Source organism: Oncorhynchus nerka, linkage group LG2, assembly GCF_034236695.1.
Source record: "Oncorhynchus nerka isolate Pitt River linkage group LG2, Oner_Uvic_2.0, whole genome shotgun sequence".
In the NCBI taxonomy this organism is placed as follows: Eukaryota; Metazoa; Chordata; class Actinopteri; order Salmoniformes; family Salmonidae; genus Oncorhynchus; species Oncorhynchus nerka.
The window spans coordinates 36120443-36181390 of record NC_088397.1 but is presented as its reverse complement, the minus strand read 5'-3'; the positions used below and the strand labels follow the sequence as shown (position 1 = coordinate 36181390).

General features: G+C 37.8%; 1 protein-coding gene across 1 annotated transcript; it reads left to right on the top strand.

Moving 5' to 3' along the window:
* The first annotated feature begins 2130 nt into the window (after nt 1–2130).
* Nucleotides 2131–54479, top strand: LOC135572418 (oocyte zinc finger protein XlCOF22-like). Its single transcript, XM_065020255.1, has 2 exons — nt 2131–3341; nt 52568–54479. Exons 1-2 carry the CDS (start codon nt 2966–2968, stop codon nt 53629–53631), a joined length of 1440 nt encoding a protein of 479 aa, XP_064876327.1. The 5' UTR covers nt 2131–2965; the 3' UTR covers nt 53632–54479.
* Nucleotides 54480–60948: the final 6469 nt, after the last annotated feature.

The window sequence follows — 60948 nt, the reverse complement described above, 5'->3', positions numbered from 1 at the left end:
CAAACAATGACGTTTCTCATTTCACGCTTTCAATTGTCTTCATGTGTACATAATTAATTTCAATACATATGAACCATATCGATTGCACAATTGGCCTATGAGGATCCGTAGGGCCGTGATCATTGACAATTCACATTACACAATATGTTTGAAGCGTGCGCAACAAGCCGCGCTCCGCGATAATAACTATAAACAATAACTGATGGCCCATCTCCGGATCGCAACAGATAGTTCAGATGAAAGGTAACATGAAACGTAACAGAGTCGGTGGACTTACGTGGATTCATGGACACACAGAACTTCTGGATCAGATGGAGTTAAGGAAGAGAAAGCAGCGAGATCAGGCGATGGCAATTTCCTCCTTTTATGGAGTTGAGATCTGTCGGACATTTCCACCTGACCTAATGAATTAAAGGATTATTCCACCAACTCCATGGGCCTTTTCTACAAATATTTTATATTCTCCAAGTTTATCATTTTAAAAGGCTAATTAATCATTAGAAAACCCTTTTGGAAGTATGTCAGCACAGCTGAAAACTGTTGTTCTGGTTAAAGAAGCAATAAAACGGGCCTTCTTTAGACTCAGCATTTGTGGGTTCGATTACAGGCTCAAAATGGCCAGAAACATAATAACTTTCTTCTGAAACTCGTCAGTCTCTTCTTGTTCTGAGAAATGAAGGCTATTCCATGCAAGAATTTGCCAAGAAACTGAAGATCTTGTACAACGCTGTGTACTACTCCCTTCACAGAACAGCACAAACTGGCGCTAACCAGAATAGAAGGAGGCCCCGGTGCACAACTGAGCAAGAGGACAAGTACATTAGTGTCTAATTTGAGAAACAGATGCCTCACAAGGTTTCAACTGGCAGCTTTTTCAAATAGTACCTGCAAAACACCAGTCTCAATGTCAACAGTGAAGAGGCAACTCCAGGATGTTGGCCTTCTAGGCAGTTGCAAAGAAAAATCCATATCTAATACCGTTTTTAAAAAATGAAAAGATTAAGATGGGCAAAATTACACAGACATTGGGCAGAGGAAGATTGGAAAAAAAGTGTTATTGATAGACAAATCTAAGTTTGAGGTGTTCGGATCACAAACAAGAACATTCATGAGATGCAGAAAAAATTAAAAGATGCTGGAGGAGTGCTTGACGCCATCTGTCAAGCATGGTGGTTGTCAATGTGATGGTCTGGGGGTGCTTTGATGGTGGTAAAGTGGGTAAAAGGGATCTTGAAGAAGGAAGGCTATCACTCCATTTTGCAATGCCATGCCATACCCTGTAGACGGAGCTTAATTGTGCCCAATTTCCTCCTACAACAGGACAATGACCCCAAAGCACAGCTCCAAACTGTGCAATAACTATTTAGGGAAGAAGCAGTCAGCTGGTATTCTGTCAATAATGGAGTGGTCAGCACAGTCACTGGATCTTAACCCTATTGAGCTGTTGTGGGAGCAGCTTGACGGTATGACACTTAAGAAGTGCCAATCCAATTGGTTGGAGGTGCTTCAGGAAGCATGGGGTGAAATCTCTTCAGATTACCTCAACAAATTGACAACTAGAATGTTAAATGTCTGCAAGGCTGTAATTGCTGCAAATGGAGGATTCTTTGAAGAAAGCAAAGTTTGAAGGACACAATTATTATTCCAAATATAAATCATTATTTATAACCATGTCAAAGTCTTGACTATATTTCCTATTCATTATGCAACTAATTTCATGTATGTGTTCATGGGAAAAAAAGGACATTTCTAATTGAACCCAAACTTTTGAACGGTAATGTAGTTTCAACAGGTTTGAGCAACACAGAATTTAGAAGAGTCACATTATTATAGATGACGTCCCACACGCCCTCGAGCGTGCGCGGCGTAGCCTTTATGTTACACTGGCCATGTTCGAGAGCATTGAAATCCATGCTGAATTGTGAGTAAATGGTGACTGGCTGACTGATTTATAAATAATAATGAGTAGTTATTTATGATGTAAGGTGATTTGAAAATCCGTCATTTGCCAGTCGCCTGCAGTGTCGAACAAGCCCAATACCAAACAAATCAGGTTGTTGTTCGATGAAATGAAGCTTCAGACGTCATTGATGACGTGCTGTTGATAAAGTGATATCGGCACACTCTAGGGCGTGAATACTTCAAAGCACACTGCTTTGAAGTATACAGTTTAGCGATTTCGACGCAATGCCTCGTAGCTCCGGAATAAACATAACTTCCCTACCGAAAAGTTGACAAAACAAAAATGAGCAAGCAGGTATGATTTTCTCATTTGTTTTGAGCCCACGGCAAGAAGGCACCAGAGCCTACCATGCTAATGCGTTCCCACTAGATAACACAACCACACGGTACATGGAAAGCATGAGGTGTGGCTAACATTTGCAAGCTTGAGCTAGCTACGAAGCTAGCATACAAACTGTAGCACAGAGTACATCCTCCATATGGCATTGAGAAATAGTGCATTGTGGGAAGTTGAGAAGATATCTGGAAATAAGCGAATAAATATGTAATGACGCAAAAACATAACTGTAACCAGTAACCAGTTACTAATGCTTCAACCACACTGTTTTGTTACACTGGCGAGTAAAAACTAATGCTTTCTACACTTTAACCTGTTGTCTGAAGATAAAATGTACATTTTACTCAACTTCGTTACCCACTCCAGTCAGCAGATGGCGGTGTGGGAATTTAAGGTTATGCTGTTGGTGTGACGAATATTCTAGTGGACGGAACGCTTCTTTCAACAGCAGCAAAAGTTAGCCAGACACCTCTGTAGCTTGCTAGACTAAATAGCCGAACCAATAAAGCTCTTTAGACGCTTTCGTATATATTAACCACTATGTTCTAAACCCTCTTCTGTCGTCTAGTTAGTTATCCGATTTAATTTAATATTTACGGTGTTGTTATTAGTCAGCTAGCGGGCTGGTTAAGTTCGCATTAGCCTAGCTAGCTAACAATTCCGACCATGAGTTTACTAAGGTACTCTCCTAAGAAAGAAGAGGGGGTCTGCTGGACGGAGAAAGAGGGTCTGTGGCTGAACGTTGTCGTGAAAGAGGAGGAAGAGGATGTCAAAATACAAAAACAAGTAGAGAGTGAGGCTGTTACAGTGAAAGAAGAAGAGAAAGACGTTTCAGTGAAAGAAGAGGAAGACGCGTTCAGAGTGAAAGAGGAGGAAGATGTTACAGTAAAAGTAGAAGAGGATGAGGAAGATGCCGTTTTTGAAGTTAAAGAGGAGGAGGGGGAGATGACTGTCACATCGAGAAATGAGGAGGAAGAAGAGGAGGAAACTGGATATCTGGGCCATAAGATGGTTTTGAGAAACCGGGCCCTGATGAACACTAGTAAGTACTGGCACACATTTGTGCAGTAGTCTAGTTCCATGCTGTTACTATAGTCTAGTTCCATGCTGTTACTGTAGTCTAGTTCCATGCTGTTACTATAGTCTAGTTCCATGCTGTTACTATAGTCTAGTTCCATGCTGTTACTATAGTCTAGTTCCATGTTACTATAGTTACTATAGTCTTGTTCCATGTTACTATAGTTACTATTGTCTAGTTCCATGTTGTTACTATAGTCTAGTTCCATGCTGCTACTATAGTCTAGTTCCATGCAATTACGATAGTCTAGTTCCATGCAATTACTATAGTCTAGTTCCACGCTGTTACTATAGTCTAGTTCCACGCTGTTACTATAGTCTAGTGCCACACTGTTACTATAGTCTAGTTCCATGCTATTACTATAGTCTAGTTCCATGCTGTTACTATAGTCTAGTTCCATGTTGTTACTATAGTCTAGTTCCATGTTGTTACTATAGTGTAGTTCCATGTTGTTACTATAGTCTAGTTCCATGTTGTTACTATAGTCTAGTTCCATGGTGTTACTATAGTCTAGTTCCATGTTACTATAGTTACTATAGTCTAGTTCCACACTGTTACTATAGTCTAGTTCCACGCTGTTACTATATTCTAGTTCCACGCTGTTACTATATTCTAGTTCCATGCTGTTTCTGTAGTCTAGTTCCATGCTGTTTCTGTAGTCTAGTTCCATGCAATCACTATAGTCTAGTTCCGTGTTACTATAGTTACCATAGTCAAGTTCCATGTTGTTACTATAGTCTAGTTCCATGCTGTTACTATAGTCTAGTTCCATGTTGTTACTATAGTCTAGTTCCATGCTGCTACTATAGACTAGTTCCATGCTGTTACTATAGTTTAGTTCCATGTTGTTACTATAGTCTAGTTCCATGTTGTTACTATAGTCATGCTGTTACTATAGTCTAGTTCCACGCTGGTACTATAGTTACTGTAGTCTAGTTCCATGCTGTTACTATAGTCTAGCAATTACTATAGTCTAGTTCCATACTGTTACTATAGTCTAGTTCCTTGCAATTACTATAGTCTAGTTCCATACTGTTACTATAGTCTAGTTCCATGCTGTTACTATAGTCTAGCTCCATGCTGTTACTATAGTCTAGTTCCATGCTGTTACTATAGTCTAGTTCCACGCTGGTACTATAGTTACTGTAGTCTAGTTCCATGCTGTTACTATAGTCTAGTTCCATGCTGTTACTATAGTCTACAATTACTATAGTCTAGTTCCATCTGTTACTATAGTCTAGTTCCATGCTGTTACTATAGTCTAGTTCCATGCTGTTATTATAGTCTAGTTCCATGTTGTTACTATAGTTTAGTTCCATGTTGTTACTATAGTCTAGTACCATGCTGTTGCTATAGTCTAGTTCCATGCTGTTACTATAGTCTAGTTCCTTGCAGTTACTATAGTCTAGTTCCATACAGTTACTATAGTCTAGTTCCATGCTGTTACTAAAGTATAGTTCCACGCTGGTACTATAGTCTAGTTCCAAACTGTTACTATAGTCTAGTCCCAAGTTACTATAGTTACTGTAGTCTTGTTCCATGTTGTTACTCTTGTCTAGTTCCATGCTATTACTATAGTCTAGTTCCATGCTGTTACTAGTCTAGTCTAGTCCCATGTTACTATAGTTACTATAGTCTTGTTCCATGTTACTATAGTTACTATTGTCTAGTTCCATGTTGTTACTATAGTCTAGTTCCATACTGTTACTATAGTCTAGTTCCATGTTACTATAGTTACTATAGTCTAGTTCCATCCTGTTACTATAGTCTAGTTCCATGTTACTATAGTTACTATAGTCTAGTTCCATGTTATTACTATAGTCTAGTTCCATGTTGTTACTATAGTCTAGTTCCATGCTGTTACTATAGTCTAGTTCCATGCTGTTACTATAGTCTAGTTAGTTACTATAGTCTAGTTCCCTGTTATTATAGTCTAGTTCCATGTTGTTACTATAGTTTAGTTCCATATAGTCTAGTTCCTTGTAGTCAATTACTATAGTCTAGTTCCATCCTGTTACTATAGTCTAGTTCCATGCTGTTACTATAGTCTAGTTCCATGCTATAGTCTAGTTCCATGCTGTTACTATAGTCTAGTTCCTATAGTCTAGTTCCATGTTACTATAGTTACTATCGTCTTGTTCCATGTTTACTCTTAGTCTAGTTTGCTGTTACTATAGTCTAGTTCCTTGCAATTACTTAGTCTATAGTCTAGTTCCACTATAGTCTAGTTGTTACTATAGTCTAGCTCCATGCTGTTATTCTAGTTAGTCTAGTGCAATCACAGTCTAGTTCCGTGTTACTATAGTTACCATAGTCAAGTTCCATGTTGTTACTATAGTCTAGTTCCATGCTGTTACTATAGTCTAGTTCCATGTTGTTACTATAGTCTAGTTCCATGTTACTTTTGTCTAGTTCCATGTTGTTACTATAGTCTAGTTCCAGCTACTATAGACTAGTTCCATGCTGTTACTATAGTTTAGTTCCATGTTGTTACTATAGTCTAGTTCCTATAGTCATGCTGTTACTATAGTCTAGTTCCACGCTGGTACTATAGTTACTGTAGTCTAGTGCCATGCTGTCTTATAGTCTAGTTCCTTCAATTACAGTCTAGTTCCATACTGTTACTATAGTCTAGTTCCTTGCAATTACTATAGTCTAGTTCCATACTGTTACTATAGTCTAGTTCCATGCTGTTACTATAGTCTAGTTCCATGCTGTTACTATATGCTGTTACTATAGTCTAGTTCCACGCTGTTACTATAGTTACTGTAGTCTAGTTCCATGCTGTTACTATAGTCTAGTTCCATGCTGTTACTATAGTCTAGTTCCTTGCAATTACTATAGTTACTATAGTTCTAGTTCCATGCTGTTACTATAGTCTAGTTCCATGCTGTTACTATAGTCTAGTTCCTATAGTCTAGTACCATGCTGTTACTATAGTCTAGTTCCATGCTGTTACTATAGTCTAGTTCCATGCTGTTACTATAGTCTAGTTCCATGTAGTTATTATAGTCTAGTTCCATGCTGTTACTATAGTTCCATGTTGTTACTATAGTCTAGTTCCATGCTGTTACTATAGTCTAGTTCCATGTTACTAGTTACTGTAGTCTAGTTCCATGTTGTTACTATTGTCTAGTTCCAGCTTACTATAGTCTAGTTCCATACAGTTACTATAGTCTTGTTCCATGCTGTTACTATAGTCTAGTTCCATGTTGTTACTATAGCTGGTACTATAGTCTAGTTCCATACTGTTACTATAGTCTTGTCTATACTGTTACTATAGTCTAGTTCCATGCTGTTACTATAGTTGTTACTATAGTCTAGTTCCATGCTGTTACTATAGTCTAGTTCCACGCTGTACTATAGTTACTGTAGTCTAGTTCCATGTTACTATAGTCTAGTTCTGTTACTATAGTCTAGTTCCTATTAGTCTATAGTTCTGTTACTATAGTCTAGTTCCATGTTACTATAGTTACTATAGTCTAGTTCCATACTATAGTCTGTTACTATAGTCTAGTTCCATACTAGTTGTTACTATAGTCTAGTTCCATATGTTACTATAGTCTATGTTGTTACTATAGTCTAGTTCCATGTCTGTTACTATAGTCTAGTTCCATGCTGTTACTATAGTCTAGTTCCATGCTGTTACTATAGTCTAGTTCTGTTACTATAGTCTAGTTCCATGTTACTATTACTATAGTCTAGTTCCATGTTGTTACTATAGTCTAGTTCCATACTGTTACTATAGTCTAGTTCCCTATAGTTACTATAGTCTAGTTACTGTTACTATAGTCTAGTTCCATGTTACTATGTTACTATAGTCTAGTTCCATGTTATTTATAGTCTAGTTCCAGTTACTATAGTCTAGTTCCATGCTGTTACTGTTACTATAGTCTAGTTCCATGCTGTTACTATAGTCTAGTTACTGTTCCTGTTACTATAGTCTAGTTCCAACTGTTACTATAGTCTAGTTCCATGTTGTTACTATAGTTTAGTTCCATACTGTTACTATAGTCTAGTTCCACGCTGTTACTGTAGTCTAGTTCCATGTTGTTACTATAGTCTAGTTCATGTTACTATAGTTACTATAGTCTAGTTCCATCCTGTTACTATAGTCTAGTTCCATGCTGTTACTATAGTCTAGTTCCATGCTGTTACTTAAAGTATAGTTCCACGCTGTTACTATAGTCTACTTCCACGCTGTTACTGTAGTCTAGTTCCATGTTACTATAGTCTAGTTCCATGTTGTTACTATAGTCTAGTTCCATGTTACTATAGTTACTATCGTCTTGTTCCATGTTAATACTCTTGTCTAGTTCCATGCTGTTACTATAGTCTAGTTCCTTGCAATTACTATAGTCTAGTTCCATACTGTTACTATAGTCTAGTTCCACGCTGTTACTATAGTCTAGTTCCACGCTGTTACTATAGTCTAGCTCCATGCTGTTACTATATTCTAGTTCCATGCTGTTTCTGTAGTCTAGTTCCATGCAATCACTATAGTCTAGTTCCGTGTTACTATAGTTACCATAGTCAAGTTCCATGTTGTTACTATAGTCTAGTTCCATGCTGTTACTATAGTCTAGTTCCATGTTGTTACTATAGTCTAGTTCCATGTTACTATTGTCTAGTTCCATGTTGTTACTATAGTCTAGTTCCATGCTGCTACTATAGACTAGTTCCATGCTGTTACTATAGTTTAGTTCCATGTTGTTACTATAGTCTAGTTCCATGTTGTTACTATAGTCATGCTGTTACTATAGTCTAGTTCCACGCTGGTACTATAGTTACTGTAGTCTAGTTCCATGCTGTTACTATAGTCTAGTTCCTTGCAATTACTATAGTCTAGTTCCATACTGTTACTATAGTCTAGTTCCTTGCAATTACTATAGTCTAGTTCCATACTGTTACTATAGTCTAGTTCCATGCTGTTACTATAGTCTAGTTCCATGCTGTTACTATAGTCTAGTTCCATGCTGTTACTATAGTCTAGTTCCACGCTGGTACTATAGTTACTGTAGTCTAGTTCCATGCCTTTACTATAGTCTAGTTCCATGCTGTTACTATAGTCTAGTTCCTTGCAATTACTATAGTCTAGTTCCATACTGTTACTATAGTCTAGTTCCATGCTGTTACTATAGTCTAGTTCCATGCTGTTATTATAGTCTAGTTCCATGTTGTTACTATAGTTTAGTTCCATGTTGTTACTATAGTCTAGTACCATGCTGTTGCTATAGTCTAGTTCCATGCTGTTACTATAGTCTAGTTCCTTGCAGTTACTATAGTCTAGTTCCATGCTGTTACTAAAGTATAGTTGTTACTATAGTCTAGTTCCAAACTGTTACTATAGTTAGTCCCAAGTTACTATAGTTACTGTAGTTCCATGTTGTTACTCTTGTCTAGTTCCATGCTATTACTATAGTCTAGTTCCATGCTGTTACTATAGTCTATAGTTCTAGTCTTCCATGTTACTAGTTACTATAGTCTTGTTCCATGTTACTATAGTTACTATTGTCTAGTTCCATGTTGTTACTATAGTCTAGTTCCATACTGTTACTATAGTCTAGTTCCATGTTACTATAGTTACTATAGTCTAGTTCCATCCTGTTACTATAGTCTAGTTCCATGTTACTATAGTTACTATAGTCTAGTTCCATGTTATTACTATAGTCTAGTTCCATGTTGTTACTATAGTCTAGTTCCACTGTTACTATAGTCTAGTTCCATACTGTTACTATAGTCTAGTTCCATGCTGTTACTATAGTCTAGTTCCATGCTGTTACTATAGTCTAGTTCCATGCTGTTACTATAGTCTAGTTCCATGCTGTTATTATAGTCTAGTTCCATGTTGTTACTATAGTTTAGTTCCATACTGTTACTATAGTCTAGTTCCACGCTGTTACTATAGTCTAGTTCCATGCAATTACTATAGTCTAGTTCCACGCTGTTACTGTAGTCTAGTTCCATGTTGTTACTATAGTCTAGTTCATGTTACTATAGTTACTATAGTCTAGTTCCATCCTGTTACTATAGTCTAGTTCCATGCTGTTACTATAGTCTAGTTCCATGCTGTTACTATAGTCTAGTTCCAGTTGCTGTTACTATAGTCTAGTTCCTGTTACTGTAGTCTAGTTCCACGTTGTTAGTCTAGTTCCATGTTGTTACTATAGTCTAGTTCCATGTTACTATAGTTACTATAGTCTAGTTCCATGCTGTTACTATAGTCTAGTTCCTTGCAATTACTATAGTCTAGTTCCACTGTTACTATAGTCTAGTTCCATGCTGTTACTATAGTCTAGTTCCACGCTGTTACTATAGTCTAGTTCCATGCTGTTTCTGTAGTCTAGTTCCATGCAATACTATAGTCTAGTTCCATGTTACTATAGTTACTATAGTCAAGTTCCATGTTGTTACTATAGTCTAGTTCCATGCTGTTACTATAGTCTAGTTCCATGCTGTTACTATAGTCTAGTTCCATGTTGTTACTATAGTCTAGTTCCACGCTGTTACTATAGTTACTGTTATAGTCTAGTTCCATGTTACTATAGTTACATGTTGTTACTATAGTCTAGTTCCACGTCTGTTACTATAGTCTAGTTTGCTGTTACTATAGTCTAGTTCCTTGTTACTATATAGTTCTAGTTCCATGCTGTTACTATAGTCTAGTTAGTTACTAGTTCCATGCTGTTACTATATTCTAGTTAGTCTAGTTCCATGTTTGTTACTATAGTTCTCAAGTTCCATGTTGTTACTATAGTCTAGTTCCATGCTGTTACTATAGTCTAGTTCCATGTTGTTACTATAGTCTAGTTCCATGTTACTATTGTCTAGTTCCATGTTGTTACTATAGTCTAGTTCCATGCTGCTACTATAGACTAGTTCCATGCTGTTACTATAGTCTAGTTAGTTCCTATGTTGTTACTATAGTCTAGTTCCATGCTGTTACTATAGTCTAGTTCCATGCTGTTACTATAGTCTAGTTCCACTATAGTCTGTTCCATACTGTTACTATAGTCTAGTTCCATGCTGTTACTATAGTCTAGTTCCATGCTGTTACTATAGTCTAGTTCCATGCTGTTACTATAGTCTAGTTTACTATAGTTACTGTAGTCTAGTTCCATGCCTTTACTATAGTCTAGTTCCATGCTGTTACTATTCTAGTTCCTTGCAATTACTATAGTCTAGTTCCATACTGTTACTATAGTCTAGTTCCATGCTGTTACTATAGTCTAGTTCCATGCTGTTATTATAGTCTAGTTATGTTGTTACTAGTTAGTTCCATGTTGTTACTAGTCTAGTACCATGCTGTTGCTATAGTCTAGTTCCATGCTGTTACTATAGTCTAGTTCCTTGCAGTTACTTACTAGTTCCATACAGTTACTATAGTCTAGTTCCATGCTGTTACTAAAGTATAGTTGTTACTATAGTCTAGTTCCAAACTGTTACTATAGTCTAGTCCCAAGTTACTATAGTTACTGTAGTCTTGTTCCATGTTGTTACTCTTGTCTAGTTCCATGCTATTACTATAGTCTAGTTCCATGCTGTTACTATAGTCTAGTTCCAAACTGTTACTATAGTCTAGTCCCATGTTACTATAGTCACTATTGTCTAGTTCCATGTTGTTACTATAGTCTAGTTCCATACTGTTACTATAGTCTAGTTCCATGTTACTGTTACTATAGTCTAGTTCCATGTTACTGTTAGTTCCATGTTACTATAGTTACTATAGTCTAGTTCCATGTTATTACTATAGTCTAGTTCCATGTTGTTACTATAGTCTAGTTCCATGCTGTTACTATAGTCTAGTTCCATGCTGTTACTATAGTCTAGTTCCATGCTGTTACTATAGTCTAGTTCCAGTCTAGTTCCATGTTGTTACTATAGTTTAGTTCCATACTGTTACTAGTCTAGTTCCACACTGTTACTATAGTCTAGTTCCATGTCTGTTACTGTTATAGTCTAGTTCCATGCTGTTACTATAGTCTAGTTCCATGTTACTATAGTTACTATAGTCTAGTTCCATCCTGTTACTATAGTCTAGTTTGCTGTTACTATAGTCTAGTTCCATGCTGTTACTAAAGTATAGTTCCACGCTGTTACTATAGTCTACTTCCACTGTTACTGTAGTCTAGTTCCATGTTACTATAAGTTCCATGTTGTTACTATAGTCTAGTTCCATGTTAAGTTACTATCGTCTTGTTCCATGTTTACTGTCTAGTTCCATCTGTTGCTATAGTCTAGTTCCCTGTTACTATAGTCTAGTTACTGTTACTATAGTCTAGTTCCATGCTGTTACTATAGTCTAGTTCCATGCTGTTACTATAGTCTAGTTCCATGCTGTTACTATAGTCTAGTTCCAAACTGTTACTATAGTCTATCCAGTGGTACTATAGTTACTGTAGTCTAGTTCCATGCTGTTACTATAGTCTACATGCTGTTACTATAGTCTAGTTCCATGCTGTTACTATAGTCTAGTTCCATACTGTTACTATAGTCTAGTTCCATGCTGTTACTATAGTCTAGTTCCATACTGTTACTATAGTCTAGTTCCATGTTGTTACTATAGTTTAGTTCCATGTTGTTACTATAGTCTAGTACCATGCTGTTACTATAGTCTAGTTCCATGCAATTACTATAGTCTAGTTCACCTGTTATAGTCTAGTTCCATGTTACTATAGTTACTATAGTCTAGTTCCCTATAGTCTAGCTATAGTCTAGTTCCATACTGTTACTATAGTCTAGTTCCATCTGTTACTATAGTCTAGTTCCATGCTGTTACTATAGTCTAGTTCCATGCTGTTACTATAGTCTAGTTCCATGCTGTTACTATAGTCTAGTTCCATGCTGTTACTATAGTCTAGTTCCATGCTGTTACTATAGTCTAGTTCCATGCTGTTATTATAGTCTAGTTCCATGTTGTTACTATATTTTAGTTCCATGTTGTTACTATAGTCTAGTTCCATACAGTTACTATAGTCTAGTTCCATGCTGTTACTAAAGTATAGTTCCACGCTGTTACTATAGTCTAGTTCCAAACTGTTACTATATTCTATTCCCAAGTTACTATAGTTACTGTAGTCTTGTTCCATGTTGTTACTCTTGTCTAGTTCCATGCTATTACTATAGTCTAGTTCCATGCTGTTACTATAGTCTAGTTCCAAACTGTTACTATAGTCTAGTCCCATGTTACTATAGTTACTATAGTCTTGTTCCATGTTACTATAGTTACTATTGTCTAGTTCCATACTGTTACTATAGTCTAGTTCCACGCTGTTACTATAGTCTAGTTCCATGCAATTACTATAGTCTAGTTCCATACTGTTACTAAAGTCTAGTTCCATACTGTTACTGAAGTCTAGTTCCACGCTGTTACTATAGTCTAGTTCCACGCTGTTACTATAGTCTAGTTCCACGCTGTTACTATAGTCTAGTTCCATGCTGTTACTATAGTCTAGTTCCATGCTGTTTCTGTAGTCTAGTTCCATGCAATTACTATAGTCTAGTTCCATGCTGTTACTATAGTCGAGTTCCATACAGTTACTATAGTCTAGTTCCATGCTGTTACTAAAGTATAGTTCCACGCTGTTACTATAGTCTAGTTCCACGCTGTTACTGTAGTCTAGTTCCATGCTACTATAGTTACTACAGACTAGTTCCATGCTGTTACTATAGTCTAGTTCCATGCTGTTACTATAGTCTAGTTCCATGGTGTTACTATAGTCTAGTTCCATGGTGTTACTATAGTCTGGATAAGAGCGTCTGCTAAATGACTTAAATGTAAATGTTAAATGTAATGCTGTTACTATAGTCTAGTTCCATACAGTTACTATAGTCTAGTTCCATACAGTTACTATAGTCTAGTTCCATGCTGTTACTAAAGTATAGTTCCACGCTGTTACTAAAGTATAGTTCCACGCTGTTACTATAGTCTAGTTCCACGCTGTTACTGTAGTCTAGTTCCATGCTACGATAGTTACTATAGTCTAGTTCCATGTTGTTACTGTAGTCTAGTTCCATTTTACTATAGTTACTACAGACTAGTTCCATGCTGTTACTATAGTCTAGTTCCATACTGTTACTATAGTCTAGTTCCATGCTGTTACTTTAGTCTAGTTCCATGCTGTTACTATAGTCTAGTTCCATGCTGTTACTATAGTCTAGTTCCATGCTGTTATTATAGTCTAGTTCCATGTTGTTACTATAGTTTAGTTCCACGTTGTTACTATAGTCTAGTTCCACGCTATTACTATAGTCTAGTTCCATGCAATTACTATAGTCTAGTTCCACGCTGTTACTGTAGTCTAGTTCCATGTTGTTACTATAGTCTAGTTCCATGCTGTTACTATAGTCTAGTTCCATGCTGTTACTATAGTCTAGTTCCATGCTGTTACTATAGTATAGTTCCACGCTGTTACTATAGTCTACTTCCACGCTGTTACTGTAGTCTAGTTCCATGTTACTATAGTCTAGTTCAATGTTACTATAGTTACTATCGTCTTGTTCCATGTTAATACTCTTGTCTAGTTCCATGCTATTACTATAGTCTAGTTCCATACTGTTACTATAGTCTAGCTCCATGCTGTTACTATAGTCTAGTTCCATGCTGTTACTATAGTCTAGTTCCACGCTGGTACTATAGTTACTGTAGTCTAGTTCCATGCTGTTACTATAGTCTAGTTCCATGCTGTTACTATAGTCTAGTTCCTTGCAATTACTATAGTCTAGTTCCATACTGTTACTATAGTCTAGTTCCATGCTGTTACTATAGTCTAGTTCCATGCTGTTATTATAGTCTAGTTCCATGTTGTTACTATAGTTTAGTTCCATGTTGTTACTATAGTCTAGTACCATGCTGTTACTATAGTCTAGTTCCATGGTGTTACTATAGTCTAGTTCCATGCTGTTTCTATAGTCTAGTTCCATGCAATTACTATAGTCTAGTTCCACGCTGTTACTATAGTCTAGTTCCACGCTGTTACTGTAGTCTAGTTCCATGTTACTATAGTTACTATAGTCTACTTCCATGTTGTTACCGTAGTCTAGTTCCATGCTGTTACTATAGTCTAGTTCCATCCTGTTACTATTGTCTAGTTACGATAGTTACTATAGTCTAGTTCCATGTTTTTACTATAGTCTAGTTCCATGTTACTATAGTTACTATAGTCTAGTTCCATGTTATTACTATAGTCTAGTTCCATACTGTTACTATAGTCTAGTTCCATACTGTTACTATAGTCTAGTTCCATGCAATTACTATAGTCTAGTTCCATACTGTTACTGAAGTCTAGTTCCACGCTGTTACTATAGTCTAGTTCCACGCTGTTACTATAGTCTAGTTCCACGCTGTTACTATAGTCTAGTTCCATGCTGTTTCTGTAGTCTAGTTCCATGCAATTACTATAGTCTAGTTCCATGCTGTTACTATAGTCGAGTTCCATACAGTTACTATAGTCTAGTTCCATGCTGTTACTAAAGTATAGTTCCACGCTGTTACTATAGTCTAGTTCCACGCTGTTACTGTAGTCTAGTTCCATGCTACTATAGTTACTACAGACTAGTTCCATGCTGTTACTATAGTCTAGTTCCATGCTGTTACTATAGTCTAGTTCCATGCTGTTACTATAGTCTAGTTCCATGGTGTTACTATAGTCTAGTTCCATGGTGTTACTATAGTCTGGATAAGAGCGTCTGCTAAATGACTTAAATGTAAATGTTAAATGTAATGCTGTTACTATAGTCTAGTTCCATACAGTTACTATAGTCTAGTTCCATACAGTTACTATAGTCTAGTTCCATGCTGTTACTAAAGTATAGTTCCACGCTGTTACTATAGTCTACACGCTGTTACTGTAGTCTAGTTCCAGTCTAGCTGTTACTGTAGTCTAGTTCCATGTTACTACAGACTAGTTAGTTACTATAGTCTAGTTCCATGTTGTTACTATAGTCTAGTTCCATTTTACTATAGTCTAGTTCCATGCTGTTACTATAGTCTAGTTCCATGCTGTTAGTTACTATAGTCTAGTTCCATGCTGTTACTAGTTAGTTTTGTTACCACTATAGTCTGTTACTATAGTCTAGTTCCATGCTGTTACTATAGTCTAGTTCCATGCTGTTATTATAGTCTAGTTCCATGTTGTTACTATAGTTTAGTTCCACGTTGTTACTATAGTCTAGTTCCACACTGTTACTATAGTCTAGTTCCACACTATTACTATAGTCTAGTTCCATGCAATTACTATAGTCTAGTTCCACGCTGTTACTGTAGTCTAGTTCCATGTTGTTACTATAGTCTAGTTCCATGCTGTTACTATAGTCTAGTTCCATGCTGTTACTATAGTCTAGTTCCATGCTGTTACTATAGTCTAGTTCCATGCTGTTACTTAAAGTATAGTTCCACGCTGTTACTATAGTCTACTTCCACGCTGTTACTGTAGTCTAGTTCCATGTTACTATAGTCTAGTTCCATGTTACTATAGTTACTATCGTCTTGTTCCATGTTAATACTCTTGTCTAGTTCCATGCTATTACTATAGTCTAGTTCCATGCAATTACTATAGTCTAGTTCCATACTGTTACTATAGTCTAGCTCCATGCTGTTACTATAGTCTAGTTCCACACTGGTACTATAGTTACTGTAGTCTAGTTCCATGCTGTTACTATAGTCTAGTTCCATGCTGTTACTATAGTCTAGTTCCATGCTGTTACTATAGTCTAGTTCCTTGCAATTACTATAGTCTAGTTCCATACTGTTACTATAGTCTAGTTCCATGCTGTTACTATAGTCTAGTTCCATGCTGTTATTATAGTCTAGTTCCATGTTGTTACTATAGTTTAGTTCCATGTTGTTACTATAGTCTACTTCCACGCTGTTACTGTAGTCTAGTTCCATGTTACTATAGTCTAGTTCCATGTTACTATAGTTACTATCGTCTTGTTCCATGTTAATACTCTTGTCTAGTTCCATGCTATTACTATAGTCTAGTTCCATGCAATTACTATAGTCTAGTTCCATACTGTTACTATAGTCTAGCTCCATGCTGTTACTATAGTCTAGTTCCATGCTGTTACTATAGTCTAGTTCCACGCTGGTACTATAGTTACTGTAGTCTAGTTCCATGCTGTTACTATAGTCTAGTTCCATGCTGTTACTATAGTCTAGTTCCTTGCAATTACTATAGTCTAGTTCCATACTGTTACTATATTCTAGTTCCATGCTGTTACTATAGTCTAGTTCCATGCTGTTATTATAGTCTAGTTCCATGTTGTTACTATAGTTTAGTTCCATGTTGTTACTAAAGTATAGTTCCACGCTGTTACTATAGTCTAGTTCCACGCTGTTACTATAGTCTAGTTCCATGCTGTTTCTGTAGTCTAGTTCCATACTGTTACTATAGTCTAGTTCCATGCAATTACTATAGTCTAGTTCCATACTGTTACTGAAGTCTAGTTCCACGCTGTTACTATAGTCTAGTTCCACGCTGTTACTATAGTCTAGTTCCACGCTGTTACTATAGTCTAGTTCCATGCTGTTTCTGTAGTCTAGTTCCATGCAATTACTATAGTCTAGTTCCATGCTGTTACTATAGTCGAGTTCCATACAGTTACTATAGTCTAGTTCCATGCTGTTACTAAAGTATAGTTCCACGCTGTTACTATAGTCTAGTTCCACGCTGTTACTGTAGTCTAGTTCCATGCTACTATAGTTACTACAGACTAGTTCCATGCTGTTACTATAGTCTAGTTCCATGCTGTTACTATAGTCTAGTTCCATGCTGTTACTATAGTCTAGTTCCATGGTGTTACTATAGTCTAGTTCCATGGTGTTACTATAGTCTGGATAAGAGCGTCTGCTAAATGACTTAAATGTAAATGTTAAATGTAATGCTGTTACTATAGTCTAGTTCCATACAGTTACTATAGTCTAGTTCCATACAGTTACTATAGTCTAGTTCCATGCTGTTACTAAAGTATAGTTCCACGCTGTTACTATAGTCTAGTTCCACGCTGTTACTGTAGTCTAGTTCCATGCTACTATAGTTACTATAGTCTAGTTCCATGTTGTTACTGTAGTCTAGTTCCATTTTACTATAGTTACTACAGACTAGTTCCATGCTGTTACTATAGTCTAGTTCCATACAGTTACTATAGTCTAGTTCCATGCTGTTACTATAGTCTAGTTCCATGCTGTTACTATAGTCTAGTTCCATGCTGTTATTATAGTCTAGTTCCATGTTGTTACTATAGTTTAGTTCCACGTTGTTACTATAGTCTAGTTCCACACTGTTACTATAGTCTAGTTCCACACTATTACTATAGTCTAGTTCCATGCAATTACTATAGTCTAGTTCCACGCTGTTACTGTAGTCTAGTTCCATGTTGTTACTATAGTCTAGTTCCATGCTGTTACTATAGTCTAGTTCCATGCTGTTACTATAGTCTAGTTCCATGCTGTTACTATAGTCTAGTTCCATGCTGTTACTTAAAGTATAGTTCCACGCTGTTACTATAGTCTACTTCCACGCTGTTACTGTAGTCTAGTTCCATGTTACTATAGTCTAGTTCCATGTTACTATAGTTACTATCGTCTTGTTCCATGTTAATACTCTTGTCTAGTTCCATGCTATTACTATAGTCTAGTTCCATGCAATTACTATAGTCTAGTTCCATACTGTTACTATAGTCTAGCTCCATGCTGTTACTATAGTCTAGTTCCACACTGGTACTATAGTTACTGTAGTCTAGTTCCATGCTGTTACTATAGTCTAGTTCCATGCTGTTACTATAGTCTAGTTCCATGCTGTTACTATAGTCTAGTTCCTTGCAATTACTATAGTCTAGTTCCATACTGTTACTATAGTCTAGTTCCATGCTGTTACTATAGTCTAGTTCCATGCTGTTATTATAGTCTAGTTCCATGTTGTTACTATAGTTTAGTTCCATGTTGTTACTATAGTCTACTTCCACGCTGTTACTGTAGTCTAGTTCCATGTTACTATAGTCTAGTTCCATGTTACTATAGTTACTATCGTCTTGTTCCATGTTAATACTCTTGTCTAGTTCCATGCTATTACTATAGTCTAGTTCCATGCAATTACTATAGTCTAGTTCCATACTGTTACTATAGTCTAGCTCCATGCTGTTACTATAGTCTAGTTCCATGCTGTTACTATAGTCTAGTTCCACGCTGGTACTATAGTTACTGTAGTCTAGTTCCATGCTGTTACTATAGTCTAGTTCCATGCTGTTACTATAGTCTAGTTCCTTGCAATTACTATAGTCTAGTTCCATACTGTTACTATATTCTAGTTCCATGCTGTTACTATAGTCTAGTTCCATGCTGTTATTATAGTCTAGTTCCATGTTGTTACTATAGTTTAGTTCCATGTTGTTACTATAGTCTAGTACCATGCTGTTACTATAGTCTAGTTCCATGGTGTTACTATAGTCTAGTTCCATGCTGTTTCTATAGTCTAGTTCCATGCAATTACTATAGTCTAGTTCCACGCTGTTACTATAGTCTAGTTCCACGCTGTTACTGTAGTCTAGTTCCATGTTACTATAGTCTAGTTCCATCCTGTTACTATTGTCTAGTTACTATAGTCTAGTTCCATGTTTTTACTATAGTCTAGTTCCATGTTACTATAGTTACTATAGTCTAGTTCCATGTTATTACTATAGTCTAGTTCCATACTGTTACTATAGTCTAGTTCCATACTGTTACTATAGTCTAGTTCCATACTGTTACTATAGTCTAGTTCCATGCAGTTACTATTGTCTAGTTCCATGGTGTTACTATAGTCTGGATAAGAGCGTCTGCTAAATGACTTAAATGTAAATGTTAAATGTAATGCTGTTACTATAGTCTAGTTCCATACAGTTACTATAGTCTAGTTCCATACAGTTACTATAGTCTAGTTCCATGCTGTTACTAAAGTATAGTTCCACGCTGTTACTATAGTCTACTTCCACGCTGTTACTATAGTCTAGTTCCATACTGTTACTATAGTCTAGTTCCATGTTACTATAGTCTAGTTCCATGTTACTATAGTTACTATCGTCTTGTTCCATGTTAATACTCTTGTCTAGTTCCATGCTATTACTATAGTCTAGTTCCATGCAATTACTATAGTCTAGTTCCATACTGTTACTATAGTCTAGCTCCATGCTGTTACTATAGTCTAGTTCCACACTGGTACTATAGTTACTGTAGTCTAGTTCCATGCTGTTACTATAGTCTAGTTCCATGCTGTTACTATAGTCTAGTTCCATGCTGTTACTATAGTCTAGTTCCTTGCAATTACTATAGTCTAGTTCCATACTGTTACTATAGTCTAGTTCCATGCTGTTACTATAGTCTAGTTCCATGCTGTTATTATAGTCTAGTTCCATGTTGTTACTATAGTTTAGTTCCATGTTGTTACTATAGTCTACTTCCACGCTGTTACTGTAGTCTAGTTCCATGTTACTATAGTCTAGTTCCATGTTACTATAGTTACTATCGTCTTGTTCCATGTTAATACTCTTGTCTAGTTCCATGCTATTACTATAGTCTAGTTCCATGCAATTACTATAGTCTAGTTCCATACTGTTACTATAGTCTAGCTCCATGCTGTTACTATAGTCTAGTTCCATGCTGTTACTATAGTCTAGTTCCACGCTGGTACTATAGTTACTGTAGTCTAGTTCCATGCTGTTACTATAGTCTAGTTCCATGCTGTTACTATAGTCTAGTTCCTTGCAATTACTATAGTCTAGTTCCATACTGTTACTATATTCTAGTTCCATGCTGTTACTATAGTCTAGTTCCATGCTGTTATTATAGTCTAGTTCCATGTTGTTACTATAGTTTAGTTCCATGTTGTTACTATAGTCTAGTACCATGCTGTTACTATAGTCTAGTTCCATGGTGTTACTATAGTCTAGTTCCATGCTGTTTCTATAGTCTAGTTCCATGCAATTACTATAGTCTAGTTCCACGCTGTTACTATAGTCTAGTTCCACGCTGTTACTGTAGTCTAGTTCCATGTTACTATAGTCTAGTTCCATCCTGTTACTATTGTCTAGTTACTATAGTCTAGTTCCATGTTTTTACTATAGTCTAGTTCCATGTTACTATAGTTACTATAGTCTAGTTCCATGTTATTACTATAGTCTAGTTCCATACTGTTACTATAGTCTAGTTCCATACTGTTACTATAGTCTAGTTCCATACTGTTACTATAGTCTAGTTCCATGCAGTTACTATTGTCTAGTTCCATGCTGTTACTATAGTCTAGTTCCATGCTGTTTCTATAGTCTAGTTCCATGCTGTTTCTATAGTCTTGTTCCATGCAATTACTATAGTCTAGTTCCATGCAGTTACTATAGTCTAGTTCCATGGTGTTACTATAGTTTAGTTCCATGTTGTTACTATAGTCTAGTTCCAAACTGTTACTATAGTCTAGTCCCAAGTTACTATAGGGACTGTAGTCTTGTTCCATGTTGTTACTCTTGTCTAGTTCCATGCTATTACTATAGTCTAGTTCCATGCTGTTACTATAGTCTAGTTCCAAACTGTTACTATAGTCTAGTCCCATGTTACTATAGTTACTATAGTCTTGTTCCATGTTACTATAGTTACTATTGTCTAGTTCCATGTTGTTACTATAGTCTAGTTCCATACTGTTACTATAGTCTAGTTCCACGCTGTTACTATAGTCTAGTTCCACGCTGTTACTATAGTCTAGTTCCATGCAATTACTATAGTCTAGTTCCACGCTGTTACTGTAGTCTAGTTCCATGTTACTATAGTTACTATAGTCTAGTTCCATCCTGTTACTATAGTCTAGTTCCATGTTACTATAGTTACTATAGTCTAGTTCCATGTTATTACTATAGTCTAGTTCCATGTTGTTACTATAGTCTAGTTCCATACTGTTACTATAGTCTAGTTCCATACTGTTACTATAGTCTAGTTCCATGCTGGTACTATAGTCTAGTTCCATGCTGTTACTATAGTCTAGTTCCATGCTGTTACTGTATTCTAGTTCCATGTTGTTACTATAGTCTAGTTCCATGCTGTTACTATAGTCTAGTTCCATGCTGTTACTATAGTCTAGTTCCATGCTGTTACTATAGTCTAGTTCCATGCTGTTACTTAAAGTATAGTTCCACGCTGTTACTATAGTCTACTTCCACGCTGTTACTGTAGTCTAGTTCCATGTTACTATAGTCTAGTTCCATGTTACTATAGTTACTATCGTCTTGTTCCATGTTAATACTCTTGTCTAGTTCCATGCTATTACTATAGTCTAGTTCCATGCAATTACTATAGTCTAGTTCCATACTGTTACTATAGTCTAGCTCCATGCTGTTACTATAGTCTAGTTCCATGCAATTACTATAGTCTAGTTCCATACTGTTACTATAGTCTAGCTCCATGCTGTTACTATAGTCTAGTTCCATGCTGTTACTATAGTCTAGTTCCATGCTGTTACTATAGTCTAGTTCCTTGCAATTACTATAGTCTAGTTCCATACTGTTACTATAGTCTAGTTCCATGCTGTTACTATAGTCTAGTTCCATGCTGTTATTATAGTCTAGTTCCATGTTGTTACTATAGTCTAGTTCCATGTTGTTACTATAGTTTAGTTCCATGTTGTTACTATAGTCTACTTCCACGCTGTTACTGTAGTCTAGTTCCATGTTACTATAGTCTAGTTCCATGTTACTATAGTTACTATCGTCTTGTTCCATGTTAATACTCTTGTCTAGTTCCATGCTATTACTATAGTCTAGTTCCATGCAATTACTATAGTCTAGTTCCATACTGTTACTATAGTCTAGCTCCATGCTGTTACTATAGTCTAGTTCCATGCTGTTACTATAGTCTAGTTCCACGCTGGTACTATAGTTACTGTAGTCTAGTTCCATGCTGTTACTATAGTCTAGTTCCATGCTGTTACTATAGTCTAGTTCCTTGCAATTACTATAGTCTAGTTCCATACTGTTACTATAGTCTAGTTCCATGCTGTTACTATAGTCTAGTTCCATGCTGTTATTATAGTCTAGTTCCATGTTGTTACTATAGTTTAGTTCCATGTTGTTACTATAGTCTAGTACCATGCTGTTACTATAGTCTAGTTCCATGGTGTTACTATAGTCTAGTTCCATGCTGTTTCTATAGTCTAGTTCCATGCAATTACTATAGTCTAGTTCCACGCTGTTACTATAGTCTAGTTCCACGCTGTTACTGTAGTCTAGTTCCATGTTACTATAGTTACTATAGTCTACTTCCATGTTGTTACCGTAGTCTAGTTCCATGCTGTTACTATAGTCTAGTTCCATCCTGTTACTATTGTCTAGTTACTATAGTCTAGTTCCATGTTTTTACTATAGTCTAGTTCCATGTTACTATAGTTACTATAGTCTAGTTCCATGTTATTACTATAGTCTAGTTCCATACTGTTACTATAGTCTAGTTCCATACTGTTACTATAGTCTAGTTCCATACTGTTACTATAGTCTAGTTCCATGCAGTTACTATTGTCTAGTTCCATGCTGTTACTATAGTCTAGTTCCATGCTGTTTCTATAGTCTAGTTCCATGCTGTTTCTATAGTCTTGTTCCATGCAATTACTATAGTCTAGTTCCATGCAGTTACTATAGTCTAGTTCCATGGTGTTACTATAGTTTAGTTCCATGTTGTTACTATAGTCTAGTTCCAAACTGTTACTATAGTCTAGTCCCAAGTTACTATAGTTACTGTAGTCTTGTTCCATGTTGTTACTCTTGTCTAGTTCCATGCTATTACTATAGTCTAGTTCCATGCTGTTACTATAGTCTAGTTCCAAACTGTTACTATAGTCTAGTCCCATGTTACTATAGTTACTATAGTCTTGTTCCATGTTACTATAGTTACTATTGTCTAGTTCCATACTGTTACTATAGTCTAGTTCCACGCTGTTACTATAGTCTAGTTCCATGCAATTACTATAGTCTAGTTCCACGCTGTTACTGTAGTCTAGTTCCATGTTACTATAGTTACTATAGTCTAGTTCCATCCTGTTACTATAGTCTAGTTCCATGTTACTATAGTTACTATAGTCTAGTTCCATGTTATTACTATAGTCTAGTTCCATACTGTTACTATAGACTAGTTCCACGCTGTTACTATAGTCTAGTTCCACGCTGTTACTATAGTCTAGTTCCATGCAATTACTATAGTCTAGTTACACGCTGTTACTGTAGTCTAGTTCCATGTTGTTACTATAGTCTAGTTCCATGTTACTATAGTTACTATAGTCTAGTTCCATGCTGTTACTATAGTCTAGTTCCATGCTGTTACTATAGTCTAGTTCCATGCTGTTACTTAAAGTATAGTTCCACGCTGTTACTGTAGTCTATTTCCATGTTACTATAGTCTAGTTCCATGTTGTTACTATAGTCTAGTTCCATGTTACTATAGTTACTATCATCTTGTTCCATGTTAATACTCTTGTCTAGTTCCATGCTATTACTATAGTCTAGTTCCATGCAATTACTATAGTCTAGTTCCATACAGTTACTATAGTCTAGTTCCATGCTGTTACTATAGTCTAGTTCCATGCTGTTACTATAGTCTAGTTCCATGCTGTTACTATAGTCTAGTTCCATGTTGTTACTATAGTTTAGTTCCATGTTGTTACTATAGTCTAGTTCCATACTGTTACTATAGTCTAGTTCCACGCTGTTACTATAGTCTAGTTCCACGCTGTTACTATAGTCTAGTTCCATGCAATTCCCTGCACAGGCAGGGAGCCCAGCCAACAGCGAGTTGCAGTAATCCAGACGGGAGATGACAAGTGCCTGGATTAGGACCTGCGCTGCTTCCTGTGTGAGGCAGGGTCGTACTCTGCGGATGTTGTAGAGCATGAACCTACAAGAACGGGCCACCGCCTTGATGTTAGTTGAGAACGACAGGGTGTTGTCCAGGATCACGCCAAGGTTCTTAGCGCTCTGGGAGGAGGACACAATGGAGTTGTCAACCGTGATGGCGAGATCATGGAACGGGCAGTCCTTCCCCGGGAGGAAGAGCAGCTCCGTCTTGCCGAGGTTCAGCTTGAGGTGGTGATCCGTCATCCACACTGATATGTCTGCCAGACATGCAGAGATGCGATTCGCCACCTGGTCATCAGAAGGGGAAAGGAGAAGATTAATTGTGTGTCGTCTGCATAGCAATGATAGGAGAGACCATGTGAGGTTATGACAGAGCCAAGTGACTTGGTGTATAGCGAGAATAGGAGAGGGCCTAGAACAGAGCCCTGGGGGACACCAGTGGTGAGCACGTGGTGAGGAGACAGATTCTCGCCACGCCACCTGGTAGGAGCGACCTGTCAGGTAGGACGCAATCCAAGCGTGGGCCGCGCCGAGAGATGCCCAACTCGGAGAGGGTGGAGAGGAGGATCTGATGGTTCACAGTATCGAAGGCAGCCGATAGGTCTAGAAGGATGAGAGCAGAGGAGAGAGAGTTAGCTTTAGCAGTGCGGAGCGCCTCCGTGATACAGAGAAGAGCAGTCTCAGTTGAATGACTAGTCTTGAAACCTGACTGATTTGGATCAAGAAGGTCATTCTGAGAGAGATAGCGGGAGAGCTGGCCAAGGACGGCACGTTCAAGAGTTTTGGAGAGAAAAGAAAGAAGGGATACTGGTCTGTAGTTGTTGACATCGGAGGGATCGAGTGTAGGTTTTTTTAGAAGGGGTGCAACTCTCGCTCTCTTGAAGACGGAAGGGACGTAGCCAGCGGTCAGGGATGAGTTGATGAGCGAGGTGAGGTAAGGGAGAAGGTCTCCCTTACTATAGTCTAGTTCCACGCTGGTACTATAGTTACTGTAGTCTAGTTCCATGCTGTTACTATAGAGTCTAGTTCCATGTTGTTACAATAGTCTAGTTCCATACTGTTACTATAGTCTAGTTCCATGCTGTTACTAAAGTATAGTTCCACGCTGTTACTATAGTCTAGTTCCACGCTGTTACTGTAGTCTAGTTCCATGCTACTATAGTTACTACAGACTAGTTCCATGCTGTTACTATAGTCTAGTTCCATGCTGTTACTATAGTCTAGTTCCATGTTGTTACTATAGTCTAGTTCCATGCTGTTACTATAGTCTAGTTCCATACTGTTACTATAGTCTAGTTCCATGCTGTTACTATAGTCTAGTTCCATGCTGTTACTATAGTCTAGTTCCATGCTGTTACTATAGTCTAGTTCCATGCTGTTACTATAGTCTAGTTCCATGCTGTTACTATAGTCTAGTTCCATGCTGTTACTATAGTCTAGTTCCATGCTGTTACTATAGTCTAGTTCCATACTGTTACTATAGTCTAGTTCCATGCAATTACTATAGTCTAGTTCCATACTGTTTTAAAGTCTAGTTCCATACTGTTACTGAAGTCTAGTTCCACGCTGTTACTGTAGTCTAGTTCCATGCTACTATAGTTACTACAGACTAGTTCCATGCTGTTACTATAGTCTAGTTCCATGCTGTTACTATAGTCTAGTTCCATGTTGTTACTATAGTCTAGTTCCATGCTGTTACTATAGTCTAGTTCCATACTGTTACTATAGTCTAGTTCCATGCTGTTACTATAGTCTAGTTCCATGCTGTTACTATAGTCTAGTTCCATGCTGTTACTATAGTCTAGTTCCATGCAATTACTATAGTCTAGTTCCACGCTGTTACTATAGTCTAGTTCCACGCTGTTACTGTAGTCTAGTTCCATGTTACTATAGTTACTATAGTCTACTTCCATGTTGTTACCGTAGTCTAGTTCCATGCTGTTACTATAGTCTACTTCCATCCTGTTACTATTGTCTAGTTACTATAGTTACTATAGTCTAGTTCCATGTTTTTACTATAGTCTAGTTCCATGTTACTATAGTTACTATAGTCTAGTTCCATGTTATTACTATAGTCTAGTTCCATGTTGTTACTATAGTCTAGTTCCATACTGTTACTATAGTCTAGTTCCATACTGTTACTATAGTCTAGTTCCATACTGTTACTATAGTCTAGTTCCATGCTGTTACTATAGTCTAGTTCCATGCAGTTACTATTGTCTAGTTCCATGCTGTTACTATAGTCTAGTTCCACGCTGTTACTGTAGTCTAGTTCCATGTTACTATAGTTACTATAGTCTACTTCCATGTTGTTACCGTAGTCTAGTTCCATGCTGTTACTATAGTCTACTTCCATCCTGTTACTATTGTCTAGTTACTATAGTTACTATAGTCTAGTTCCATGTTTTTACTATAGTCTAGTTCCATGTTACTATAGTTACTATAGTCTAGTTCCATGTTATTACTATAGTCTAGTTCCATGTTGTTACTATAGTCTAGTTCCATACTGTTACTATAGTCTAGTTCCATACTGTTACTATAGTCTAGTTCCATACTGTTACTATAGTCTAGTTCCATACTGTTACTATAGTCTAGTTCCATGCTGTTACTATAGTCTAGTTCCATGCAGTTACTATTGTCTAGTTCCATGCTGTTACTATAGTCTAGTTCCATGCTGTTTCTATAGTCTAGTTCCATGCTGTTTCTATAGTCTTGTTCCATGCAATTACTATAGTCTAGTTCCATGCAGTTACTATAGTCTAGTTCCATGGTGTTACTATAGTCTAGTTCCATTCTGTTACTATTGTCTAGTTACTATAGTTACTATAGTCTAGTTCCATGTTGTTACTATAGTCTAGTTCCATGTTACTATAGGTACTATAGTCTAGTTCCATGTTATTACTATAGAGTCTAGTTCCATGTTGTTACTATAGTCTAGTTCCATGCTGTTACTATAGTATACTTCCATGCTGTTACTATAGTCTAGTTCCATCCTGTTACTATAGTCTAGTTCCATGCTGTTACTATAGTCTAGTTCCATACTGTTACTATAGTCTAGTTGCATACTGTTACTATAGTCTAGTTCCATGCTGTTACTATAGTCTAGTTCCATGATGTTACTATAGTCTAGTTCCATGCTGTTACTATAGTCTATTTCCTTGGTGTTACTATAGTCTAGTTCCATGCTGTTACTATAGTCTAGTTCCATCCTGTTACTATTGTCTAGTTACTATAGTTACTATAGTCTAGTTCCATGTTGTTACTATAGTCTAGTTCCATGTTACTATAGTCTAGTTCCATGTTATTACTATAGTCTAGTTCCATGTTGTTACTATAGTCTAGTTCCATACTGTTACTATAGTCTAGTTCCATACTGTTACTATAGTCTAGTTCCATACTGTTACTATAGTCTAGTTCCATGCTGTTACTATAGTCTAGTTCCATGCTGTTACTATAGTCTAGTTCCATGCTGTTACTATAGTCTAGTTCCATGCTGTTACTATAGTCTAGTTCCATACTGTTACTATTTTCTAGTTCCATGCAATTACTATAGTCTAGTTCCATACTGTTACTGAAGTCTAGTTCCACGCTGTTACTATAGTCTAGTTCCACGGTGTTACTATAGTCTAGTTCCATGCTGTTTCTATAGTCTAGTTCCATGCAATTACTATAGTCTAGTTCCACGCTGTTACTATAGTCTAGTTCCACGCTGTTACTGTAGTCTAGTTCCATGTTACTATAGTTACTATAGTCTACTTCCATGTTGTTACCGTAGTCTAGTTCCATGCTGTTACTATAGTCTAGTTCCATCCTGTTACTATTGTCTAGTTACTATAGTTACTATAGTCTAGTTCCATGTTTTTACTATAGTCTAGTTCCATGTTACTATAGTTACTATAGTCTAGTTCCATGGTATTACTATAGTCTAGTTCCATGTTGTTACTATAGTCTAGTTCCATGTTGTTACTATAGTCTAGTTCCATACTGTTACTATAGTCTAGTTCCATACTGTTACTATAGTCTAGTTCCATACTGTTACTATAGTCTAGTTCCATACTGTTACTATAGTCTAGTTCCATACTGTTACTATAGTCTAGTTCCATGCTGTTACTATAGTCTAGTTTCATGCAGTTACTATTGTCTAGTTCCATGCTGTTACTATAGTCTAGTTCCATGCTGTTTCTATAGTCTAGTTCCATGCTGTTTCTATAGTCTTGTTCCATGCAATTACTATAGTCTAGTTCCATGCAGTTACTATAGTTTAGTTCCATGGTGTTACTATAGTGTAGTTCCATGGTGTTACTATAGTCTAGTTCCATTCTGTTAATATAGTCTAGTTCCATTCTGTTACTATAGTCTAGTTCCATTCTGTTACATGTTATTACTATAGTCTAGTTCCATGTTGTTACTATAGTCTAGTTCCATACTGTTACTATAGTCTCGTTCCATACTGTTACTATAGTCTAGTTCCATGCTGTTGCTATAGCCTAGTTCCATGCTGTTACTATAGTCTAGTTCCATGCTGTTACTATAGTCTAGTTCCATGCTGTTACTATAGTCTAGTTCCATGCTGTTACTATAGTCTAGTTCCATGCTGTTACTATAGTCTAGTTCCATGCTGTTACTATAGTATAGTTCCATGCTGTTACTTTAGTATAGTTCCATGCTGTTACTATAGTATAGTTCCATGCTGTTACTATAGTCTCGTTCCATGTTACTATAGTTACTATAGTCTAGTTCCGTGCTGTTACTATAGTCTAGTTACTATAGTTACTATAGTCTAGTTCCATGTTACTATAGTTACTATAGTCTAGTTCCATGTTGTTACTATAGTCTAGTTCCATGTTACTATAATCTAGTTCCATGCTGTTACTATAGTCTAGTTCCATGCTGTTACTATAGTCTAGTTCCATGCTGTTACTATAGTCAGGTCCATGTTGTTACTATAGTTTAGTTCCATGTTGTTACTATAGTCTAGTTCCATGCTGTTTCTATAGTCTAGTTCCATGGTGTTACTATAGTCTAGTTCCATGCTGTTACTATAGTCTCGTTCCATTCTGATACTATTGTCTAGTTCCATGGTGTTACTATAGTCTAGTTCCATGCTGTTACTATAGTCTCGTTCCATTCTGATACTATTGTCTAGTTACTATAGTTACTATAGTCTAGTTCCATGCAATTACTATAGTCTAGTTCCATGGTGTTACTATAGTCTAGTTCCACGCTGTTACTATAGTCTAGTTCCGTGTTACTATAGTTACCATAGTCTAGTTCCATGTTGTTACTATAGTCTAGTTCCATGGTGTTACTATAGTCTAGTTCCATGCTGTTTCTATAGTCTAGTTCCATGCTGTTACTATAGTCTAGTTCCTTGCAGTTACTAAAGTCTAGTTCCATGCTGTTACTATAGTCTAGTTCCTTGCAGTTACTATAGTCTAGTTCCATGGTGTTACTATAGTCTAGTTTCACGCTGTTACTATAGTCTAGTTCCATGTTACTATAGTTACTGTAGTCTAGTTCCATGCTGTTACTATAGTCTAGTTCCACGCTTTTACTATAGTCTAGTTCCACGTTTTTACTATAGTCTAAGTCCACGCTTTTACTATAGTCTAGTTCCATGTTACTATAGATACTATTGTCTAGTTCCATGTTGTTACTATAGTCTAGTTCCATGTTGTTACTATAGTCTAGTTCCATGCTGTTACTATAGTCTAGTTCCATGCTGTTACTATAGTCTCGTTCCATGTTACTATAGTTACTATTGTCTAGTTCCATGTTGTTACTATAGTCTAGTTCCATGTTGTTACTATAGTCTAGTTCCATGTTGTTACTATGGTCTAGTTCCACGCTGTTACTATAGTCTAGTTCCATGCTGTTACTATAGTCTAGTTCCATGCTGTTACTATAGTCTAGTTCCACGCTGTTACTATAGTCTAGTTCCATGTTACTATAGTTACTGTAGTCTAGTTCCATGCTGTTACTATAGTCTAGTTCCATGCAATTACTATAGTCTAGTTCCATGCTGTTACTAAAGTCTAGTTCCACGCTGTTACTATAGTCTAGTTCCACGCTGTTACTATAGTCTAGTTCCACGCTGTTACTATAGTCTAGTTCCATGTTACTATAGTTCCTATAGTCTAGTTCCATGTTATTACTATGGTCTAGTTACATGCTATTACTATAGTCTAGTTCCATACTGTTACTATAGTCTAGTTCCATGCTGTTACTATAGTCTAGTTCCATGCTGTTACTATAGTCTAGTTCCATGCTGTTACTATAGTCTAGTTCCATGCTGTTACTATGGTCTAGTTCCACGCTGTTACTATAGTCTAGTTCCATGTTACTATAGTTACTATAGTCTAGTTCCATGTTACTATAGTTACTATAGTCTAGTTCCATGTTACTATAATCTAGTTCCATGCTGTTACTATAGTCTAGTTCCATGCTGTTACTATAGTCTAGTTCCATGCTGTTACTATATTCAGGTCCATGTTGTTACTATAGTTTAGTTCCATGTTGTTACTATAGTCTAGTTCCATGCTGTTTCTATAGTCTAGTTCCATGGTGTTACTATAGTCTAGTTCCATGCTGTTAGTATAGTCTCGTTCCATTCTGATACTATTGTCTAGTTCCATGGTGTTACTATAGTCTAGTTCCATGCTGTTACTATAGTCTCGTTCCATTCTGATACTATTGTCTAGTTACTATAGTCTAGTTCCATGCAATTACTATAGTCTAGTTCCATGGTGTTACTATAGTCTAGTTCCACGCTGTTACTATAGTCTAGTTCCATGTTACTATAGTTACCATAGTCTAGTTCCATGTTGTTACTATAGTCTAGTTCCATGGTGTTACTATGGTCTAGTTCCATGCTGTTTCTATAGTCTAGTTCCATGCAATTACTATAGTCTAGTTCCATGCTGTTACTATAGTCTAGTTCCATGCTGTTACTATAGTCTAGTTCCTTGCAGTTACTATAGTCTAGTTCCATGCTGTTACTATAGTCTAGTTCCTTGCAGTTACTAAAGTCTAGTTCCATGCTGTTACTATAGTCTAGTTCCTTGCAGTTACTATAGTCTAGTTCCATGGTGTTACTATAGTCTAGTTTCACGCTGTTACTATAGTCTAGTTCCATGTTACTATAGTTACTGTAGTCTAGTTCCATGCTGTTACTATAGTCTAGTTCCACGCTTTTACTATAGTCTAAGTCCACGCTTTTACTATAGTCTAGTTCCATGTTACTATAGATACTATTGTCTAGTTCCATGTTGTTACTATAGTCTAGTTCCATGTTGTTACTATAGTCTAGTTCCATGCTGTTACTATAGTCTAGTTCCATGCTGTTACTATAGTCTAGTTCCATGCTGTTACTATAGTCTAGTTCCACGCTGTTACTATAGTCTAGTTCCATGTTACTATAGTTACTGTAGTTTAGTTCCATGTTACTATAGTTACTGTAGTCTAGTTCCATGCTGTTACTATAGTCTAGTTCCATGCAATTACTATAGTCTAGTTCCACGCTGTTACTAAAGTCTAGTTCCACGCTGTTACTATAGTCTAGTTCCACGCTGTTACTATAGTCTAGTTCCACGCTGTTACTATAGTCTAGTTCCATGTTACTATAGTTCCTATGGTCTAGTTCCATGCTATTACTATAGTCTAGTTCCATACTGTTACTATAGTCTAGTTCCATACTGTTACTATAGTCTAGTTCCATGCTGTTACTATAGTCTAGTTCCATGCTGTTACTATAGTCTAGTTCCATGCTGTTACTATAGTCTAGTTCCATGCTGTTACTATGGTCTAGTTCCACGCTGTTACTATAGTCTAGTTCCATGTTACTATAGTTACTATAGTCTAGTTCCATGTTGTTACTATAGTCTAGTTCCATGTTACTATAATCTAGTTCCATGCTGTTACTATAGTCTAGTTCCATGCTGTTACTATAGTCTAAGTCCACGCTTTTACTATAGTCTAGTTCCATGTTAGTATAGATACTATTGTCTAGTTCCATGTTGTTACTATAGTCTAGTTCCATGTTGTTACTATAGTCTAGTTCCATGCTGTTACTATAGTCTAGTTCCATGCTGTTACTATAGTCTAGTTCCATGCTGTTACTATAGTCTAGTTCCACGCTGTTACTATAGTCTAGTTCCATGTTACTATAGTTACTGTAGTTTAGTTCCATGTTACTATAGTTACTGTAGTCTAGTTCCATGCTGTTACTATAGTCTAGTTCCATGCAATTACTATAATCTAGTTCCATACTGTTACTATAGTCTAGTTCCATGCTGTTACTATAGTCTAGTTTCATGCAGTTACTATTGTCTAGTTCCATGCTGTTACTATAGTCTAGTTCCATGTTGTTACTAAAGTCTAGTTGTCTAGTTACTATAGTCTAGTTCCATGCTGTTACTATAGTCTAGTTCCATAGTCTAGTTCCATGTTACTATAGTCTAGTTCCATGCTGTTACTATAGTCTAGTTCCATTCTGTTACTATAGTTACTATAGTCTAGTTCCATGTTGTTACTATAGTCTAGTTCCATGGTGTTACTATAGTCTAGTTCCATGCTGTTACTATAGTCTAGTTCCATGCTATAGTTACTATAGTCTAGTTCCATGCTGTTACTATAGTCTAGTTCCATGCTGTTACTATAGTCTAGTTCCTTGCAGTTACTATAGTCTAGTTCCATGCTGTTACTATAGTCTAGTTCCTTGCAGTTACTAAAGTCTAGTTCCATGCTGTTACTATAGTCTAGTTCCTTGCAGTTACTATAGTCTAGTTCCATGGTGTTACTATAGTCTAGTTTCACGCTGTTACTATAGTCTAGTTCCATGTTACTATAGTTACTGTAGTCTAGTTCCATGCTGTTACTATAGTCTAGTTCCACGCTTTTACTATAGTCTAGTTCCATGTTACTATAGATACTATTGTCTAGTTCCATGTTGTTACTATAGTCTAGTTCCATGTTGTTACTATAGTCTAGTTTCCTATAGTCTAGTTCCATGCTGTTACTATAGTCTAGTTCCATGCTGTTACTATAGTCTAGTTCCACGCTGATACTATAGTCTAGTTCCATGTTACTATAGTTACTGTAGTTTAGTTCCATGTTACTATAGTTACTGTAGTCTAGTTCCATGCTGTTACTATAGTCTAGTTCCATGCAATTACTATAGTCTAGTTCCACGCTGTTACTATAGTCTAGTCTAGTTTCATGCTGTTACTATAGTCTAGTTCCACGCTGTTACTATAGTCTAGTTCCATGTTACTATAGTTACTATAGTCTAGTTCCATGCTGTTACTATAGTCTAGTTCCATACTGTTACTATAGTCTAGTTCCATACTGTTACTATAGTCTAGTTCCATGCTGTTACTATAGTCTAGTTCCATGCTGTTACTATAGTCTAGTTCCATGCTGTTACTATAGTCTAGTTCCATGCTGTTACTATGGTCTAGTTCCACGCTGTTACTATAGTCTAGTTCCATGCATGGTGTTATAGTTACTATAGTCTAGTTCCATGTTGTTACTATAGTCTAGTTCCATGTTGTTACTATAGTCTAGTTCCATGTTACTATAATCTAGTTCCATGCTGTTACTATAGTCTAGTTCCACGCTGTTACTATAGTCTAAGTCCACGCTTTTACTATAGTCTAGTTCCATGTTACTATAGATACTATAGTCTAGTTCCATGTTGTTACTATAGTCTAGTTCCATGTTGTTACTATAGTCTAGTTCCATGCTGTTACTATAGTCTAGTTCCATGCTGTTACTATAGTCTAGTTCCATGCTGTTACTATAGTCTAGTTCCATGCTGTTACTATAGTCTAGTTCCATGTTACTATAGTTACTATAGTCTAGTTCCATGTTACTATAGTCTTGTTAGTTACTATAGTCTAGTTCCATGCTGTTACTATAGTCTAGTTCCATGCTGTTACTATAGTCTAGTTCCATGCTGTTACTATAGTCTAGTTCCATGCTGTTACTATAGTCTAGTTCCATGCTGTTACTATAGTCTAGTTCCATGCTGTTACTATAGTCTAGTTCCATGTTACTATAGTCTAGTTCCAGTTACTATAGTCTAGTTCCATGTTGTTACTAGTCTAGTTCCATACTACTGTTACTATAGTCTAGTTCCATGCTGTTACTATAGTCTAGTTCCATGCTGTTACTATAGTCTAGTTCCATGCTGTTACTATACTATAGTCTAGTTCCATGCTGTTACTATAGTCTAAGTTCCATGCTGTTACTATAGTCTAGTTCCATGTTACTATAGTTACTATAGTCTAGTTCCATAGTTCCATTGTTACTATAGTCTAGTTCCATAGTTGTTACTATAGTCTAGTTCCATGTTACTATAGTCTAGTTCCATGTTACTATAGTCTAGTTCCATGCTGTTACTATAGTCTAGTTCCATGTTACTGTTACTATAGTCTAGTTCCATGCTGTTACTATAGTCTAGTTCCATGCTGTTACTATAGTCTAGTTCCATGCTGTTACTATAGTCTAGTTCCATGCTGTTACTATAGTCTAGTTCCATGCTGTTACTATAGTCTAGTTCCATGCTGTTACTATAGTCTAGTTCCATGCAGTTACTATAGTCTAGTTCCATGCTGTTACTATAGTCTAGTTTAGTTACTATAGTCTAGTTCCATGCTGTTACTATAGTCTAGTTCCATGCAGTTACTATAGTCTAGTTCCATGCTGTTACTATAGTCTAGTTCCACGCTGTTACTATAGTCTAGTTCCATGTTACTATAGTTACTGTTACTATAGTCTAGTTCCATGCTGTTACTATAGTCTAGTTCCATGTTGTTACTATAGTCTAGTTCCATGTTACTATATTACTATAGTCTAGTTCCATACTGTTACTATAGTCTAGTTCCATGTTGTTACTATAGTCTAGTTCCATGCTGTTACTATAGTCTAGTTCCATGCTGTTACTATAGTCTAGTTCCATGTTACTATAGTTACTATAGTCTAGTTCCATGCTAGTTACTATAGTCTAGTTCCATGCTGTTACTATAGTCTAGTTCCATGCTGTTACTATAGTCTAGTTCCATGCTGTTACTCTAGTTACTATAGTCTAGTTCCATGCTGTTACTATAGTCTAGTTCCATGTTGTTACTATAGTCTAGTTCCATGTTACTGTTAGTTTCCTATAGTCTAGTTCCATGCTGTTACTATAGTCTAGTTCCATACTGTTACTATAGTCTAGTTCCATGCTGTTACTATAGTCTAGTTCCATGCTGTTACTATAGTCTAGTTCCATGTGTTACTATAGTCTAGTTCCATGCTGTTACTATAGTCTAGTTCCATGCTGTTACTATAGTCTAGTTCCATGTTACTATAGTTACTATAGTCTAGTTCCATGTTGTTACTATAGTCTAGTTCTCTGTTACTATAGTCTAGTTCCATGTTGTTACTATAGTCTAGTTCCATGTTACTATAATCTAGTTCCATGCTGTTACTATAGTCTAGTTCCATGCTGTTACTATAGTCTAGTTCCACTGTTACTATTACTATAGTCTAGTTCCATGCTGTTACTATAGTCTAGTTCCATGCTGTTCTATAGTCTAGTTCCATGTTACTATAGTTACTATAGTCTAGTTCCATGTTGTTACTATAGTCTAGTTCCATGCTGTTACTATAGTCTAGTTCCATGCTGTTACTATAGTCTAGTTCCAGTCTAGCTGTTACTATAGTCTAGTTAGTTACTATAGTCTAGTTCCATGTTACTATAGTTACTGTAGTTTAGTTCCATGTTACTATAGTTACTGTAGTCTAGTTCCATGCTGTTACTATAGTCTAGTTCCATGCAATTACTATAGTCTAGTTCCACGCTGTTACTAAAGTCTAGTTCCACGCTGTTACTATAGTCTAGTTCCACGCTGTTACTATAGTCTAGTTCCACGCTGTTACTATAGTCTAGTTCCATGTTACTATAGTTCCTATGGTCTAGTTCCATGCTATTACTATAGTCTAGTTCCATACTGTTACTATAGTCTAGTTCCATACTGTTACTATAGTCTAGTTCCATGCTGTTACTATAGTCTAGTTCCATGCTGTTACTATAGTCTAGTTCCATGCTGTTACTATAGTCTAGTTCCATGCTGTTACTATAGTCTAGTTCCATGTTGTTACTATAGTCTAGTTCCATGTTGTTACTATAGTCTAGTTCCATGTTACTATAATCTAGTTCCATGGTGTTACTATAGTCTAGTTCCACGCTGTTACTATAGTCTAGTTCCATACTGTTACTATAGTCTAGTTCCATGGTGTTACTATAGTCTAGTTCCATGCTGTTTCTATAGTCTAGTTCCATGCAATTACTATAGTCTAGTTCCATGCTGTTACTATAGTCTAGTTCCATGCTGTTACTATAGTCTAGTTCCTTGCAGTTACTATAGTCTAGTTCCATGCTGTTACTATAGTCTAGTTCCTTGCAGTTACTAAAGTCTAGTTCCATGCTGTTACTATAGTCTAGTTCCTTGCAGTTACTATAGTCTAGTTCCATGGTGTTACTATAGTCTAGTTTCACGCTGTTACTATAGTCTAGTTCCATGTTACTATAGTTACTGTAGTCTAGTTCCATGCTGTTACTATAGTCTAGTTCCACGCTTTTACTATAGTCTAAGTCCACGCTTTTACTATAGTCTAGTTCCATGTTACTATAGATACTATTGTCTAGTTCCATGTTGTTACTATAGTCTAGTTCCATGTTGTTACTATAGTCTAGTTCCATGTTGTTACTATAGTCTAGTTCCATACTGTTACTATAGTCTAGTTCCATACTGTTACTATAGTCTAGTTCCATACTGTTACTATAGTCTAGTTCCATGCTGTTACTATAGTCTAGTTTCATGCAGTTACTATTGTCTAGTTCCATGCTGTTACTATAGTCTAGTTCCATGCTGTTTCTATAGTCTAGTTCCATGCTGTTTCTATAGTCTTGTTCCATGCAATTACTATAGTCTAGTTCCATGCAGTTACTATAGTCTAGTTCCATGGTGTTACTATAGTGTAGTTCCATGGTGTTACTATAGTCTAGTTCCATTCTGTTACTATAGTCTAGTTCCATTCTGTTACTATAGTCTAGTTCCATTCTGTTACATGTTATTACTATAGTCTAGTTCCATGTTGTTACTATAGTCTAGTTCCATACTGTTACTATAGTCTCGTTCCATACTGTTACTATAGTCTAGTTCCATGCTGTTGCTATAGCCTAGTTCCATGCTGTTACTATAGTCTAGTTCCATGCTGTTACTATAGTCTAGTTCCATGCTGTTACTATAGTCTAGTTCCATGCTGTTACTATAGTCTAGTTCCATGCTGTTACTATAGTCTAGTTCCATGCTGTTACTATAGTCTAGTTCCATGCTGTTACTATAGTATAGTTCCATGCTGTTACTTTAGTATAGTTCCATGCTGTTACTATAGTATAGTTCCATGCTGTTACTATAGTCTCGTTCCATGTTACTATAGTTACTATAGTCTAGTTCCGTGCTGTTACTATAGTCTAGTTACTATAGTTACTATAGTTACTATAGTCTAGTTCCATGTTGTTACTATAGTCTAGTTCCATGTTACTATAATCTAGTTCCATGCTGTTACTATAGTATAGTTCCATGCTGTTACTATAGTCTAGTTCCATGCTGTTACTATAGTCAGGTCCATGTTGTTACTATAGTTTAGTTCCATGTTGTTACTATAGTCTAGTTCCATGCTGTTTCTATAGTCTAGTTCCATGGTGTTACTATAGTCTAGTTCCATGCTGTTACTATAGTCTCGTTCCATTCTGATACTATTGTCTAGTTCCATGGTGTTACTATAGTCTCGTTCCATTCTGATACTATTGTCTAGTTACTATAGTTACTATAGTCTAGTTCCATGCAATTACTATAGTCTAGTTCCACGGTGTTACTATAGTCTAGTTCCACGCTGTTACTATAGTCTAGTTCCATGTTACTATAATTACCATAGTCTAGTTCCATGTTGTTACTATAGTCTAGTTCCATGATGTTACTATAGTCTAGTTCCATGCTGTTTCTATAGTCTAGTTACATGCTGTTACTATAGTCTAGTTCCTTGCAGTTACTATAGTCTAGTTCCATGCTGTTACTATAGTCTAGTTCCTTGCAGTTACTAAAGTCTAGTTCCATGCTGTTACTATAGTCTAGTTCCTTGCAGTTACTATAGTCTAGTTCCATGGTGTTACTATCGTCTAGTTTCACGCTGTTACTATAGTCTAGTTCCATGTTACTATAGTTACTGTAGTCTAGTTCCACGCTGTTACTATAGTCTAGTTCCACGCTTTTACTATAGTCTAGTTCCACGCTTTTACTATAGTCTAAGTCCACGCTTTTACTATAGTCTAGTTCCATGTTACTATAGATACTATTGTCTAGTTCCATGTTGTTACTATAGTCTAGTTCCATGTTGTTACTATAGTCTAGTTCCATGTTGTTACTATAGTCTAGTTCCATGCTGTTACTATAGTCTAGTTCCATGCTGTTACTATAGTCTCGTTCCATGTTACTATAGTTACTATAGTCTAGTTCCGTGCTGTTACTATAGTCTAGTTCCATGTTGTTACTATAGTCTAGTTCCATGTTACTATAATCTAGTTCCATGCTGTTACTATAGTCTAGTTCCATGCTGTTACTATAGTCTAGTTCCATGCTGTTACTATAGTCTAGTTCCACGCTGTTACTATAGTCTAGTTCCATGTTACTATAGTTACTGTAGTTTAGTTCCATGTTACTATAGTTACTGTAGTCTAGTTCCATGCTGTTACTATAGTCTAGTTCCATGCAATTACTATAGTCTAGTTCCATGCTGTTACTAAAGTCTAGTTCCACGCTGTTACTATAGTCTAGTTCCACGCTGTTACTATAGTCTAGTTCCACGCTGTTACTATAGTCTAGTTCCATGTTACTATAGTTCCTATAGTCTAGTTCCATGTTATTACTATGGTCTAGTTCCATGCTATTACTATAGTCTAGTTCCATACTGTTACTATAGTCTAGTTCCATGCTGTTACTATAGTCTAGTTCCATGCTGTTACTATAGTCTAGTTCCATGCTGATACTATAGTCTAGTTCCATGCTGTTACTATGGTCTAGTTCCACGCTGTTACTATAGTCTAGTTCCATGTTACTATAGTTACTATAGTCTAGTTCCATGTTACTATAATCTAGTTCCATGCTGTTACTATAGTCTAGTTCCATGCTGTTACTATAGTCTAGTTCCATGCTGTTACTATATTCAGGTCCATGTTGTTACTATAGTTTAGTTCCATGTTGTTACTATAGTCTAGTTCCATGCTGTTTCTATAGTCTAGTTCCATGGTGTTACTATAGTCTAGTTCCATGCTGTTACTATAGTCTCGTTCCATTCTGATACTATTGTCTAGTTCCATGGTGTTACTATAGTCTAGTTCCATGCTGTTACTATAGTCTCGTTCCATGTTACTATAGTTACTATAGTCTAGTTCCGTGCTGTTACTATAGTCTAGTTCCATGTTGTTACTATAGTCTAGTTCCATGTTACTATAATCTAGTTCCATGCTGTTACTATAGTCTAGTTCCATGCTGTTACTATAGTCTAGTTCCATGCTGTTACTATAGTCTAGTTCCACGCTGTTACTATAGTCTAGTTCCATGTTACTATAGTTACTGTAGTTTAGTTCCATGTTACTATAGTTACTGTAGTCTAGTTCCATGCTGTTACTATAGTCTAGTTCCATGCAATTACTATAGTCTAGTTCCATGCTGTTACTAAAGTCTAGTTCCACGCTGTTACTATAGTCTAGTTCCACGCTGTTACTATAGTCTAGTTCCACGCTGTTACTATAGTCTAGTTCCATGTTACTATAGTTCCTATAGTCTAGTTCCATGTTATTACTATGGTCTAGTTCCATGCTATTACTATAGTCTAGTTCCATACTGTTACTATAGTCTAGTTCCATGCTGTTACTATAGTCTAGTTCCATGCTGTTACTATAGTCTAGTTCCATGCTGTTACTATAGTCTAGTTCCATGCTGTTACTATGGTCTAGTTCCACGCTGTTACTATAGTCTAGTTCCATGTTACTATAGTTACTATAGTCTAGTTCCATGTTACTATAATCTAGTTCCATGCTGTTACTATAGTCTAGTTCCATGCTGTTACTATAGTCTAGTTCCATGCTGTTACTATAGTCTAGTTCCATGCTGTTACTATATTCAGGTCCATGTTGTTACTATAGTTTAGTTCCATGTTGTTACTATAGTCTAGTTCCATGCTGTTTCTATAGTCTAGTTCCATGGTGTTACTATAGTCTAGTTCCATGCTGTTACTATAGTCTCGTTCCATTCTGATACTATTGTCTAGTTCCATGGTGTTACTATAGTCTAGTTCCATGCTGTTACTATAGTCTCGTTCCATTCTGATACTATTGTCTAGTTACTATAGTCTAGTTCCATGCAATTACTATAGTCTAGTTCCATGGTGTTACTATAGTCTAGTTCCACGCTGTTACTATAGTCTAGTTCCATGTTACTATAGTTACCATAGTCTAGTTCCATGTTGTTACTATAGTCTAGTTCCATGCTGTTACTATAGTCTAGTTCCATGCTGTTACTATAGTCTAGTTCCTTGCAGTTACTATAGTCTAGTTCCATGCTGTTACTATAGTCTAGTTCCTTGCAGTTACTAAAGTCTAGTTCCATGCTGTTACTATAGTCTAGTTCCTTGCAGTTACTATAGTCTAGTTCCATGGTGTTACTATAGTCTAGTTTCACGCTGTTACTATAGTCTAGTTCCATGTTACTATAGTTACTGTAGTCTAGTTCCATGCTGTTACTATAGTCTAGTTCCACGCTTTTACTATAGTCTAAGTCCACGCTTTTACTATAGTCTAGTTCCATGTTACTATAGATACTATTGTCTAGTTCCATGTTGTTACTATAGTCTAGTTCCATGTTGTTACTATAGTCTAGTTCCATGCTGTTACTATAGTCTAGTTCCATGCTGTTACTATAGTCTCGTTCCATGTTACTATAGTTACTATAGTCTAGTTCCGTGCTGTTACTATAGTCTAGTTCCATGTTGTTACTATAGTCTAGTTCCATGTTACTATAATCTAGTTCCATGCTGTTACTATAGTCTAGTTCCATGCTGTTACTATAGTCTAGTTCCATGCTGTTACTATAGTCTAGTTCCACGCTGTTACTATAGTCTAGTTCCATGTTACTATAGTTACTGTAGTTTAGTTCCATGTTACTATAGTTACTGTAGTCTAGTTCCATGCTGTTACTATAGTCTAGTTCCATGCAATTACTATAGTCTAGTTCCATGCTGTTACTAAAGTCTAGTTCCACGCTGTTACTATAGTCTAGTTCCACGCTGTTACTATAGTCTAGTTCCACGCTGTTACTATAGTCTAGTTCCACGCTGTTACTATAGTCTAGTTCCATGTTATTATAGTTCCTATAGTCTAGTTCCATGTTATTACTATGGTCTAGTTCCATGCTATTACTATAGTCTAGTTCCATACTGTTACTATAGTCTAGTTCCATGCTGTTACTATAGTCTAGTTCCATGCTGTTACTATAGTCTAGTTCCATGCTGTTACTATAGTCTAGTTCCATGCTGTTACTATGGTCTAGTTCTACGCTGTTACTATAGTCTAGTTCCATTTTACTATAGTTACTATAGTCTAGTTCCATGTTACTATAGTTACTATAGTCTAGTTCCATGTTACTATAATCTAGTTCCATGCTGTTACTATAGTCTAGTTCCATGCTGTTACTATAGTCTAGTTCCATGCTGTTACTATATTCAGGTCCATGTTGTTACTATAGTTTAGTTCCATGTTGTTACTATAGTCTAGTTCCATGCTGTTTCTATAGTCTAGTTCCATGGTGTTACTATAGTCTAGTTCCATGCTGTTTCTATAGTCTAGTTCCATGCAATTACTATAGTCTAGTTCCATGCTGTTACTATAGTCTAGTTCCATGCTGTTACTATAGTCTAGTTCCTTGCAGTTACTATAGTCTAGTTCCATGCTGTTACTATAGTCTAGTTCCTTGCAGTTACTAAAGTCTAGTTCCATGCTGTTACTATAGTCTAGTTCCTTGCAGTTACTATAGTCTAGTTCCATGGTGTTACTATAGTCTAGTTTCACGCTGTTACTATAGTCTAGTTCCATGTTACTATAGTTACCATAGTCTAGTTCCATGTTGTTACTATAGTCTAGTTCCATGGTGTTACTATAGTCTAGTTCCATGCTGTTTCTATAGTCTAGTTCCATGCAATTACTATAGTCGAGTTCCATGCTGTTACTATAGTCTAGTTCCATGCTGTTACTATAGTCTAGTTCCTTGCAGTTACTATAGTCTAGTTCCATGCTGTTACTATAGTCTAGTTCCTTGCAGTTACTAAAGTCTAGTTCCATGCTGTTACTATAGTCTAGTTCCTTGCAGTTACTATAGTCTAGTTCCATGGTGTTACTATAGTCTAGTTTCACGCTGTTACTATAGTCTAGTTCCATGTTACTATAGTTACTGTAGTTTAGTTCCATGTTACTATAGTTACTGTAGTCTAGTTCCATGCTGTTACTATAGTCTAGTTCCATGCAATTACTATAGTCTAGTTCCATGCTGTTACTAAAGTCTAGTTCCACGCTGTTACTATAGTCTAGTTCCACGCTGTTACTATAGTCTAGTTCCACGCTGTTACTATAGTCTAGTTCCACGCTGTTACTATAGTCTAGTTCCATGTTACTATAGTTCCTATGGTCTAGTTCCATGCTATTACTATAGTCTAGTTCCATACTGTTACTATAGTCTAGTTCCATGCTGTTACTATAGTCTAGTTCCATGCTGTTACTATAGTCTAGTTCCATGCTGTTACTATAGTCTAGTTCCATGCTGTTACTATGGTCTAGTTCCACGCTGTTACTATAGTCTAGTTCCATGTTACTATAGTTACTATAGTCTAGTTCCATGTTGTTACTATAGTCTAGTTCCATGTTGTTACTATAGTCTAGTTCCATGTTACTATAATCTAGTTCCATGCTGTTACTATAGTCTAGTTCCATGCTGTTACTATAGTCTAGTTCCATGCAATTACTATAGTCTAGTTCCATGCTGTTACTATAGTCTAGTTCCATGCTGTTACTATAGTCTAGTTCCATGTTACTATAATCTAGTTCCATGCTGTTACTATAGTCTAGTTCCATGCTGTTACTATAGTCTAGTTCCATGCTGTTACTATATTCAGGTCCATGTTGTTACTATAGTTTAGTTCCATGTTGTTACTATAGTCTAGTTCCATGCTGTTTCTATAGTCTAGTTCCATGGTGTTACTATAGTCTAGTTCCATGCTGTTTCTATAGTCTAGTTCCATGCAATTACTATAGTCTAGTTCCATGCTGTTACTATAGTCTAGTTCCATGCTGTTACTATAGTCTAGTTCCTTGCAGTTACTATAGTCTAGTTCCATGCTGTTACTATAGTCTAGTTCCTTGCAGTTACTAAAGTCTAGTTCCATGCTGTTACTATAGTCTAGTTCCTTGCAGTTACTATAGTCTAGTTCCATGGTGTTACTATAGTCTAGTTTCACGCTGTTACTATAGTCTAGTTCCATGTTACTATAGTTACTATAGTCTAGTTCCATGTTGTTACTATAGTCTAGTTCCATGGTGTTACTATAGTCTAGTTCCATGCTGTTTCTATAGTCTAGTTCCATGCAATTACTATAGTCTAGTTCCATGCTGTTACTATAGTCTAGTTCCATGCTGTTACTATAGTCTAGTTCCTTGCAGTTACTATAGTCTAGTTCCATGCTGTTACTATAGTCTAGTTCCTTGCAGTTACTAAAGTCTAGTTCCATGCTGTTACTATAGTCTAGTTCCTTGCAGTTACTATAGTCTAGTTCCATGGTGTTACTATAGTCTAGTTTCACGCTGTTACTATAGTCTAGTTCCATGTTACTATAGTTACTGTAGTTTAGTTCCATGTTACTATAGTTACTGTAGTCTAGTTCCATGCTGTTACTATAGTCTAGTTCCATGCAATTACTATAGTCTAGTTCCATGCTGTTACTAAAGTCTAGTTCCACGCTGTTACTATAGTCTAGTTCCACGCTGTTACTATAGTCTAGTTCCACGCTGTTACTATAGTCTAGTTCCACGCTGTTACTATAGTCTAGTTCCATGTTACTATAGTTCCTATGGTCTAGTTCCATGCTATTACTATAGTCTAGTTCCATACTGTTACTATAGTCTAGTTCCATGCTGTTACTATAGTCTAGTTCCATGCTGTTACTATAGTCTAGTTCCATGCTGTTACTATAGTCTAGTTCCATGCTGTTACTATGGTCTAGTTCCACGCTGTTACTATAGTCTAGTTCCATGTTACTATAGTTACTATAGTCTAGTTCCATGTTGTTACTATAGTCTAGTTCCATGTTGTTACTATAGTCTAGTTCCATGTTACTATAATCTAGTTCCATGCTGTTACTATAGTCTAGTTCCATGCTGTTACTATAGTCTAGTTCCATGCAATTACTATAGTCTAGTTCCATGCTGTTACTATAGTCTAGTTCCATGCTGTTACTATAGTCTAGTTCCTTGCAGTTACTATAGTCTAGTTCCATGCTGTTACTATAGTCTAGTTCCTTGCAGTTACTAAAGTCTAGTTCCATGCTGTTACTATAGTCTAGTTCCTTGCAGTTACTATAGTCTAGTTCCATGGTGTTACTATAGTCTAGTTTCACGCTGTTACTATAGTCTAGTTCCATGTTACTATAGTTACCATAGTCTAGTTCCATGTTGTTACTATAGTCTAGTTCCATGGTGTTACTATAGTCTAGTTCCATGCTGTTTCTATAGTCTAGTTCCATGCAATTACTATAGTCTAGTTCCATGCTGTTACTATAGTCTAGTTCCATGCTGTTACTATAGTCTAGTTCCTTGCAGTTACTATAGTCTAGTTCCATGCTGTTACTATAGTCTAGTTCCTTGCAGTTACTAAAGTCTAGTTCCATGCTGTTACTATAGTCTAGTTCCTTGCAGTTACTATAGTCTAGTTCCATGGTGTTACTATAGTCTAGTTTCACGCTGTTACTATAGTCTAGTTCCATGTTACTATAGTTACTGTAGTTTAGTTCCATGTTACTATAGTTACTGTAGTCTAGTTCCATGCTGTTACTATAGTCTAGTTCCATGCAATTACTATAGTCTAGTTCCATGCTGTTACTAAAGTCTAGTTCCACGCTGTTACTATAGTCTAGTTCCACGCTGTTACTATAGTCTAGTTCCACGCTGTTACTATAGTCTAGTTCCACGCTGTTACTATAGTCTAGTTCCATGTTACTATAGTTCCTATGGTCTAGTTCCATGCTATTACTATAGTCTAGTTCCATACTGTTACTATAGTCTAGTTCCATGCTGTTACTATAGTCTAGTTCCATGCTGTTACTATAGTCTAGTTCCATGCTGTTACTATAGTCTAGTTCCATGCTGTTACTATGGTCTAGTTCCACGCTGTTACTATAGTCTAGTTCCATGTTACTATAGTTACTATAGTCTAGTTCCATGTTGTTACTATAGTCTAGTTCCATGTTGTTACTATAGTCTAGTTCCATGTTACTATAATCTAGTTCCATGCTGTTACTATAGTCTAGTTCCATGCTGTTACTATAGTCTAGTTCCATGCTGTTACTATAGTCTAGTTCCATGCTGTTACTATAGTCAGGTCCATGTTGTTACTATAGTTTAGTTCCATGTTGTTACTATAGTCTAGTTCCATGCTGTTACTATAGTCTCGTTCCATTCTGATACTATTGTCTAGTTCCATGGTGTTACTATTGTCTAGTTCCATGGTGTTACTATAGTCTAGTTCCACGCTGTTACTATAGTCTAGTTCCATGTTACTATAGTTACTGTAGTCTAGTTCCATGCTGTGACTATAGTCTAGTTCCACGCTTTTACTATAGTCTAATTCCACGCTTTTACTATACTCTAGTTCCATGTTACTATAGATACTATTGTCTAGTTCCATGTTGTTACTATAGTCTAGTTCCATGTTGTTACTATAGTCTAGTTCCATGCTGTTACTATAGTCTAGTTCCATGCTGTTACTATAGTCTAGTTCCATGCTGTTACTATAGTCTAGTTCCATGCTGTTACTATAGTCTAGTTACATGCTGTTACTATAGTCTAGTTCCATGCTGTTACTATAGTCTAGTTCCTTGCAGTTACTATAGTCTAGTTCCTTGCAGTTACTATAGTCTAGTTCCATACTGTTACTATAGTCTAGTTCCACGCTGTTACTATAGTCTAGTTCCATGTTACTATAGTTACTGTAGTCTAGTTCCACGCTGTGACTATAGTCTAGTTCCACGCTTTTACTATAGTCTAGTTCCATGTTACTATAGATACTATTGTCTAGTTCCATGTTGTTACTATAGTCTAGTTCCATGTTGTTACTATAGTCTAGTTCCATGCTGTTACTATAGTCTAGTTCCATGCTGTTACTATAGTCTAGTTCCATGCTGTTACTATGGTCTAGTTCCATGCTGTTACTATAGTCTAGTTCCATCCTGTTACTATAATCTAGTTCAATGCTGTTACTGTAGCTTCTTTCGATACTATGACTGCTTCTTCAGTTCTGTCCCCACAGCGACTGCAGAGAGAATAGCTATTGCATGAAATCTGTCTCCTTCTGTCCTGTTATCTCTGTTGTTTCTTCACGTCTGGTGAGGTGGCGTCCTGTATGCCAGGACAGCGGAGTCAATCACCACCTTCCGGAGACACCTGAAACCCCACCTCTTTCAGGAATACCTACGATAGGATAAAGTAATCCTTCTCACCCCCCTTAAAATATTTAGATGCACTATTGTAAAGTGGCTGTTCCACTGGATGTCTTAAGGTGAACGCACCAATTTGTAAGTCGCTTTGGATAAGAGCGTCTGCTAAATGACTTAAATGTAATGTAATGTATGCAGGAGATGTGACAGTATTATTACAGAGAACCTCACTTCTGGGGACGTGGCCTCCTTTATACAGGGATCTGTAACTCGTCTTTCTGGTGAGGTGGCCTCCTGTATACAGGGATCTGTAGCTAGTCTTTCTGGTCAGGTGGCCTCCTGTATACAGGGATCTGTAGCTCGTCTTTCTGGTGAGGTGGCCTCCTGTATGCAGGGATCTGTAGCTAGTCTTTCTGGTGAGGTGGCCTCCTGTATTACAGGGATCTCTAGCTAGTCTTTCAAGCGTGGTGCCTTCTCTGACAAACCCATTACTGAAAGTTGACAACAGTGTCTGAAATGACAACACTATTTCTGCTATTCTCACTGTGATCTGGTTATGTGTAATGTTCAATTTAACGTCATAGTCTGTGTATTGTACACAGTTAGCCGTCCTTCCTCTCCTACCAGCTATCCCCTGTAACAATATACACAGAGGAGTGGTGTCGTTCCCCAAATACTCTATTAGCTGTCCTTCCTCTCCTACCAGCTATCCCCTGTAACAATGTACACAGAGGAGTGGTGTCGTTCCCCAGACTCTATTAGCTGTCCTTCCTCTACTACCAGCTAATGCCTTGGTCTCCAGTAATATTACATTCTGGTCTCCCAATTCCCTGTAACATTAATACCTTGGTTTTTGGGACTCCATAGAATGACTGATATCGGTCCTGCCAGAATCTGCAACTAACACTCCATAAGACTGACCCTTGACCCCCCATCATACTGTCTACACTGTTGGATCTCTGTCAGTCACTAGTTCAGCCTCTAAATGAGTCTGTAAGTCTGTCTTAATCTGCTCATATGCATCTTCTTCCCCCTGATGCTTAACTGTAACAATAGTTTTGTTCCCATATTCCCCCCTTAGGATGTGGTCCAGATTATAATTACCCCAACAAGCTCTCTCTCCCCAGGCTCGTGGTGTACTGGTGAATAAAACTCTCCCTGGCCACTCCTCTACTTACTGTACTAAACGACATTACTGGTGAATATAACTCTCCCTGACCACTCCTATAGTTGCTGTACTAAAGGACATTACTGGTGAATAAAACTCTCCCTGACCACTCCTCTAGTTGCTGTACTAAAGGACCTTACTGGTGAATAAAACTCTCCCAGACCACTTGTACTGTGTCGTCCAGAACAACAGCCGGGTGGATTCTGACGTGCTCTCCATCTCCAGGATTCAGCCCATGCTCTCGGTTATCTCCTGACACATGATCATCATGTGCTGCTTTCACCTGAGAATACACACACTGCAACGCATGGGTCATTTTTTAACAATAGGGCAACATACGTATATACTGTACTCTATATCATCTACTGCATCTTTATGTAATACATGTATCACTAGCCACTTTAAACTATGCCACTTTGTTTACATACTCATCTCATATGTATATACTGTACTCGATACCATCTACTGCATCTTGCCTATGCCGCTCTGTACCATCACTCATTCATATATCTTTATGTATATATTCTTTATCCCTTTACACTTATGTGTATACGGTAGTAGTTTCGGAATTGTTAGCTAGATTACTCGTTGGTTAATACTGCATTGTCGGAACTAGAAGCACAAGCATTTCGCTACCCTCGCATTAACATCTGCTAACCATGTGTATGTGACAAATAAAATTGGATTTGATTTGACATAGATTTTCCCATTATTGCCACATCACTAATTTGTGACGTGAATAACAGCCCCCAGTACTCTCATCGGTCTTCATGTGGTGTGAGTCCAGTATCATCAGTCTGCCAGTTACCACTTCATGTGGTGTGAGTCCAGTAGTGGCGTTAGTTGACACCCTCATTGACATAAGTACCACGGGTAAATTCATAACCCACTCTTTCCCTTCGGAGCTTAATGTCTTGGCCAATTTCTCCTTAATTGAACGATTCTGACGCTCCGTAATTCCCGCTGCTTCCGACCTATGCAGACAACTAAAAGCCTTAGAGATTCCCAAAGCCTTTATCCCAAAGCCCAATATTATGTTGAGCACATATCTTTTAACCCCAAATGTTCCTAACACCCCCTTTCCCCACCACGTCGTCTTGAACTGAGATATATGAGACATATTCACAGCCGATTGATGGGTTGGTCCGTGATACATTTCAGGAAGAGGAACATGTATCCAGCTTGGTAATACAGGTCAGTGGTAGTATTATACCACAACCCTTCAGTGTCTACTATGTATCCAGCCAGGTAGACTAATCCTACTTCTATATGCGTAATCAGGTGTATGCCCTTATTCAACATTGACAGGAATGTTTCAAACAAAAGACAATTATTAAATTGAAGCATGGTACAACACCTGTTGAGTCCCCCACTTCCTGGGTCGGTGAAGAGCGGTATTAAATTGAAGGAATGAATCCAAGCCTCACTCTCATGACCTGTGGAAGGCTGGGCTTCCAGTGAGGTGCGGATTTAATAGTATGTTGTACCTGGTTTCCCTCCTTCAGGGTACGGTAATTATAGTCATAACTATGTGGATTTAATAGTATGTTGTACCTAGTTTCCCTCCTTCAGGGAGCAGTAGTTATAGTCATAACGGGTGGATTTAATAGTATGTTGTACCTAGTTTCCCTCCTTCGGGGAACAGTAGTTATAGTCGTAACGTTAAGCTTGTCATTTGATGAACTTCAACTTAAATACGGTCGGACAGTTTTTTTGTATTCAGATCTCTGAAATGCTCTCTAACTACGTAACATTTAGTGTCTCCTTATGTTACGCTGGGAAAACAGTTTTCATGGGCACAGAAATCCTAAATAATTTCAGAGTTTCCTTTTATCCAATGGTTTTAACTGAGAGTCACCTTAACTTTATTGACAACACCCAAATGGATACTGTGATTAATGCGGTTCTTCAATAATTACACATAATACTTAATAATGTAGCTGTTTAGTTAGTCACATGTTCAACTATCATCAGCTAATCCAGATACAGTCACATGACAAACATCACGACATGCAACCACAACCAAAGTGCTTCTTCATTCATTACACTGGTTAAGACCGGTATGCTGTGCTCAAGTATGTCTGTAGTTATTTACATTTACATTTAAGTCATTTAGCAGACGCTCTTATCCAGAGCGACTTACAAATTGGTGCGTTCACCTTAAGACATCCATTGGAACAGCCACTTTACAATAGTGCATCTAAATCTTTTAAGGGGGGTGAGAAGGATTACTTTATCCTATCCTAGGTATTCCTGAAAGAGGTGGGGTTTCAGGTGTCTCCGGAAGGTGGTGATTGACTCCGCTGTCCTGGCGTCGTGAGGGAGTTTGTTCCACCATTGGGGGGCCAGAGCAGCGAACAGTTTTGACTGGGCTGCGCGGGAACTGTACTTCCTCAGTGGTAGGGAGGCGAGCAGGCCAGAGGTGGATGAACGCAGTGCCCTTGTTTGGGTGTAGGGCCTGATCAGAGCCTGGAGGTACTGAGGTGCCGTTCCCCTCACAGCTCCGTAGGCAAGCACCATGGTCTTGTAGCGGATGCGAGCTTCAACTGGAAGCCAGTGGAGAGAGCGGAGGAGCGGGGTGACGTGAGAGAACTTGGGAAGGTTGAACACCAGACGGGCAGCGGCGTTCTGGATGAGTTGTAGGGTTTAATGGCACAGGCAGGGAGCCCAGCCAACAGCGAGTTGCAGTAATCCAGACGGGAGATGACAAGTGCCTGGATTAGGACCTGCGCTGCTTCCTGTGTGAGGCAGGGTCGTACTCTGCGGATGTTGTAGAGCATGAACCTACAAGAACGGGCCACCGCCTTGATGTTAGTTGAGAGCGACAGGGTGTTGTCCAGGATCACGCCAAGGTTCTTAGCGCTCTGGGAGGAGGACACAATGGAGTTGTCAACCGTGATGGCGAGATCATGGAATGGGCAGTCCTTCCCCGGGAGGAAGAGCAGCTCCGTCTTGCCGAGGTTCAGCTTGAGGTGGTGATCCGTCATCCACACTGATATGTCTGCCAGACATGCAGAGATGCGATTCGCCACCTGGTCATCAGAAGGGGGAAAGGAGAAGATTAATTGTGTGTCGTCTGCATAGCAATGATAGGAGAGACCATGTGAGGTTATGACAGAGCCAAGTGACTTGGTGTATAGCGAGAATAGGAGAGGGCCTAGAACAGAGCCTTGGGGGACGCCAGTGGTGAGAGCGCGTGGTGAGGAGACAGATTCTCGCCACGCCACCTGGTAGGAGCGACCTGTCAGGTAGGACGCAATCCAAGCGTGGGCCGCGCCGGAGATGCCCAACTCGGAGAGGGTGGAGAGGAGGATCTGATGGTTCACAGTATCGAAGGCAGCCGATAGGTCTAGAAGGATGAGAGCAGAGGAGAGAGAGTTAGCTTTAGCAGTGCGGAGGTTATTATTATTAGTTATTGTGGTTCGGTGAAGTTTTGAGTCCTACAGTAGGTCTATGTTGTTAGGTAATGTTATGGGTCCTAATGTAGGTCTATGTTATTGTTAGGTGACGTTATGGGTCCTACAGTAAGTCTATGTTGTTGTTAGGTGAAGTTATCGGTCCTACAGTAGGTATATATTGTTGTTAGGGGAAGTTATTGGTCCTACAGTAGTAGTTGTTAAGTGAAGTCATGGGTCTTACAGTAGGTTTATGTTATTGTTAGGTGATGTTATTGGCCAATTTGTTTAACACTTAGTGTACAAACCCTTTTTGTCAGGCAGATGATAAAGCTAGCCAAAGAGCATATTACTGGTTGAAGTGTTTTTTAAGTGTAAAGCAGATGATTTGCGACAATAACACATATATTAAGCAGGAGATTCAAACGAGCCTTACAATTATAATCCAAAAGTAATGTGAAATGCACTCATATGCAACCGGTAAATGGAGGCTATTTTTTTCTGTCAGCCTATGAGAACTCCCCTGAGTTTCCCCCCATGGTGGTGAATTAGTGAATAGACACAGAGCTTAATGTGAGTTTCCTTGAGTAGCACTCCTGATCTTACACTGATAGTGAGCTGTAATATTCAGAATACATTGAAAAACAATAATCTTCGCTCACCATTTTTGCTCCTTGCAGATATACTACATCCATAACTAGTGGTTTTCTCATTAGCATGGAGGGGTTTCTGCAAACAAATTGCATGTGCATTGCTGCAGAAATGGAAATGGGCCTATATTGGAGGCCAAAAGTCATCTGGCACACTGCTTACGTCTTGACTGTCTTAAGATAGATTGTCAAATCATTTGACAGATGTCAATTGTTGTACAACTTCATGGGTACTCTCTGGTTATCCCTTTTTACCTCAAATAAACAGTGGATTTCTGCTGTTGTGGGCATTTAACCATCTGTCTGACTTATTTGTTCACACAGGACAGATACAGGACTATCGTGGATCCTCTGGGGAGCCTCAACAACATCATGATGCTGATGAGGCAGAGAAGAGTCTCTCCACACCAGAACTCCTCAAGAAACACCTGCAGAGACCCACAGGGAAGAAATCTCACTGCTGCTCTGACTGTGGGAAAATATTAAACTCCTCAGTGAAACTTAAAATACATCAAAGAATTCACACTGAAGAGAAACCTTTTGGCTGTACCAAATGTGGGAAGAGTTTTGTTCGTTCTAGCTGTCTGAAGAGACACCAGAGAACACACACAGGAGAGAAATCTTTTAGCTGTAATCAATGTGGAAAGAGCTTTACCCAGTCAAGAAGCCTGATATCACATCAGAGAACACACACAGGAGAGAAAAGAGAAAAACCATATAGCTGTACTCAATGTGGGAAGAGTTTTGTTCTTTCTAGCTGTCTGAAGAGACACCAGAGAACACACACAGGAGAGAAATATTTTAGCTGTACTCAATGTGGGAAGAGTTTTGTTGATTCTTGGTGTCTGAAGAGACACCAGAGAACACACACAGGAGAGAAACCTTTTAGCTGTACTCAGTGTGGAAAAAGGTTTACCCAGTCAAGAAACCTGATATCACATCAGAGAACACACACAGGAGAGAAACTAAAGAAACCATATAGCTGTACTCAATGTGGGAAGAGTTTTGTTTGTTCTAGCAAGCTGAAGGTACACCATAGAACACACACAGGAGAGAAACCTTTTAGCTGTAATCAATGTGGAGAGAGTTTTATTATATCTAGCCAGCTGAAAGTACACCATAGAACACACACAGGAGAGAATCCTTTTAGCTGTAATCAATGTGGAAAGAGTTTTAATATATCTAGCCAGCTGAAGGTACACCAGAGAACACACACAGGAGAGAAACCTTATAGCTGTGATCAATGTGGGAAGAGTTTTACAACATCTAGCAATCTGATTATGCACCAGAGAACACACACAGGAGAGAAACCTTTCAGCTGTGATCAGTGTGAAATGAGATACCCTCGTAAAAGATATCTGATCAAACATCAGAAAATACATACATGAAGTAGTTGTTTCATGACATCAGTGAAATAATGTAGAATGTTGTAACATAGTAGTAGGAGTATTTTAATGATGTCACAATGTCGAACCCTAAATGTCTACCCCTGTTCTATTGATTTTAACATGATATGGATATTAGCATCAGGGGAAAGATCCAGGCTAAGAATTGAAAGAGTACTATTTATGTGATTTAATGCAACACTTCAAAATGTAGATAACTGTTTTCTACAAGTTGTCCTCTAACCAGTGATGTATACATAATTTGCAGATTCCGTGTTGTTTTTGAGCTGTTCGTTTTAGCGTTTTTGGTGCTTGTGCAGTTTGTAAGGTGCTTGTTTAAATAAATACTTAATATGATTATTGTGGCAGATGTTTGTGTATTTAGCACATTTTATGTTTAGGTTTTCAATTTATCACAAACTTTTTCTGGATTTGGACTATTGATTTGGACAACTTTAAACTGTGACATTGGGGATATCCCACCTAGCAAAATGTTGGTGAAAATAAGACTATGCCCAATGTACAATATAAGTTGTAGTTGAAAGTGAAAGTTGACAAGAAATATATTTAATTTCAACGTACTTGCATCCTATACACATGGACACAGTATTTTGAATTGAGTCTATAATCAGTTTTAGGGACAGGAGTCCCGGTAATAATGGATCCGCTAGCTACTAAATGCACGAGGGGAGAGTGGATGGGAAGGTGATGCGCTTACAGCAGCAATAGCAGCGGCGAGGCCAGGTCAATGTTGCTCTGTGTATATGTTGTCAATGCTGTGATGTTCACATTGGTGCGCAAGGCTTGTGTTATTCTATGTCACTGTACAATAAACTATATCACACCCGTTACACTGTCTCCTTGGTTGTTTTTATTCATATGAGGATACTTGGTAAAGGAAATTAATGGAAGAGATTGGTTCATGTACAGTAATTGTGCTTTATTCAGATATTGCTGCATAGATATAAACAACACAGGTTCAAGTGAGTCTGGTGTCCATAGAGTCAAAGTGGTACAGTTGATCCTTGGAGTTGTGATTTATCAGACCCTTTCGTCTTCTTCTTCTTGTTTTGCATGCAGGCAGGTCTTTTCCACATTCATTGTATCATTACTCTTACATTGCTGCCTAGGACACACAGCCTGCCGGCTCTGTCTTTTTTCCATGTAAGTGCCAATATACATTTTTTTTCCTCTTCCATCAGTTCGTATAGGTCATACTGATTACAAAGAACAAAAGTGGCATAAGACAGTAGCATCCTAAGCCATGGATTGTGAGTTCTATTCTTTTCTGAAGTGGGTGAAAGCAGAGTGGCACAGCGAAAGCGTGCTGGGCCATAACCCAGAGGTCGATTGATCGAAACCATTCTCTGTTGCCCATCTTGTTTTTAGCATTGAAGTGCGAACAAAAATGTAATAAATGCGTATTTTTATTGCATGTGTAATTGCCATTATAATTTTTTTTATACCTCTTCCATCAGTTCGTATAGGTCATACTGATTACAAAGAACAAAAGTGGCCTAAGACACTGGCCTCCTAAGCCATGGATTGTGAGTTGTAGTCTTTTCTGAAGTGGCTGAAAGCAGAGTGGCGCTGCGGAAGCGTGCTGGGCCCATAACCCAGAGGTCAATATATCGAAACCATTCTCTGCTAACCATTTAATTTTTAGCATTGAAGTGCGATTATACATTTTTTTATACCTCTTCCATCAGTTCATATAGGTCATACTGATTACAAAGAACAAAAGTGGCATAAGACAGTAGCATCCTAAGCCATGGATTGTGAGTTCTATTCTTTTCTGAAGTGGGTGAAAGCAGAGTGGCACAGCGAAAGCGTGCTGGGCCATAACCCAGAGGTCGATTGATCGAAACCATTCTCTGTTGCCCATCTTGTTTTTAGCATTGAAGTGCGAACAAAAATGTAATAAATGCGTATTTTTATTGCATGTGTAATTGCCATTATAATTTTTTTTATACCTCTTCCATCAGTTCGTATAGGTCATACTGATTACAAAGAACAAAAGTGGCCTAAGACACTGGCCTCCTAAGCCATGAATTGTGAGTTGTAGTCTTTTCTGAAGTGGCTGAAAGCAGAGTAGCGCTGCGGAAGCGTGCTGGGCCCATAACCCAGAGGTCGATAGATCGAAACCATTCTCTACTAACCAGCTTGTTTTTAGCATTGAAGTGCGAACAAAAAAAAATAATGCTAAGTGTCATTGCATGTGTATGTGCCATTATACATTTTTTATACCTCTTCCATCAGTTCGTATAGGTCATACTGATTACAAAGAACAAAAGTTGCCTAAGACACTGGCCTCCTAAGCCATGGATTGTGAGTTCTAGTCTTTTCTGAAGTTACTGAAAGCAGAGTGGCGCAGTGGAAGAGTGCTGGGCCAATAACCCAGAGGTCGATGGATTGAAACCATTCTCTGCTAACCAGCTTGTTTTTAGCATTGAAGTGCGAACAAAAAAAAATTATGCTAAGTGTCATTGCATGTGTAAGTGCCATTATACATGTTTTATACCTCTTCCATCAGTTCGTATAGGTCATACTGATTACAAAGAACAAAAGTGGCCTAAGACACTGGCCTCCTAAGCCATGGATTGTGAGTTGTAGTCTTTTCTGACGTGACTGAAAGCAGAGTGGCGCAGCGGAAGCGTGCTGGGCCCATAACCCAGAGGTTGATGGATCAAAACCATTCTCTGCTAACCAGCTTATTGTTAGCATTGAAGTGCGAACAAAAAAAAATAATGCGTAGTTTCATTGCATGTGTCATTGCCATTATACATTTTTTCATACCTCTTCCATCAGTTTGTTTCGGTCATACTGGTTACAAAGAACAAAAGTGGTCTAATACACTGTCCTCCTAAGCCATGGATTGTGAGTTGTAGTCTTTTCTGAAGTGGCTGAAAGGAGAGTGGTGCAGCGGAAGCGTGCTTGGACCATAACCCAGAGGTCGATGGATCGAAACCATTCTCTGCTAACCAGCTTGTTTTTAGCATTGAAGTGCACATTTTTTTTTAATTCGTAATTTCATTGCATGTGTCATTACCATTATACATTTTTTTATACCTCTTCCATCAGTTCGTATAGGTCATACTGATTACAAAGAACAAAAGTGGCCTAAGACACTGGCCTCCTAAGCCATGGATTGTGAGTTCTAGTCTTTTCTAAAGTGACTGAAAGCAGAGTGGCGCAGGAAGAGTGCTGGGCCAATAACCCAGAGGTCGATGGATTGAAACCATTCTCTGCTAACCAGCTTGTTTTTAGCATTGAAGTGCGAACAAAAAAAAATTATGCTAAGTGTCATTGCATGTGTAAGTGCCATTATACATTTTTTATACCTCTTCCATCAGTTCGTATAGGTCATACTGATTACAAAGAACAAAAGTGGCCTAAGACACTGGCCTCCTAAGCCATGGATTGTGAGTTCTAGTCTTTTCTGAAATGACTGAAAGCAGAGTGGCGCAGTGGAAGAGTTCTTGGCCCATAACCCAGAGGTCGATGGATTGAAACCATTCTCTGCTAACCAGCTTGTTTTTATCATTGAAATGCGAACAATTTTTTTTTTTTTAAATGCGTAGTTTCATTGCATGGTTAAGTGCCATTATACATTTTTTTATACGTCTTCCATCAGTTTGTTTCGGTCATACTGATTACAAAGAACAAAAGTGGCCTAAGACACTGGCCTCCTAAGCCATGGATTGTGAGTTCTAGTCTTTTCTGAAGTGGCTGAACACAGAGTGGCGCTGCGGAAGCGTGCTGGGCCCATAACCCAGAGGTCGATAGATCGAAACCATTCTCTGCTAACCAGCTAGTTTTTATCATTGAAGTGCGACCAATTTTTTTTTTTAAATGCGTAGTTTCATTGCATGGTTAAGTGCCATTATACATTTTTTTATACGTCTTCCATCAGTTTGTTTCGGTCATACTGATTACAAAGAACAAAAGTGGCCTAAGACACTGGCCTCCTAAGCCATGGATTGTGAGTTCTAGTCTTTTCTAAAGTGACTGAAAGCAGAGTGGCGCAGCGGAAGCGTGCTGGGCCCATAACCCAGAGGTTGATGGATCAAAACCATTCTCTGCTAACCAGCTTATTGTTTTGAAGTCAAAAAAATAATGAAGTGTGTCATTGCCATTATACATTTTTTCATACCTCTTCCATCAGTTTGTTTAGGTCATACTGGTTACAAAGAACAAAAAGTGGTTTACACTGTCCTCCTAAGCCATGGATTGTGAGTTGTAGTCTTTTCTGGTGACTGAAAGCAGAGTGGTGCAGCGGAAGCGTGCTTGGACCATAACCCAGAGGTCGATGGATCGAAACCATTCTCTGCTAACCAGCTTGTTTTTAGCATTGAAGTGCACTTTTTTTTTAATTCGTAATTTCATTGCATGTGTCATTACCATTATACATTTTTTTATACCTCTTCCATCAGTTCGTATAGGTCATACTGATTACAAAGAACAAAAGTGGCCTAAGACACTGGCCTCCTAAGCCATGGATTGTGAGTTCTAGTCTTTTCTAAAGTGACTGAAAGCAGAGTGGCGCAGTGGAAGAGTGCTGGGCCAATAACCCAGAGGTCGATGGATTGAAACCATTCTCTGCTAACCAGCTTGTTTTTAGCATTGAAGTGCGAACAAAAAAATTATGCTAAGTGTCATTGCATGTGTAAGTGCCATTATACATTTTTTTATACCTCTTCCATCAGTTCGTATAGGTCATACTGATTACAAAGAACAAAAGTGGCCTAAGACACTGGCCTCCTAAGCCATGGATTGTGAGTTCTAGTCTTTTCTGAAGTGGCTGAAAGCAGAGTGGCGCAGCGGAAGCGTCTTGGCCCATAACCCAGAGGTCGATAGATCGAAACCATTCTCTGCTAACCAGCTAGTTTTTATCATTGAAATGCGAACTTAGTTTCATTGCATGGTTAGTGCCATTATACATTTTTTTATACGTCTTCCATCAGTTTGTTTCGGTCATACTGATTACAAAGAACAAAAGTGGCCCAAGACACTGGCCTCCTAAGCCATGGATTGTGAGTTCTAGTCTTTTCTGAAGTGGCTGAACACAGAGTGGCGCTGTGGAAGCGTGCTGGGCCCATAACCCAGAGGTCGATAGATCGAAACCATTCTCTGCTAACCAGCTAGTTTTTATCATTGAAGTGCTAACAATTTTTTTTTAAATGCGTAGTTTCATTGCATGGTTTGCCATTATACATTTTTTTATACGCTCTTCCATCAGTTTGTTTCGGTCATACTGATTACAAAGAACAAAAGTGGCCTAAGACACTGGCCTCCTAAGCCATGGATTGTGAGTTCTAGTCTTTTCTAAAGTGACTGAAAGCAGAGTGGCGCAGCGGAAGCGTGCTGGGCCCATAACCCAGAGGTTGATGGATCAAAACCATTCTCTGCTAACCAGCTTATTGTTAGCATTGAAGTGCGAACAAAAAAAAATTATGCTAAGTGTCATTGCATGTGTAAGTGCCATTATACATTTTTTATACCTCTTCCATCAGTTCGTATAGGTCATACTGATTACAAAGAACAAAAGTGGCCTAAGACACTGGCCTCCTAAGCCATGGATTGTGAGTTGTAGTCTTTTCTGACGTGACTGAAAGCAGAGTGGCGCAGCGGAAGCGTGCTGGGCCCATAACCCAGAGGTTGATGGATCAAAACCATTCTCTGCTAACCAGCTTATTGTTAGCATTGAAGTGCGAACAAAAAAAAATAATGCGTAGTTTCATTGCATGTGTCATTGCCATTATACATTTTTTCATACCTCTTCCATCAGTTTGTTTCGGTCATACTGGTTACAAAGAACAAAAGTGGTCTAATACACTGTCCTCCTAAGCCATGGATTGTGAGTTGTAGTCTTTTCTGAAGTGGCTGAAAGCAGAGTGGTGCAGCGGAAGCGTGCTTGGACCATAACCCAGAGGTCGATGGATCGAAACCATTCTCTGCTAACCAGCTTGTTTTTAGCATTGAAGTGCACATTTTTTTTTTTAATTCGTAATTTCATTGCATGTGTCATTACCATTATACATTTTTTTATACCTCTTCCATCAGTTCGTATAGGTCATACTGATTACAAAGAACAAAAGTGGCCTAAGACACTGGCCTCCTAAGCCATGGATTGTGAGTTCTAGTCTTTTCTAAAGTGACTGAAAGCAGAGTGGCGCAGTGGAAGAGTGCTGGGCCAATAACCCAGAGGTCGATGGATTGAAACCATTCTCTGCTAACCAGCTTGTTTTTAGCATTGAAGTGCGAACAAAAAAAAATTATGCTAAGTGTCATTGCATGTGTAAGTGCCATTATACATTTTTTATACCTCTTCCATCAGTTCGTATAGGTCATACTGATTACAAAGAACAAAAGTGGCCTAAGACACTGGCCTCCTAAGCCATGGATTGTGAGTTCTAGTCTTTTCTGAAGTGGCTGAAAGCAGAGTGGCGCAGCGGAAGCGTTCTTGGCCCATAACCCAGAGGTCGATAGATTGGAAACCATTCTCTGCTAACCAGCTAGTTTTTATCATTGAAATGCGAACAATTTTTTTTTTTTTAAATGCGTAGTTTCATTGCATGGTTAAGTGCCATTATACATTTTTTTTTATACGTCTTCCATCAGTTTGTTTCGGTCATACTGATTACAAAGAACAAAAGTGGCCTAAGACACTGGCCTCCTAAGCCATGGATTGTGAGTTCTAGTCTTTTCTGAAGTGGCTGAACGCAGAGTGGCGCTGGTGGAAGCGTGCTGGGCCCATAACCCAGAGGTCGATAGATCGAAACCATTCTCTGCTAACCAGCTAGTTTTTATCATTGAAGTGCGACCAATTTTTTTTTAAATGCGTAGTTTCATTGCATGGTTATGCCATTATACATTTTTTTATACGTCTTCCATCAGTTTGTTTCTGGTCATACTGATTACAAAGAACAAAAGTGGCCTAAGACACTGGCCTCCTAAGCCATGGATTGTGAGTTCTAGTCTTTTCTAAAGTGACTGAAAGCAGAGTGGCGCAGTGGAAGAGTGCTGGGCCAATAACCCAGAGGTCGATGGATTGAAACCATTCTCTGCTAACCAGCTTGTTTTTAGCATTGAAGTGCGAACAAAAAATAATGCTAAGTGTCATTGCATGTGTATGTGCCATTATACATTTTTTATACCTCTTCCATCAGTTCGTATAGGTCATACTGATTACAAAGAACAAAAGTTGCCTAAGACACTGGCCTCCTAAGCCATGGATTGTGAGTTCTAGTCTTTTCTGAAGTGACTGAAAGCAGAGTGGCGCAGTGGAAGAGTGCTGGGCCAATAACCCAGAGGTCGATG

Coding starts and splice junctions, on each gene's coding strand:
- LOC135572418 (XM_065020255.1), top strand. CDS start 2,966: ATGAGTTTACTAAGGTACTCTCCTAAGAAAGAAGAGGGGGTCTGCTGG. Junction 3,342..52,567: donor CCGGGCCCTGATGAACACTA/GTAAGTACTGGC, acceptor TTGTTCACACAG/GACAGATACAGGACTATCGT.